The following is a 72,089-nucleotide window of genomic DNA, read 5'->3' on the forward strand; positions in this document are numbered from 1 at the left end:
ACAGTCATTGTCCTCATTGTCTCCGCCAGGCCGAAAGGCATGGCGAGAGAGTATGTTTTGCACCCCGTCCGTCCGTCCGTCCGTGTGTGTGTGTGTGTGTGTTTGTCCGTGCGTCTGTGACCAGCTAATCTCCGGCACCGTTGGCTTGATCACAGCGAAACTGTGCACACACACTCCCTGGATTCCATTTCAGAACCTTTGCCTCAAAGTTTTCACATGGTTCTGTTATAGCGCCACCAGGTGGCCGATTCTGCCTGACCTGGCGGAGACCTGTGCACAAGCCCCCCTCAATATATGATAGGAGGATGATAGAGATGGATTTAGGCAGCATCTGCGGATGTATGAGGAGGAGTTCGATATTCTGCTTGGGTTGGTCTAACACCGCATTCGCAAGCAGAATACCCAAATGAGACGTGCAATAACCCGAGGCTTTTGGCAACAGGTTTTATTTTCTCTCATATTAATAGTAAATAGGCCTAATATAAGATTGAGTCTTTTTTTTACAATGAGCGATGTGTGTATGTGTGACGTGTGTGTGTGCGCGTGCGTGTGTGTGTGTGTGTGTGTGTGTGTGTGTGTGTGTGTGTGTACACACACATAGTTAGTTTTTAAGACCTCTGAAGCGCTGTATCAGGCCATAATGTAATCATATCATAACAGTAATTATGTTATATTGCTAATTCATTTTTATCTTAATTAAGAGTACTTTAAAAGCTTTTATTGCATACATCTGTCCCACATTGTGTTTCACTCATATTCATCATTGTTTTCTATAGACACCAACAACAGAGGCAGAATGGCGGATAATAGCCCAGGAGTTCCAAGACAGATGGCAATATCCACAGGTAGTTGATACATAATTATGTCTATCAAATGTGGTTGTATTGAAAGGCAATCAAAGGCTAGAGCTTAGAAACCAAATGTTGGGTGTATGTTTTCCAATGTTAAATGTGGGTAAGGCAGGTGTCCCAGAATAGCAACTTTTGCGGGGGAACGCCCCATGCCTAGACCTAAATCCCAAATTAGTGGGTTTGGGAAGTTCGGCCCAAAATATAACTCAGTGTCTACTACCCAAATGCAGAAATCCAACATTCCCCTCATGACAAAACAACAGTTATAAACACACTCATGCTTATGGTTTTATTAAAGTAATCAATTGAATACAATAATATTGATAATCAAACACAATGATTACATGATTGTGAGGAGAAGGAAGATTATATACCGTAGGCACAAATGTTTCGCGGACCCCCATCTGAAAATGTTTCGTGGCAAGGACCCCGATAATATTTGGGTAATTTAAATCTTCAAAAACGACTCCAGATCTTTCGACGGTTGAAAGTGCTCATGTGGTCTATAGTCTATAGTCTTTTGGGCTTGTTTTCCTAGACCTGGTTGCTTATTTCTCTCACTAAACATGGCAACGTTGAAAAGCCAAATGAGGAACAGCGCCACAGTTCATAGAGATACATACAGTGGCCAAACACAGTATTGCGGGTCGTCTTTAGATCCCATATTTTGAGAGGACATTGATCCCTCATTGGCTAAATGACCAGCCAATGAGGAAAGAGTCAAACAAAAGTCACGCAAAAGGACCAGCCAATGAGGAAAAAGTCACTACTAGCTGGAGTGTAGATAGAGACCAGGTTTTGCAACCTGGTAAAACAAAACTGATACAAGCTAAAGATAAGTTACTTAAAGTGGATGTTGATGTATATTAACACATTTTGCTGGGGACCCCCTGGAACCCCCTCAAAGACCCCTGGGGGTCCCCAAACTGAACTTTAAGAACCACTGCTACAAGGAGTACATGAAGTTACTTTGCCCACTTTATTGTGCTTAAAGGAGCACTTCACTCATTTGGTTGATATTTATATCAAAAGCCCCAGGCAGTTTTAATAAATGCCCTACACATAGTTTTTCAAAGTAAAAGCTCCAGATATTGTTTTTCTAAATGAAAGCTCCAGACATGTTTCACAATAAAAACTATAGTTTTTCCAAAATAAAATTCCCAAACCCAGTTAAAAAAAGAAAAATTTAAGTTCCATTCATTTTTAACAATCCCCAATTAGTTTTTCAAAATAAAAGCCTCTTTTTCCTTTTCAAAATCAAACCCCCTCACATTGTTTTCTTTTCAAAATGAAATCCCCAAAACCAGTAACAAAACTAGAAAAAGTGCTCCTCGGAGCACAGGTCTGCGCTAGGTCAGGTACGTTATTGTGGCCTCCTGGTGGCGCTATAATAGACCAATGTGAAAGTTGTGCCATTTATTCCTTGGCCTTTCACGGCAAGCGGACACTGCATTCATGATTTGGGGCATTTTGTTCCAAAAATGTGTTTTGCTAAATTAGACCTGCTGGTGGCGCTATAACAGGCCATTGTGAAAAGGGTGGCATTTCTTCCTCTGCCTAGTGGGAATGTGCGTGTGAAATTTCACGGAAATCGCAAGCTGTGTGCATAATTTGAGGCCTTTTGTTTAAAACGGACGAATCCTGCAAACTTTGGAAGCCAACCTTAGCCAATCAGGATGGAATATGGGAAATCGGACAAATCCGTGTTGATCACATGACTGTAGAAATGCTGTGTACCAATTTGCATGATGTTTGGATAAAATCTGTAGGGGTAATGTCAAAAAAATGATTTTGCACAAATCGGCCTCCTGGTGGCGCTATAACAGGCCCATGTGAAAAATTTGGGGCAGAGGTTCTGAATTGTCATCCAGGGAGTGTGTGTGCACAGTTTCGCAGCGACCGGGCCAACGGTGCCGGAGATTAGCTGCTAACGGACAGATGGACACACACACGGACGGGGGATAAAACATACTCTCTCGCCATGCCTTTCGGCCTGGTGGAGACAATAAAAGTCCCATACATCAATAATAACAATCCGCAAAAAAAAAATAATCAAAATAAAAGCATATACACAGATATTCGTTTTTTTTTTATTTTTTTAATACATTTAAAAAAATCATTTTTTTCTAAATATAAGCTCCACACTGTTTTCTTTTTTAGTTTTAAAGGAAAAAGATACCATGCCCTTTTGTCATGCCATGCCACATCTTTTTACCCCCCTTTTCGCCCCAATTTACTCGTGTGTTGTCACTGCTGTTGTATCCTACTGAGTCACCTGCCAGTGAGGAGCCCCCCCCGGGAGGACGTAGAGCCTTCATCCTACTGCTCCGACCCAACACTCCCTGCTGACAGGCTCCGCTCCCCCCAGCCCGTAGGAGTATACGTACAGTGACAAATATCACCCTCCTCCCCGCCCGGCTTCCCTCCCCAGAACACAGGTCAATCGTGTTGGCGTAGACGCTTGACAAAGCCGGATGCACCACGCTGGATTCGAACCCACAATCTCCGTGGTGGGCAGGCAGTGAGTTCTAACTGTCATGTAATGATGAGAGATGATGAGAGGATGATTAATATCATTACTGGGGTGAATTGATGGTGACAGTTAAAGAGATTGTTCAAAAGGCCAGTGGTGGTTGACGGGGGTTTGGTCCAGGATGTTTAGGTTGACCGGGGTTTGGCCAAAGCGTCCAAGATCTGACTAAGAGCATTCTCCACCTAGTGGACACAAACAGTAAGAACAGCATACAGGCATGAATGTCAACATTTAAATGATAAATCTCTTTGACAGAACGGTGGACAACATGTGTAGTAAAGTGTTCTATGAGGATTCATTACAGATCAAACAGAAACATGTTATCTGTAGGAACAGACACTGAGGAGAGAAGAGGTTTGAATAAACTTACCTTGGTCTCCAAAGAAGCTTGTTGTTCACTCAGTTGTTTCAGCCGTTTCTGTTGTTCTTTTTCCATTCTGTCCACTCTGCCAAAACACATACAGATTGATTGATTGATTGATTTTGAAGTAAAATACAATTACCCAATACATCTAAAGAATGTACAGAATAGTGACACATTGTGGTAAGCTGCTGCATCTAATTAGATGATGATTAAAATGAGGTTGAGTTCTACAGTTCAGTACAATGTTACTGAACTGTTACGCTGATGTACCAACATACGGTACACACTGTATACATACACTGTGTATAGTCTCTCACACGCACACGCATGCACACACGCACACATAGTTCAGTACATGTATTACATACAGATCCACATCTGTAGTCTGAGGTGAATGTAGTGATTGACATGAAGTCATTGTCACCTTACTTGTCAGACATCTGATTAAACCTCTGGTCAAAGTCCTCTCTGGTTCCATTCACCTGTTCAGTCACCTGCTGCAGCAGACTGCCCACTCTGTCAAACACACACACAGTTGATTGATTGCTTGATTGCTTGATTGCTTGATTGCTTGATTGCTTGATTGCTTGATTGCTTGATTGATTGATTGATTGTGTTGAGAGGTTGATCGGGATTTTTTTGGAATGCAATTTATGTTAAACAGCTCACTTTAGGATATAGCCTTGAGCTGCACCCGCTATAGGTACGTCCACACATACTGTCCGCCACAAGTGCCCGGAAGTTTCATCCACTTCCATTATGTTTTTTTCCCATATAATGGGAGTGGATGTTGCGTATGTGTGGACCATGGGGCCAGCTTGAGAGTTGAGTCTAATAAGGAAGTGAGTTCAAGTGACAGTTCATATGAATGGCCTGTAGTTTTGCTGTTTTACCCCTGCTGGTATCAGAAAGAATTTCTCTCAATGCAAGCGGATGGGTTTTTGACAAACTTTAGACTTGATTTTCTTACCTTAATAAACATTGTCAAAATACTATATGCTTCCAGTCGCTAGTTTAAAGTCTCATTTCAATCATCATGATATGAGTTTTTGGTAAGTTATGGTCCCATTTATTTTAAAATTGACAATAAAGTAGGGTATGCTCTAGCCCTTCCATTGTGTTAGGGTCATTTTTGACCCGTTTTCAAGTTTAAATAGGTAAAAAGTACCCTTTACATTTCGTTATTGGAACAAGGCTTCATGGTATCCTCCGAAACAGCTATTTTAACGTAACAAAATTAATTACCACCATTTTAGTTAATTCTGATGGTCTTAAAAAAAAATAGTGACACTTGTGGTGTTAGCGGGTAGACCCGGTAGAGAAGTGTGGCTCAATTTCCCCCAAATTGTCAATATTCAATGTTTACATGTTTGAGAGTGAGAGAGACTTGTCCTCAATTAGCATTTGCTATCAGGAGTAAAATAAAGTTTTGGTTTATGAAAAATAAATTACTTTTTACCTTCTATGGTATACGGGTCAATTTTGACCCGCTAACACCGCTAGTGGCACTATTTTTAATAATATTAAAACATTTTGAAGTTAAAAAACTAAAACAAGATATATATATATTTTTTTTAAGTGTGTTCTAATTATTATTGTCTCCGCCAGGCCGAAAGGCATGGCGAGAGAGTATGTTTTGCACCCTGTCCGTCCGTCCGTGTGTGTGTCCGTGTGTGACTGTGTGTGTGTGTCCGTGTGTGTGTCCGTCCGTCTGTGAACAGCTAATCTACGACACCGTTGGCTTCACTCCCTGGATGCCAATTCAGAACATTTGCCCCAAGTTTTTCACATGGGCCTGTTATAGCGCCACCAGGAGGCCGCTTTTTACAAAACATTTTTTTTGACAGTACTCCTACAGATTTTGTCCAAACATCACGCATGTCATGTATACAACTTTGTATGCGCACTCCCTAGAGGCCAAGGAAAAACTTTGCCCTGCATTTTTCACATCTGCCTTTTATAGCGCCATCAAGATATGTAAAACACTTTTTTTTATATTACTCCTTACAATTTTATCCAAATTTCACGCAAATCGGTACACATGATCTCTATTGTCATGTGATCATGACTGATCTGTTTGATTTTACATATTCCATCCTGATTGGCTAAGATTAACATCTAAACTTTGCAGTAGTGATTGCAATGGTTGCAATGGTTGCAATGGTTGTATCACCACATACTTTGCCTGGCATCTTTTTTTTCGTTTTTGGTCTCAGATTCGGCAGCGCGTCTTCCACCTCTGCGTACTCACAATCACACGCATTTAACTGAGCGTTTGCCCACTCTTTACCCCTGCAAAGTCCCTTGCGTATTGTTTCACAATCTCGTGTGTGCTTGTCACAAAGCGATGGGCAGTGAGCAAATCCATTCCACTCGTTAGCAAGTACTTGGATAGTGGAGTTGTTGTTTGGAAGACGCGCAGAAATGTCTGGGCAGTGAGGATAGTTTGGTATTTCAGCAGTGCATCTGCATACCCGCTGGCGTTTGCACGCACCGGCGGCTTCATATTATCTTTATTACTCAGGGCCCTGAGTGTCACTATCAGATCAATGTAAAGACATCCAGCTGGATCCCCAAACTTCCCAAACACCTTTATAAGCACAGCATCTTTAGCCCACCATCGCGTTTCACCTATTGGTGACAGGCGCCTGTGCCGTGTGTCTTTGCTCACATCTTCCCATACATTCACTCTTAGGTATGAGTCTTGCAGGAAAACAGCAATGTCGTTTAACAAAGAAAAGAGGGATGCACTCAAAAGAACGGAACTATACTATCCATTAGCACTAAATTCAGTACATGACTATAACACCAGACGTGTACCTGTGGTGCATCAGATGACAAGAGTGCTGAGAAGCCCCTGTATTCCCCTTGCATGTTAGCTGCTCCGTCTGTGGCATTACCAACACAGTCAGCCACATTAATATCCATTTTCTCCAACACGAGTTTCACCAAATCAACCAAGCCCTGGCCAGTGTTCACCTCGCTATTGACAAGTGCTATCATTCGCTCCTGTATTTCTTTTTCAGTCACATAACACATTATCACTGAGCTCTTTGGCTTGAATGTCTTGTGAGGTATCAATTTAAATGGAATACATCCCAGCTGTTTTAACCTCAGCAGCAATATTCTCTTTAATGAGACGTCCGTGTGAGACGTCCGTGTTTATGGTCGTCTTAGAGAGGAGAGTGACCAGTGAACCTTTGCCCTTTGCACCGGAGTCGTGCAGCCTCTTGCTTTTCTCAATACATGAACTGACATGTGTCTGCAAGCATACATCATATTTGCTCAACAAGAGAACGAGTTCTAAAAAAGTTCCATGGTCAGCAGCTTCGTTATCCAAACTGAATGCAGCCTCTAATTTGTCTCCCCTGTAACTGAGCCCACGTTTTCCAATGACTTTAACGATGTCAATAACACGTTCTAAAACCTGTCGCCTTTGACGCACCTGCTCTCTGGATATAGACATTTGATTGACATCTATCAGCTCAGATATATTTCCTCTGTTGGCCCTTAAAAGGTAGGCATATGCAGCATCTCTATGAGGGCCAAGTATCTCATGCTCCGCTATGCGTTGGTGAATATGTCTCCAGTCACTCATTCCCAGAGTAAAGGGGTTGCCATGTTTGGAGAAGGCCAAGCACACAGAGCAGTAATGTGTGTGATTTATCACAGTAACTTAACCACAATCCCATGTCCCATTGCTGCAATTAAAGACATTCTTTACTGTACTGTTGGTGGTTGTTTGAAATGGATGAGACTTAAAAAATAAATCCAAATCAACTGATTTTGGCCGTGCAAAGTAGTTAAATGCAGTCTCCTCCAGCTCACTACCAGCCCCCTCATCATCGACATCAGCAACAATATTTCCGGCTCCATTGTCCACCTCCACAGCAGCCGCATTATTATTATTATCCAGTGCTGACTCCTCTTCCTCTGAGTCTGGGATATTAATGCACTGTCCAGCGCCGGGTTCTGCCAGAATAAGATCCACGACCACATCTTTGGTAGCAGCGGTGCTACTAGTGCTAGCAGCACTGACAGCAGCACTATGGACCGGCTCCTCGTCCTCGCAGTCGCTGCCACCGGTGACAACCACGACATTAACACGCTTTTCAGCAGACTGGGCAAACAGCTTTGTTATTTTTATACATTTCCCTGCATCAGCCTCCAGACATTTCCGTTTTTTATCTTACTTTCTCCGCACCACCCTTTACTTTTTTTGTTTTGTTTTCTCTCCATTTTTTCACCTGCTAACAGTAGAATCCACCTGCTTGCATTGTATCAACATATTCCCGCCCGGCTTTTTTTTAAGTGGTTTACGTCAAACGTGGAGCAAACCACTTGAGCTGGGGGAATGTAGTCTCCACCTCCCCTCTACCAAAGACACAATCACTTCAACCCCCCTATGACAATGTAGTGAATGGACCGGGCCGGCCAGTTTCTCTTACAGGGCCGGTGGGCGGTGGCCCGGCGCAGGGCTGGGTGTTTTTTTCTTTATAATTAAAAAAATAATTGCTTGGCTTGGCCTTTGCCATTAATGGATACAAATAATTATGACCGTTATTTTTATCAGATGTCAGATAAATTTGAATCATTCCGGACATTGGGACCGACAGATTAAAATCCTAACGTGACCACTGACACACACACACACACACACTGGGGGAAGTGTATTGCCATTGCGGTCCCTTAGTGTGTGTGTGTGTGTGTGTGTGAGAGAGTGTGAGAGTGTGTGTGAGTGAGTGAGTGTGAGTGTGAGTGTGAGTGTGTGCGTGTGCGTGTGCGTGTGCGTGTGCGTGTGTGTGTGCGTGTGTGTGTGTGTCTGTGTCTGTGTCTGTCAGGTCGGTGTGGTGTGATTTGTGATTTATATGATTATTATTTGGTGTGATTTGTGATTTATATGATTATTATTAATTGACCTGACTGGTCTGTCAGGACCTTTAGTGATTGACATGAAGTCATTATCATCTCACCTGTCAGTCATCTGCTGAATCCTCTGGTCAATGGTTTCTGTCACCTGTTTCTGCACACTATTCACACACACACACACACACACACACACACACACACACACACACACACACACACACACACACACACACACACACAGAATTCAGTACATGTATTGCATACAAGGCCTTTTTTCACTGGTGCAGGTTTATGGTGAATTTAATTATTGACATTAAGTTAAATCACAAAGTGTTTATTATCTCACCTGTCAGTCATCTGCTGAATCCTCTGGTTAATGACTGTGCTGTAAGTCACTTGTTTCAGCACATTGTCCACTCTGTCAAAATACACACAACACAACACAACACAACACAACACAACACAACACAACACAGTGGTGCAGTTTTAGGAAAAAGAAAAACTCCAGTACTCGAGTATAAAGTATAAATACTCCTGGTCAAATATTACTACACTACAAGAGGAAGTTGCTCTGTCAAATGTATACTTAAGTACAGTAGTACTAGTACTAGTACTCCACAAGTACTAGTACTAGTGTTACGTCGATCCGGCCGGGAGTCGAACCCGGCCCACATAGTAACAAGGTACGTACTGTACGTTAGCAGTCTGCTAAAGAGCCAGGCTCCATAGCAAGCAGTAATGCAGCGCCCAAGCCTACACTAGCATTCAAAAGTACAAATTACATGTTGCTTTATCAGTGCATTGCTGTATTCAAATTTAGATTTTTTTTTTCCAAATAATTTCCAGAACTTTTTTTTTTTTTTTTTACAAATATCAATAATGGAGAAAATAGTAGAACAAGATCTACAACAATAGAAGATCTTGTAGATCTAGTATTTTCACCTCACCGCACCGCACCACACCACACCACACCTCACCGCATCGCACCGCACCGCACACCGCACACCGCACTGCACCGCACCACCAGAATATTTGTCTTGTAGAGCAGCGAAAGACATAAGTATCCAAAAATACAAATACTCAAGTAAAGTACAGAACACTACTCAAGTAAAAAAGTACTTTGTTAGTGTCCACCTCTGATCATTATCATCTTACTTGTCAGAAATCAGCTTGATCCTCTCAGAGTCACTGCTTCTCTCTGTCTCACTCTGGGCTTTGAGGAACTTCTTCTTCTGCTTGGTCTCCCAGATCTTAACACATTTCGCCCTGTGAGCTGAGGTTGGGCCTAGACAATGTCAACAATTAAAAAAATCTGTTTGTTAATGAATCAATTATTATATTGATTAATAATCAATGTAATATTTGGTAGATGCTGTACTAAAAGCATAGTTACACAGACAATTTTGTACAAATGACCAATTTTCACAAAATATCCGACTCATGATTTATGCATCATTGTAACCAGTATATTCATTCATTCATTCATACATGCAGGCGGTCACAATAAAATAGACAGTTGTCAATTATTATCTTTTCTTCAAGACTTCACCAAGTGGTCAAATCACGCTATAACCTTTTACTAAAGATAAAATATGTTTTATTCTGTTTTATTTCATCCAAATCAAATACTGACCAAGACTCTGACGCCTGTTGGATGTGCCAGAAGACTCCCTGTGGATTTTCTTACTTAAAAAAGAGAAGAAGAGATGAAGGTGGGAGAGGAAGATGAACGGAGGAGCCAAAACAGGACGGGACTGGTACTCCATGATGAGGTTGTAATGCTGGAACTTCCAGTAGAGGTCGCTCTTATCCTGCACCTTCTCAAAGGTCTTGCTGCATGGAGGGTTGAAGGGACAAAACAACAAAATATTAAATCATATTTGGGGTTAATTGGATGTTGCGTTTATCATATATGGTGTTTTGTTTTTTAAGAGCACTATACCACAGGTTTCCATAGCGGACTGGTGCTGGGCGGTGTGTGTGTGTGTGTGTGTGTGTGTGTGTGTGTGTGTGTGTGTGTGTGTGTGTGTGTGTGTGTGTGTGTGTGTGTGTGTGTGTGTGTGTGTGTGTGTGTGTGTGTGTTTGTGTGTGTAGTCTTAGTTTATGTTTCCTCATACATGCCTAGTGCCTACAAGGTTACTGTGGACAATACTGGTGAGATGATGAGAGGAGAGAAGAGCTGGGCTCAGTAAAGAGAGAGAGAGAGAGTAACATTAATGGAGTCACAGACAGACAGAAGGAAGGTGGCTAACATACACAACAGGGTACCTACGTGAGCATGGCAATGAGTAGGTTGATCAGCAGTATGTTGGTGACCAGCAGGAAAACCACCAGCAGAATGATCACCAGCCAGTTGTTGTACTCGCTCCTGCATGGCTCAGCACCGCCCTCTATCTGTGTTACGTTGTCAGTGCAGTTGTCGGCCATGTCCCAATGTAATCCCACTGTAATTAAAATAACAATATTAACAATATTAACAATATTAACAATATTAACAATAATAATAATAATAATAATAATAATAATAATAATAATGATAAGAATTAAAGCTGCAAGCAGCGATGAACGGGCCCTCGACGTTCTGTCCACAATACAAGTCTGTTTGGAAATCAGCTGAAAAATTAGGCTAAATAGCTTAACCCTTGTAGGGTCCTCGGGTCCTTTTGACCCGGTTTAACATTTTCAACATGAATTAAAAGTATGTAAACATTTTTTGTTCTCTATGAAACTTCTTCTATTTGCCTTATTTACTGTACTAAACATGTGATATGAAAATTAAAATTTTCATTTTCATGAAAATGAAAATTTTCACACAGGGCCTTCGGGTCAAAGTGACCCGAAGGCCCTGGGTGTGACTAAAACACGAAGACCCTACGAGGGTTAAGCAATTTCAGCCTGTCCCTATTGACCGTCTAAGCTTGCCTAGCAAATTCCGTAGGTATTTGACACTGGGAACCGGAGTTATGGCTGTTTAAAGCCCAGCCAATAGGAACACAGTGGGGGTGGGGCTTAAGCAATTTCAGACTGTCCCTATTGGCCGTGTAAGTGTACCTAGCAAATTTCGTAGGTATTCAATGCTGGGAACCGGAGTTATGGCTGTTTAAAGCCCAGCCAATAGGAGGACAGGGCGCGGGGCTTCAGCAATTACAGCTCGTCCCTATTGGTGGTCTAAGTCCACATACCAAATTTGTGCTCTGTAGTATGCTGCGAACTCGAGTTATGGTTGTTTAAAGCCCGGCCAATAGGAATACAGAGGGGGCGGAGCCTCAGAAATTACAGCTCGTCCCTATTGGTGGTCGTAGTCCACATACCAAATTTGGACTCGGTAGCATGCTGCTATTTGGAGTTATAGCTGTTTAAAGGCCAGCCAATAGGAAGACAGAGGGGCGGAGCTTCAGAAATTACAGCTCGTCCCTATTGGTGGTCTTAGTCCACATACCAAATTTAGACTCCGTAGCATGCTGCGAACCGAAGTTATGGCTGTTTAAAGGCCGGCCAATAGGAAGACAGAGGGGGTGGAGCTTCAGAAATTACAGCTCGTCCCTATTGGTGGTCTAAGTCCACATACCAAATTTGGACTCGGTAGCATGCTGCGAACCGAAGTTATGGCTGTTTAAAGGCCGGCCAATAGGAAGACAGAGGGGGCGGAGCTTCAGAAATTACAGCTCGTCCCTATTGGTGGTCGTAGTCCACATACCAAATTTGGACTCGGTAGCATGCTGCGAACCGAAGTTATGGCTGTTTAAAGGCCGGCCAATAGGAAGACAGAGGGGGCGGGGCTTCAGAAATTACAGCTCGTCCCTATTGGTGGTCTTAATCCACATACCAAATTTGTACTCGGTAGCAGGCTGGAAACCGAAGTTATGGCTGTTTAAAGCCCAGCCAATAGGAATTGTAGATCGGCTATTCTCACTTCCTGTTTGGCGTTGAAGTTTGAGGCTTTGCCACGGTCACGCCGTTTTATGAAAACTCAAGCTTCTGATAACTTTTCATCGTTAACGTCTTTTGTGTACTCTGAGCGAATTTGAGGCGGATCCGACAATCCGCCTAGGAGGAGTTCGTTAAAGTACAACGCGTGAAAATGGCGTGAAATGCACAAAAACGCCACTATCAATTAAAAATGGCCGACTTCCTGTTTGGTTTTGGTCATTGCTCCAAGAGACTTTTTCGTAAGTCGGGACATGATACAGGTGTGTACTGATTTTTATACATGTAGGTGAAACCGTATTGTCGGGCTTGAAGCACAAAGTTTTGTTGGGGGCGCTATTGAGCCATTAGGCCACGCCCCTTTTTAGACAAATTAAATACGTAATTTTTCTCCACTGGTAATGTGTGTGCAATGTTGCGTAACTTTTGGAGTACGTATTGCCCCTCAAAAATGCGATTCATTATCGGGAAAATAATAATCATTGCAGTTTCAATAGGGCTTCACACTACTGTGCAGTGCTCGGGCCCTACACATAATAATAATACTATGTAATGGTTGAATATTTCAACAGTCAGCATATAAGTCTCAAACTGAAATTGAAACTTACACATAAGATATTGATTAATGGTCCTTGGCATTTTAAAGGTATTGTAAGTGATTTTTGCGGAACAGTGATTTAGTTAAAACAAAATGTTTTAGTTAAAAAGTGAAATATCTATATTGTCACAGTAATCATTGCAATAAAGCTGTGGTAACCAACCACATTTTGTGCAGAATAGGCATGCACGCACGCACGCACGCACGCACGCACGCACGCACGCACGCACGCACGCACGCACGCACGCACGCACGCACGCACGCACACACACACACACACACACACACACACACACACACACACACACACACACACACACACACACACACACACACACACACACACACACACACACACACACACACCATCTACTTCCTCAACAGGAAAATGTCCAAAGATGTGCAGGAAAGGTCTGTAGAACACTCGACGGAAGATACGATCTGGGTTGGGGTCGTAGGAATAGAGCAGCGCCTGATTGGCTACTCCATATGCCACTATCCACACCCCCAGGAAGAAGAGGAAGGAGAAGACATCTTTCATCTGAACAGAAACAAGACATGTAGTGTTTATTTATTCTGTTTGTGACCTTCCCTCCACTCTAGCTCCAGAAGGAGGTCCCACTGTGTCCAGCTCTGGCTGAGGACGTACCGGTGGAAATGTCCAAATCCTTAAAAATAATATTGATGGGTTGAAACAAAGTTTTAACATCGTAAATATAGTTTGTTATTTAATACAAACTATAAAAAAAGTTTATATTTAAACTGTTAGTTTTTTCCATAAATGAAGGCCCTACTTCAATAATACAAGAGTGTTGCTCACAAATAGTGAAAATAACCGATCTGCTATTTTACACTATTTTTTAAGAGTAATCCAAGAGTGCAGTTCAGCTGTCACAGAGCACACCTCCTCTACACATCGAAGGCTTATTAATTAAGGCAGAAGAGATCAACGCTGGAGCAGCATATATATATAAAGCCTTTTATTTATTTAGGCGCAATAACAAATAATGACTGACGTTTCGGTCTTGCGACCTTCCTCAGACCTGTCTCTTCTGCATCTGTTTTCCCTGCCCCTGTGACGCACCGGACTGGCCGTATTAGGCTGAGGCGCACTGGTAGACTCCCTTTGGTTATTAATTAATGTTTTAAATCCTATCTAAGAACTGTCGACGTCACATTGAAAAACTAAATGAGAACTGTGGACGTCACACAGACATGGATAATGACTTGTGGTAATGACTTTGACTCGTCGACTTTTTGGTTAATGTCCATGTCCAAGGATGTGAAGAGAGAGGTTAATTAGGAAAAAAAAGATGTTCAACAAACGACCTGGGGTGAGAGTACTGCTGCCGGGTCTTAGGTCTTAAAATCAAAGCACATGGTGAGCTAAATGAGCCATTTAAAGATGTTGTTATAAACGATAAATAACCGTTTCCTTTTCAGAAAAACAACTAAACAGACATCTGTAGAATTGCTGGACTACATTTGCATTTTGGAATCGATGGAGTCTTCCCTCCGCCAGAGCTTGACACAGCGGGACTTCATCCCGGAGCTAGAGCGGAGGGAGACGTCACAAACAGGGCTAGTGTTCATTACATTACAGCGAAGATGTGAATGAGACGGAGTGTGAAGACCATGTAGTCGATACACAGGACACATCGTCCATAGTCATAAGACAACTCAAACATCCTGAAGCACACAAGCAGAATAAATACATTTAAACTCATTTTAACCAAACTCCTATTTTTATGATTTCAAGATTAACATGACTGTTCCGGCATTCCTCTTAGTTTATTTACTTCAATCATGGTGTAAATTGAAAAGGCTCAAGCGCTCCATACGTTGTGCTGTTACTAATTTAATGTGTTTCTCAAAATAACATATCAGTTTATCATTGATTCAATGACGCTACATGAAAATAAAATAATTTCAAAGAAAGAATCAATAACAAAACCTCTCTGACACTGATAAATAATAAAAGGGAGAGATTTTTAACGCAGCCTACGGCACCCAGAGACTCTGGGTAACGTAAGCTGCGTGACTAGAATGTTAATAACAAATATAGCTGCAAGCAGCAATAAACGGGTTCGAGGCATGAGAGGCTAAAAGCAATATGGAACAATAGCACAATAAGACATAGAAACTGAATGGATTGAACTTGAGACAAAGTAGCCCATGCAACTAACAAATGCGCATTCTCAACAGCTGAACAGAGTGCTGAGGGATGGTGGCTAGCAATCCAGGGTTAAGGACCTCACTCATGGACACCTCAACCCATGGCCATAGACAGGAATCGAAAGTTCAACCTTGGGACTCACTGGCTGTCAAACTAGTGATTGAGCTAAGGCTTCATCCAGCTTGACGGTGTCTGTTGAAGAGCATAGACTCTTGCCTTCTGCCATGAACCGAGCCCCTGTTTCACTAAAACTAATCAGTGGTTCACAAAGCATTTATCAATAGAGAAATGTGATGTCTCCTCTGTACCAAAACTAGAGAAATTAGCCGATCTACAAGCTCACAAAGCGTTGCTATCCAAAACGTTGTGAGCTTGTAGATCGGCTATTTTCACAAGGAAATAGGGTATACATTGAAAATAACTACTCTCAAAAAGGCATTTAATGTTATCTTTAAAACTTGCATATGCATTAATTAACACTAGTCCATACCCGGTCGACGCATCCGTGGGGGCATATGCGCACATGATCTGGCAACCCGGGAGACAGTTCGTCCCATAGCTCGCGGGGCCATTACATTACATTACATTACATTACAGTCATTTAGCAGACGCTTTTATCCAAAGCGACTTACAATAAGTTTATTCAACATAGGTAGGGAACGAAAACTACTAATCACCAGAAGTCTTTAGTGCATTTTCTGCAAAAACAAGCAACCAAGAGTATACCTAGCGCTAAGGTAAAAGTGCAATATATCAGCCACCTATTTCCTTAAACAGATGAGACAAAAATAGCTAAATCAAATGAGCATGAGCTAAAACAAATAAGTGTATCGACTAAACAAGATCCAATAAACAATACAGCAATAGAAAACAAGCGTTCGTACAACTAGTTAACAACAAGTAGGTCAGGCAGAGAGGAAGGGTAGTGTTTCCTGAAGAGGTGGGTTTTCAGCCTGCGGCGAAATATGGGCAGTGACTCTGCTGTCCTAACATCAGTGGGAAGTTCATTCCACCACTGTGGGGCCAGAACAGAAAAGAGTCGTGACCGTGTGGATCGGCCAGAAGGACCCTTGAGTGACGAGGCAATCAGTCGCCCCGAGGTGGCAGACCGAAGTGGTCGGGCAGGGGTGTAGGCATCGACCATAGCCCGGAGGTAAGAAGGAGCTGTTCCTTTCACTGCCCTATAGGCTAGCACCAGGGTTTTGAACTGGATGCGAGCCGCTACGGGGAGCCAGTGTAGAGAACGGAGAAGGATGGTTGTGTGGGAGAACTTGGGGCGGTTGAACACCAGACGAGCCGCAGCTTTCTGAACAAGCTCCAGAGGTCTGATTGCAGATGCCGGAGCACCAGCAAGGAGGGAGTTGCAGTAGTCCAGGCGGGAGATGACAAGAGCCTGGATGAGCACCTGGGCTGCCTTCTCCGTGAGGAAGGGGCGAATCCTCCTGATGTTGTAGAGGAGGAATCTGCAGGACCTTGTCACTGATGCGATGTTTGCCGAGAACGTCAGTTGATCGTCCAGGGTCACACCCAGATTCTTCGCAGTCCGAGTTGAGGTCACCACAGCATTATCAATGGTGATGGCCATGTCTCGGTGCGGACAGCCCTTCCCCGGGAGGAACATCAGCTCGGTCTTGGCCATCCCACAGCTGGGCAGCCCCGTAACCATGGCGACATTATTTTACTCAATAACGTCAATAAACAGCTGAGATTTGGTGAAATCTGTTCCGTGCACATGGTAATGGTCAATGGCTGTGTGCAAATTCAGATCAATTGCTCCAGCCACTGAGGAGAACCGGGCAGAACACATTTTGGTCTCACCACTACAGACAGACGTTACTCAAATTATAGGAGGATGGTCATGTTTTGTGCAATGCCCCCCTCACCCACTGTAAGATAGAGTTCTACTTTGGTTCAGAGAATATTGAACATCACCATGGCACATCTACAAGAATGTGGGACAACAGAGTTCCGTTCAAGCCATTTATTGTTCCGTTGCACAAATGAGCATTTTATGATTGGGCAAGGAGGTGGTGGGGCTTCACGGTCATGGTTTTACACTATGAAAGATAGAAACATTATATAATGATTATGTGACGGCCCCCTGGGCCTTTGCTATAGGGTTATGTGTGTGTGTTCCTTTAACATTCCATTGCAGTGCTGGGTTGGAGGGTGGAGGCTGAGATGATCAGTGGAAGGGGAGACACCTGGCCAATTGTCTCCTCACTCTATAAAAGCCCCACTCTACGACAGTTCTCTCTCTTCAGTCCTCCCCAGGTCACAGGCGTTGTGGCCACCCAGGAGAGCATTTGTGTTTGAGTTCTTTATGTTGAATTATTAGATTCAGTTCCAGTGGGCAGCATGTTTCCCTGCCCTTATGATTTGGAAACTTGATTTATTACTGATTTACAATGATTTCACTAGTTAGTAAATAAACTTTACACTTATTTATGTATTCCTCCGTGTCGTCTCCCCTTTTTTTGTTATAGTCTCTGAGCCAGACTGTAACAAATGGGGGCTCGTCTAAAACGGAAAATGTTGGTAAAACTACAAAGTTTGAGTAGGCCTATTGTAGTTTAGGTCGCTTGTGTTTAAACAAGCAGTTCAGGTTCACACCACCCTTGGTGGCAGCAGGGGGGATGGGGCCGTGGGAATTGGGAAAGCTGCTGGTGACGTCAGTGCTGGGGATTCCCTATCCAAATTCTTTGACCGATCGGAGGTCGGAGAATTTTGTTAAGGGTCTGGTGACTTAAGAACGTAAGTATATTTATTTTGCAAATCGGTTTTATTGAGCCAACTCAAGTAGGTATAGCGCGTTTCCCCTTGGGATTCGTGTGCGGGTAAAAAAGTAGTGTGGGGTGAAAGTGGCTGGGAGCATGTCCCTAGTCTTGGGGGGTTGCGTAAGTACCCGGCCGCAGAAACCCTCTGAAGACTAGAGCGCAGTTAGAGAAGTTTTTGGTATAGGCAGTCAGTGGGGAGGCTCAATTTAATTGATTTGTGTCTGTTACATTCTTTTGTTACTGGAGGGGTTGGCTTAAGGTGGAATAGTTTTTTTTGTTTTTTTGGGGGGAAAGTTTCAAAAAGTAAATGGAGGTTTCTGAGTTTGTTGCGGCTCCGTCGGAGGAGGGGTTGGATGCCTACACTAAAGAGCAGCTCATTTCAATTGCAGACCATTATGACATTGAAATTGGGGATAAAAGGTCCAGGAAGGACAACATCAAAGCCATGATTAGGGATAGCTTGTATGAGCAAAAGGTGTTGACCCCAACTCCGACAGTAAGTGTTCAAGCTAAAGTGGTTGTTGAGGAGTGTATACCATCTGGGTCGGGCTTGACTTTTGAGCAGCAGAAAGAGTTGTTGCAGTTGCAGTTGCAATTTCAAGTACAATTAAAGGAGAAGGATTTGGAGATGGAGAAAATGAGGCACAGAGCGGAGATGGCAAGATTAGATATAGAGGACTCAAGGCTCAAGCTGGTGAGAGAGGGAAAGTTGAGTGAGGTGAAGAAGGAGGGATCAGGTGACAAAGACCAAATATTGCAAAGTTTACGGTTAGTCCCCAAGTTTAATGAGAAGGAGGTGGAGGTGTTTTTCACTTTGTTCGAGCGGGTGGCAGACGCTAGGGACTGGAGTGATGTGGACCGCACGGTCCTATTACAGTGTGTACTAACTGGTCGTGCGCAGGAGGCATTTGCTTCACTGTCGGCACGGGACAGTAGAAAGTACACAGAGGTGAAAGCCGCAGTGGCTGAAGCTGCGGCACTCGCCGATGAGTTCTCATTAACACATAAGGGATGTGGGGACAACCGTAGATTTACTGGTGGGTTTGGGGGTGGCAGAGAGGCTGGCCAAGTTGTTGGGGGAAAATATTTCCCTGGCAGGTCCAGTGGGGCGTGGGGTGCGGAGCATAAGGGTGGACCGAGTGGTCTTGCTGTAGATGACTCCGGCAACGCCTGTCATTTCTGTCATCAGGCAGGACACTGGAAAAGGGAATGCCCCATGCTTAGGTCACGTAATAAGAACGGCGGGCCTAAAGCTAAGCCAGCGGCATTTGCTAGATCCTTGCCCGATACCAGTGGTGCTGCACAGCCGATGGCTGAGGTACCGAAAATGTCAAAACCTGAAAGTTCTTTCTTACCCTTTGTTTCGAAGGGTTATGTGTCACTGATTGGTAGTGGAGAGAAAGTGCCAGTTACAATACTACAAGACACAGGCACGTTCGATTCATTCATCTTGTCATCTGCTCTGCCCTTTTCTGAGGAGACTCATACCGGATACTTTCTTCCTGTGTTAGGCATGGGAATGGCTGTGTTCCATGTCCCGGTACACAGGTTAATGTTTCATTCAGACTTGTTTGAAGGGGAGGTGCGAATGGGAGTACGACCAGCTCTTCCAGTGAACGGGGTAACGGTAATTTTGGGAAATGATGTGGCGGGGGAACGGGTGTGGGCGGATCATGGGGTTCAGCATGTAAGTCCGGTTCTGGTCCCAGTACCATTGATTACCAAGGGCCCTGATGAGAATGAGAAACTGTTTCCTGATACGTTTCAGGCATGCGCTATGACGCATGCCATGAAAAAAGACAGGGACAGTGCCGAGGTTCGGGGGGAGACAGAATCAGAGGGTGGTATCATAGATGGAGTGTTGTTGTCTTTGGCTGATACTCCAGTGTCTATTCCACTCAGTGAATTGGTGAGTGAGCAGACATAAGATCCCACATTGAAGGATCTATTCCAGATGGTGCTCCCCAAAAGTGAGGTGAATAATCTTGCACAGGGGTATTTCATGGAGAATGAAGTGCTGCTGCGCAAATGGGTGCCGCATGGCGAGGGTGTTCATTGGAGACCCTATTTATCAAATTGTTGTTCCCTCCAAATTTCGTGACTTAGTGTTGCGGGTCGCTCATGATGAGTCGGGACATATGGGAGTGGGGAAAACCTATGACCGTGTTCTGAGACATTTTTTCTGGCCTCGGGTTAAGAAAAGTGTTGCCGGCTACATTAAAACATGTCATACCTGTCAGTTAACGGGAAAGCCAAATCAGACCATCAAAGTGGCCCCTCTGTATCCTATTCCAGCTATTTCCCAGACGTTTGAGCATTTGATTGTGGACTGTGTAGGCCCTCTGCCTTGTGCCAAGTCTGGTGCAAAGTATTTGTTGACCGTGATGTGCCAGAGCACCAGATATCCTGCTGCATATCCATTACGCACGGTTACAGCGAAGTCAGTGGTGCGTGCGCTCAGTCAGTTTATGTCCATTTTCGGTATTGCGAGGACCATACAAAGTGATCAAGGTTCTAATTTTACCTCTCATTTGTTTGCCCAAGTGTTGAACCAACTGAAGGTTAAACACAACAAAGTGTCGGCCTACCATGCGCAAAGCCAAGGGGCGCTTGAACGTTTCCATCAAACATTAAAATCATTGATGCGGGCATACTGTGTTCAGATGGATGCAGACTGGGAGGATGGGTTACCATGGTTATTACTAGCTGCTAGAGAAGTAACGCAGGAGAGTTTGGGTTTTAGTCCAAACGAACTTGTGTTCGGTCATACGGTGAGAGGACCATTAGCGGTTCTACAAGACGATTGGAAAGAGGTTGATCCGCCTAACAATCTAATTGATTATGTAAAAGGATTTAGGCACAGACTTTATTCGGCTACGGAGTTGGCAAAGGAAAGACTGGGTTCTGCACAAAAGAAAATGAAACGTTTGTATGACCGTAGAGCTGAACAGCGCGTTTTTAGTCCAGGTGGTCAAGTTTTAGCTTTATTGCCTATTGTGGGCTCACCGTTTCAGGCTAAATTTATGGGACCATATAATGTGGTTAAACAGCTGACGGAGCAAAATTATCTTGTTGCCACTCCAGGTCGTCGTAAGCAAAATAAGTTGTGCCATGTTAACCTTTTAAAACCATATCTTGCCCGGGCGCCACAGAGCGCAGCGTTGAGTTGCACTCGCCCTGTGTGTGTTAGTAACGCACACGGTGTGAAAATGAAAGCGAGTAATGATGCAGTTTGTGAGGATGGTTTGCCAAATCATGACACCGCACTGTTGTCGGGCCGACTAAAAAATGCAGAGGTATTGGCGGATCTAAATGGTGTTTTGTCTCATGTATCAGATTCACAGCGTGCAGAGTTGGTGGAGCTGATACGTGGGTACCCAAGCTTGTTTGGGGATGTTCCCTCTATTACGCATGTGATAGAACATGATATTGAGGTGACAGATCCCAAACCTATAAGACAGCGGTTTTATAGAGTAAGTCCAGATAAGCGCACATTTTTGGATTCTGAAATTGATTACATGCTAAAAAATTACATTGCTGAACATTCTGCATCGAGTTGGGCATCACCGTGTCTACTCGTTCCAAAATCGGACGGGACGTTTCGTTTTTGTTCAGATTTCAGAAAAGTAAATAACGTTACGAAACCTGACTCGTACCCTTTACCCCGTATGGATGACTGCATTGATCAGGTCGGGGCTGCGAAGTTCATCAGTAAGTTCGATCTTTTAAAAGGGTATTGGCAGGTTCCCTTGTCAAAGCGCGCACGGGAAATAGCCGCGTTTATTACACCGTCTGGACTGTACTCGTATTCTGTTATGCCTTTTGGGTTACGCAATGCACCGGCAACGTTTCAACGTTTAATGAATAAAGTGGTTGGTAACCTGGAAGGTTGTGCAGTGTACTTGGATGACGTGGTTATTTACTCAGACACTTGGTCTTCTCACATGGAGCGCATAGGAGCACTGTTTAGGCGCTTAGCTGAGGCGCGCCTTACTGTGAATCTGGCCAAGTGTGATTTTGCGCGTGCCACTGTGACGTACCTTGGTCGCCAGGTGGGACAGGGTGAAGTGCGTCCAGTGCGTGCAAAAGTAGAAGCAGTTGAAAAATACCCACCACCAACAACAAAAAAAGAATTGCAAAGATATCTAGGTTTTATAGGATATTATAGAGCCTTCTGTAGAAACTTTTCAACTGTAGTGGCACCGCTGACTGACCTGCTTAAGGGTAATGTAAAATACATCTGGTCTCCTGTTTGTCAGCTGGCTTTTGAAAGTGCCAAGAAGATCCTCTATAATGCTCCTGTTCTAGCTGCTCCACACATGGAAAGGCCTTTTAAACTGCAGGTTGATGCCAGTCATGTAGGTGCAGGTGGAGTTTTGATACAGGAAGATGAATTGGGAATTGAAAAACCTGTGTGTTTTTTTTCAAAGAAATTTAACAGGTATCAGTTGAACTATTCAGTGATAGAAAAGGAAGCTTTGGCTTTGATATGGTCTTTGCAGCACTTTGAGGTTTATGTGGGTTCTGGACCTGTGGTGGTGTACACAGACCATAACCCATTAACCTTTTTGCATTCACTGCACAGTCCAAATCAGAGGCTGATTAGGTGGTCCTTATTTCTGCAGTGCTACACATTAGATATACTCCATGTAAAAGGAAAAGATAATGTGGTTGCGGACGCTTTGTCTAGAGCCCCATGTAACTAATTCTGTGTTCATTATCTGTTTTGCATAATGCCTTAACTTTTCTCTTAAAGGCTCCAAGGTACCAGTTGCTGAGGGGGGTGGGGCAGAAGCAGAATATAGATGTGAACTGGGGGGGTTAGTTTCGAAGGGGGTTATTTTTTGTAAATATTTGCACATTTGTAAGTTGATTTAGTTATAGAACACAGTTTGGGCCAGGGTTCCCTGTGGGACCCTGTTTTGAAGGGGGCGGTGTGACGGCCCCCTGGGCCTTTGCTATAGGGTTATGTGTGTGTGTTCCTTTAACATTCCATTGCAGTGCTGGGTTGGAGGGTGGAGGCTGAGATGATCAGTGGAAGGGGAGACACCTGGTCAATTGTCTAAAAGCCCCACTCTACAACAGTACTCTCTCTTCAGTCCTCCCCAGGTCACAGGCGTGTGGCCACCCAGGAGAGCATTTGTGTTTGAGTTCTTTATGTTGAATTATTAGATTCAGTTCCAGTGGGCAGCATGTTTCCCTGCCCTTATGATTTGGAAACTTGATTTATTACTGATTTACAATGATTTCACTAGTTAGTAAATAAACTTTACACTTATTTATGTATTCCTCCGTGTCGTCTCCCCTTTTTTGTTATAGTCTCTGAGCCAGGCTGTAACAATTATTATACAATTCAACTTTTAACAAAAAAAACAAGTGAGATTCAATATTTCTCTAAGATGAATGATTATTGTATTTCCCTGAATTCTATAATAAGTACTTATGTGCTATGTTCATACACACACAGGTGTGATTGGGGTGATGAGTGAGAGCAGGTGAGAGGGGTGGATCCAATCCATGGGAATAGGGGAAAGGTTGTTGACTAGATGACTCTTTTCTACACCCACCCTCACTAACCTTAACCTCAGTAAAACAACGCCTAAACCTAACCCCAAGAAACACTATTTGTAAAACTAAGAATTCCAAATGATGATCACCTCAACACATTTGTATGTCTCCTCGGAACCGAAACTAGTGAAAGTAGCCGATCTACAAGCTCAGAATCACGTTGCTATCTGTAGATCGGCTATTTTCACAATGAAGTATGTCATACATTGTAAAAACATACTCTCAAATAAGCATTTCATGTTATCTTTAACAATTGCACATGTATTAACTGATGGAGTCATGTTTGTGCGATGCAATTGAAAAGTAGCCTGCCCAAGGTGAGGTTTGAACTGGCAACCTTGGGCTTGTAAGGCAGATGCTGTAGCTAGAAGCCATTGGATCAACAGACCTGAAGTTGTGAAAATGGAGGTCAAAAAGATGACACAGTTTCACACTAATTGCTCAGAAATTCTGGGTTTAAGTGTTTTTTCAAACTGCTCAATATGGCGGAAAATCTAAGGGCGGAGCTTACTGGTGAAAGTGATAGATGTTTTCCTTATGAGTCACGGCACATGTGTAAGCAAGTTTCATGGCTGTCGGCCAAACGAGGCATGACTTTTACCTGTTTAAAGTTTGCATTTTCAAAAAGTTGCATTAGCGCCCCCCTTTGGCCAATTGGAGTAAGATTGGTTTCAGTGATATTTGGAATGACATTACTGCAAAGTTTCAAACAAATGTGAGTCCTTGGGGCGGCCATAGCTGAGTGGTTAGTGAGCCCGCCTAGGGAGCCAGAGGCCCTGGTTGCTCCAGGTACGATTCCAGGCCAGGCCAGCAAATGTGTAGATGAAATGAAATTTGTCCCTGAGCGAGACTCTTAACCCCTAATTGCTCACAGGCCCTCATTGGAAACAAGACCGCAAGGACTTTCATGAACGGACCTGTTAAAGGAATAGTCTGCATGTATGTGTTAGGGGCAGACGAATAATTTTCATAAAACTGCAATATTCATTGGCTCATTAAAGCTTAATGTTTTCATTTATGGAAAATCCGCCACTAAAGTTTTGTCGGCATAGGTCCAAAGTACATGTGTAGAACGTTTCACTAAAATTGCTCAAAAATGACTGCAGAAACACAGGTTTAAGTGTTTTTCAAACTGCTCAAAATGGCGGAAAATCTAAGGGCGGAGCTTACTGGTCAAAGTGATAGATGTGTTCCTCATGAGTCAAGGCACATGTGTAAGCAAGTTTCACGGCTGTCGGCCAAACGAGGCATGACTTTTGCCTGTTTAAAGTTTCCATTTTCAAAAAAAATCTATAGCGCCTCCCCTTTCACCAATTGGAGTACGATTGGTTTCAGTGATACTTTGGAATGACCCTCTACATTACTGCAAAGTTTCAAACAAATGTGAGTCTGCATGTATGTGTTAGGGGCAGACAAATACTTTTCATAAAACTGCAATATGCATTGGCTCATAAAAGCTTAATTGTTTCACTTATGGAAAATCCGCTTCCCCTCATGTGTAAAATGTTTTGTGCAGATTGGTCAAAAATCCCAGGAGGAGATAGATTTTTACTGTTTTTCATATAATTCAAAATGGTGGGAGATGTAAAGGTCAGAGGTCAAAAGTGAGAGTGTGAAAGTTGTTAGGCATGAGGAGATGCATGTGTGTATCGAAGTTTCATGTCTGTAGGTCAAACAGGGCATGAGTTGTACCTGTTCAACCACACGGTTAGGCCGTGACAGAAAAAACGGCGGAAGAATAGTAAAACCCAACAGTTTCAAAGAGGTTTTGAGCCTGATAGGCTGTCGAACCCTCAATAAGAAAACAAGTATTTACATTGCTAGCTAAGAAACTAGAAAAGGCCAGGGGCCTGTTCCTCAAAAGGTGAATTAGAGCTAAAGCCTGGCTTTACCACCTATCCTGGCTTAATTTAGCCAGGATTAGAGCTGAATCGGTTCCACAAAAGCTGAATTATCTTGAAGATTAGTTTAGCCAGTTCACCCTGGCTAAGTTTAGCCTTATCCGATTCCACAAAAGAGAATTGAAGCAAGCCTACCTTAGTTACCATGGCAATTTAGCTGTGAAGTTAGCCTGGTCAGGAGCAGGCTAACAGCCAAGCTTACTTAATCCAGTGCCTTGTTCTTCAAGTTTTTCCACAGTTAATTCAAAACATGTGTTTGTATATGGACTCATTTTAATGACCCTGCATTAAAATAAAATGAAATCAATACAATAAGATATAATCAATGTAATTGTATTACTGAAATAGTGTGTGACCATGAATCATAATTGTTTCACAATGACTCATGTGATATGTCATTGTCACTCTGTTAACACTATAGTTCATAATGTCATTGTCACTCTGTTAACACTATAGTTCATATTGTTGTTAGATGTTTGATAATATATTACCAATTTTTTTAAATATTATAAAAGAATTCTAACACATACATATACATATATATATATATATATATATATATATATATATATATATATATATATATTTAAATATATATATAAATTATTAGTTACGGGTTTAAAGGAGCCTCTTTGTAAGTCAATAAGGAGCATATTTTAAATTATCAATTTCTAGTCAATGGAGAAATTATTTTTTATTTCTTGTCCACCTTTGGAGTTACATCATGATGGCAAGGTAACTACACAACCCAAACCTCTACCAAAGTGGTCTTGCAAATGTGGGGTTATTGTGTGTCTTGTCCCGTCCCCCGCTCATCCCGTCGCGGTCAACCCCCCCGTCCCCGTCCCGTCCCGTCCCGTCCCATCCCCCCCCCGTCCCGTCCCGTTCGTCCCGTCCCGTCCGTCCGTCCTGTTGCCCGTCCGTCGCAAACACCCCCACACACACACACACACACACACACACTCTGTGTGTGCTTGCAATACTTTGCCACGCTTTCTCCCTGGATTTATTAATAACGGCCGTGTTTCCTTTTCTGTTGATAACATGTTTCACTTCCTCATATGCTTGCATGAGCTGCTGCTGTTCGGCCACAGAGAAAAACGCTGCTCGAGTTTTGTTCCCCACTGCCATGATTGGTCAAGTTCAAGGAATCTGCGCTCGAGTTCATGGTCTTTTATAGAAATACGTCGCCGGCGAATCGCCGCCCATTCAGCCTGGCTTCATTATCCTGGCTGGACACAGCCTGGCTTGACATAGCCTAGCTTGACAAAGTCGCTCCTTTTCAGCCTGGCTTGGCGTTCGAGGAACGGAATAAACGAGGCTTTTCGGACCCGACTTTGTCAAGCCTGGATTTGGCTTAAGGCCAGGCTTATTTAATTCACCTTTCGAGGAACAGGCCCCAGGTTGCCTATAAAGCCTGCACAATTTGGAAGACAGTTATAGACAACTGGCATGGTATATGAGAAACGTGACTGATACAGTGGGTGCCTATTGACTTTGTCGTTTCTCATGTGACTATCACTTGCCTCATTTGCCTCACCAGCTCGCGCAGTAAATTTAGTTCCAAATACTACCATGAGGTGGCGCTTTGGAGTCACTTTTTTGTTTCAGACAGACAGACAGACAGACAGACAGACAGACAGATAGATGTCTTATATTATTATTATTAATAATAATAATAATAATAATAATAATAACTAGCAATAATTAAGTGTGCTTAGAGCGTTTACATTTTGATTGGGTTTTCTGTTCAGTCAGGAACGCATCTCTGTCATTTTAGAAATGTTCAGAGTTCAGACACACATTGGTTTATGTCTGTCTGTCTGTCTGTCTCAAAAGTCCGTGGAGAGAGAGAGAGAGAGAGAGACAGACAGACAGACAGACGTCTTATATATCATTATTTTTTCTCGCATCAATTGCTGTGTAGTATCTATCTTACTTCTTTCCTCTGTTATTGGAACAACTCAGTCAGTGTAGTGGTTAACGCTGAAGTACAATAATTTTACGTCCCGAGTTCGAATCCCACTCGAACCGTGATCAGTGATTTTAAACGTGTAGGTCTACTACGTAGCCTACTGTTGTTTGAACTGAATTGAAAATGTCCTGTCTTTAATCAATAAAATGTTTTTTTTACTTTCATATTTTTTCGTTATCTGTAATAAACATCCGAATCTCGGGCATAAACATCGTCTTATGCGCGAGTGCGCTCTGGTGCACAATTTCAGAACGCACTGTGCTGTCCAATGTGTCCATATTCATCTATTAAATGCCCTGTTTTCAGCACTGTCACATATCTTTTATACATATCTTTTATACTATTTACACTTTTGGATAGTGTAATTTCTCTTGTTAACTAGGAGATTAATGTTTAGCGATCTCAAGCAGTCTGTCTCTCTCCATAAGTAGCAGCTGCAAACCATCAGTAACAACCAATTTATGCTTCAACGTAGGCTACAACGGTCAGTGCATGGTGGGAAAAGTACTCAGATATTTTACCTATAAGTAAAAGTATCAATACTGCAATATAGAAATACTCCGTTACAAATAAAAGTCCGGAATTCAAATCATGATGCAACACTTTGTGAGCTTGTAGATCGGCTATTTTCACTACGTTTATGGGACACTGTTGTACAACAAAGTAGAATTCATTTGTGAAGAAAGAAAAACCCATTAACAGTTGAAATGTGGAAATAGCCTACACCATTTCTGCCCATCCCTCTAACTTGTAGGCCAATTGGTACATTAAAAATATCAATGGCCACGCTGAATTTGTATCTGAACAAATACTTTGATAGAAGAGATAGAGAGGTACTGTAGGGGGGAGGGGGAACCTGATAGCAGAGTTCCTCAGCTTATTTGGATAGTGTAGGCAGCATATCATTAACATAACCGGTTTGGCAAGAGACTGGACCAGTGTTGTAGGCTAGTGCTAATTTTGGAAGTGGGGGAGCGCGGGTCTTGAGCGGATTGGAGTTTTTTTTTGTTACTTTATTTCGGTTTTAGGGTTAAGCTCTGATCCACCCATCCCCCCTCCCACGAAAGCCCCCCGTAACCACCCCCCCGATCCCCCGCACGCAACCACTCCGCCGCGCTGTGCCAGGCCGCGCTGCGCTAAAACGCACTGTCTGTGCCTGTGGTGCCCTACTGAAAGCTATAATAACATAGTAGCCTAGTAATGACAAGGGTGCAATTATATTCAATGATATTTAATTGTTTTGTGGAAAACACATGGCTCATCATGCTTAATTAAAGAGAGACTCACTTGCCTTTTCTTAGTACTTTTCATTATTTGGACAGAAGAAATTATAAACATTTAGCCAATATTCGATCATCATTAAATAACATACAGTGAACTGGTAAACTGGTGACAGCATGTCATGGATAGCACATTAATTCTTAAACAAAATTGAGGAAGAAATAAGAATACAAATAAAATAAAACAAACCAAAAAGACGCCAATAACCCCTGTCTTATAAAAACTGCCAAAGTGGGTCTGGGTTATCTGACATGACAGGCTGTGCCACTTTGTTTTTTGTGCTTTCTGCCGCGCGATGTGCTCACAGCCAAGTCTTGACATAAGGCTCTGGATTCCAGGATGAGCAGAGGTCCATGCTGTCTAATAAACATCAGAGCCGACACACGTTCTGTATGCAGTCGCGAACGGAGTGATGTTATTATGAGGTTCATCAAACTAAAGCCGCGCTCGCCGTATACTGTATAAAATAAAAATCATTAAAAAAAAAAAAAAATCTTTATTTTTATTTTTAAAGCAGTTAGAGAAGTGAGGGAGCGCCACTCCCCTGCGTCCCCCCTCCACTACACCCCTGCTGGACTAACCTTGCTAAGCTTGTAGATCTGCTATTTTCACAATATTTATCTGTGGAACCAAGTCAAACACAATAGGGGTCCCCAATATGGTTATTTTGGGGGGTCATGGCCTGAAAAAGATTGAGAACCCCTACTTTAATGCCTCTCTCTCTCGCTCGCTCGCTCGCTCTCTCGCTCGCTCTCTCGCTCTCTCGCTCTCTCTCTCTATTCCATTCAGTTCTCCTCCGTAGAAGTGGGTGTGCTCCATGTCTGTAGATATTTCTGTGAATAGCATCCAGTAAATACTGTACTTTATACTGTCGCCATGGGGGAGTGGTCTGAACTAGATATCACTGTCACGATCCATTAACATTGATTTTACGATATAAATTCAAAAATGAATACTTTATTTACAGTTGTCGAAGAACGAGAGAGAGAGAACGAGAGAGAGAGAGAGAGAGAGAGAGAGAGAGAGAGACACACACCCCCCAAATGGAACCATTTTAATTCAAGGAACCATAATTAACATAACCGGTTTAGCATGAAGAGACTGGAGACACAGAAGGCAGATACACTGTGAAATCCTCAGCTAACTAATTTGGGTGTACACATGTAACCAGATGTACCCATAGGGGTTTTCATTTGGTTACATTTGTACACTCTTCAGAGTAAATTTAATTATTATTCAGGTCTTTAAAAGCCTCGGCCTGCCTCGCTGGACCCACCCCCCCCCCCCCCCATATCCCTGATTAAAGTGCGACTGACACTCCCAGCGTAGAGCCAAGCTGACCACACAGCGTTTGGTTTGGGTCATGCTCATTACTCAAGACGTAGTGCCAGTGCCACGGCTGGAAGCGGCACAATCCCCAACAGCAGAAATTAAACTGCCGTGCTCCGGTAATAATATTACTGCAATATTATTGCAGCTTACAGCGGTGGAAAAAAGTGCTCAAATGTTTTACTTAAGTAAAAGTATCAATACTGCAATGTAGAAGTAGCCTACTCTGTTACGAGTAAAGTAAAGTATATATAGTATATTATCTTAATTGTAATCTCTCTCTCTCTCTCTCTCTCTCTCTCTCTCTCTCTCTCTCTCTCTCTCTCTCTCTCGTTTCGTTCGCCAAAAATAGACACAAAAAATAGAGTTGCATCGCGACTCGCATAAGTGCACAAACAGAATGTATACACCCATGAGCTCCACACGGAGAAAAACTGTATTAACATGTGCTGTACCCACTGAACTAAGGACTACGCCATAAATAGCAGATTTGAAGAGAATATATCCGTTAAACACACACGAATAAAATATAAAAGCCATTGAATTAAATAGATATAGATATAGTGCCACTGAACCACCACCACAGAAATAAACAAACAATTTGTCAATTCAAATGAGCTATTTGCATGAGATAAAATATGTTTAGAGAGAGAGAGAGAGGCCCATTTTCCCGTCTCGTTTTATCAATTAAGACGTTGAAATTAAACTAATGTTTAGCTCAGCATCATGCTATCTAACTTTATTTGCTTAATATTTTGCTTAATATAAATGTCACATCTTGTACTGTAAGCAACAGACAGGATCTTTCTCTGTCTTTCTAGGAAAAACAGTGCCTAAAAACCCCAAAACAACAATTTTGCAATTCAAATGAGCTATTGGCATGAGAAAACATACGTTTACATTTTCCAAAGCAGGTGTCAAAACATAATACAAAAGTGTAAAGTAAAGTATGTACAGTTTGGAGAGGATACAGTAACTAGTAACTAATATATTCTTGCTGTCTGCTGTGGGCTGTAGGCAGCTGTAGGCAGTAGACCGCTGCTGCCCCTAGTGGCACAGAGTGGAAATAACACATGCCCTGCGTGACACGCATGAGAGGCTAGAAAAAAAACGACAAAGTCAATAGGCACTGACTGTACATCTTTATCACATGACTTCAGATATAAATGTGTACCTGTTTTTGTGAGTTTTGGACAAAATGTGTGGGAGTTGGAGCAAAAAGTCTGTTTTGAAGAAAACACAACATGGTGGACAATCTAGTCTGGCATAAAGGACCAATGGGTCCTTTTTTATTGTACGACCTACGGTTCAAGAGTTATTGGTAGCGGCAACATGAGGCCAATTTGAGAAATGTGGTGTGGAGTTTCTTCCTTGGCCTACTGGAAGTTTCACAGTAATTGAATGCTGTGTTCAAGATTTGTGGCATTGTGTGCAATAACAGGCCCCTCTTGCTAACTTTGAAAGCCAGACATAGCCAATCGAAATGGAATCTGAAACATCTGACATAGAAGTTGTGATCAAGTGATCACACAGATCATGTGTAAGATGTGTGTGAGTGTTGGAAAAAAAATCAGTGTTGTTGCAAAAAGTGTGTTTTGAAGAAAACAGCAGCAAATTGTGCCAGACGGAAATGGACGTGGTCTATATGGGGAGTTACACTGGACGGACGTACGGACAGACGAACAGTTAGCAAAAGAAAAGGCCAGAAGGTACTATGTGGAGTGGCTGAAAAACCTAAATAAATACATCACAAATATAAACTAGTCAACAATCACTACTGTGTAACTGGCAGAGACCAGCCATGCATGTGTATCTGCACAGGCAGAGGCAGCCATATATAGGCTCATGTTTAGTAGCTTTACTTTGTCAAGGCAATTTGAAAATGTGTAATATTATCCATTTAAGAAAACTCTAAAAGACATATGTATAGTCTTTTGGGTTAACACTTCACCCTGAAGGGGTGGGTCTGGGAGAAGCCTACTTAAGTCTGTCCTAGCCATTACTTCCACTGAGTCAGCTTGTATGTCCCATTGATGGCGTGTACGTTGGCTCCACTGTATTAATACTTTTAACACTTGCATGACTAAGCCATCAATATGACCGATTTTGAGAATTTAAAGTGGATTATCTTCTCTCATGAAGCTCTGAGAAAGTTCCCCTTTCATGACTTTTCCTAAATATTTGTTTCAAATCATCTCCGTTTTTTTTCTTCTTCTGAAACGTATTATAAATATGAAATATATACCATATATACCATCCCAGCCGTTATATTTCGGCTAAATTGACCGTTCTCCCCCTCTCTCCCCCAGGCAAGAGCAGTCGACACCTCCAGACCCCCCGCAGAGCGGCCCGTAGACGAGCATACGCAGCGAGTCTATGCGAGTCTATGTTGCCATGTCTGCTTATTATAAGCGACTTTGGGCTTGTTTTTCACGTCTTTCTATTATTATTATTATAATTATATATATATAATTACATTATAATGGTAATAATAATATAGCTGCCCACGTGTTTTGTGCACAGTTTGCACACTGGGTTGTTTACAAGTTACTATAGTTCGCTTGCTGCTACTAAATTTAAAGCAGCATTACATGACGGTCATATTATGACAGTCATGACGAAACTTCAACCTGTTTTTCCCACTTTCTCCATTTACAGCCCGTACATCTACATAAACGTTCGGATTTCAAATATAACGTTTTTATTCCGTGGCCACGGATGTTACAATTTACTTCGGGTGGGTATAAGTACCCGTAACTTCTGTATTGTTCAATAAAAAGCATTTTAATCCGATTGGCGGTCATTTTCTCATAGTTATAGTGTATCAGAGTGCAATTACACCTCCCAACCGATAGGGTCACGTAGTTGAAAGCATGGAGAAAATACGGAGAAAATGGCCACCGATCAGATTAAAATGTTTTTTATTGGACAATACGGAAAATATGGGTACTTATGGGTTACCCGAATAGAATTGTAACATCCCTGGCCATGAGGTAAGCACTTTATATTTGAAATCTGAACGTTTGTGTAGATGTACGGGCTGTAAATGGATAAAGTGCAAACACCAGGTGTAAGTTTATCGCTACATGCTAAGAAGCTAACGTAAGTTCGTCAGCATTAGTTTGGGCACTTTGGGGTCGGATTAGTGTTTTTGTTGGAACATTAAGCCGACACGCAACACCACGTTTAATGTTACGTTGTAAACAACCACCACCAAACCTTTTGTTAACTTATAACTCGATCTCTTTGTGGTGAACGCTTGTGTCTCTTCAAGTTGTTGTTTTTTTCCCACATTGCTTGCCTTCGGATAAAATCAAGCATTGTGTTTTGTTCTCCACATCGATGTAGCGAAAATGTGTCCATATCACCTCTTCTCTTTCTCCCGAGCCCCGTGCAAAGCATTTTATCGTTTTATTTTGTAAAGTTTCGCTCTGAAATCTGAATCCTCCTGCCATTCATTTGACGGTGGTGTGACTCTGTGTGTGTGTGTGTGTGCGTGCGCGGCTGCAACTTTAAAAGGGGGTGTGTGTGAGTGAGGAACAGCATGCCCTGCGCTGCGCATCAAAGGAGACAGGGAGTGACAAAATCATATAATAAATATATGATATAATATTTCGTCTCTTTGTTCGTGAACTAAAATGACCATAGATTTTAGTTTATTAGTAAACAAAATTGCATAATGATTTAGTCCCAGTTATTGTTTATTCATATGGGTGGTGGACAAATCAAATCATGATGACATATAGGAGACAGATAGAAATACACACTAGCCTACTGCTTCATGTCTCACTGTTTTCTATGCAGTAACACTTTCATAGACCTGCCTGCTTATTTCTCTCTCAAAATTTGGCAACCCATTTTCAACTCTCAGCTTTTTAGAAGACAATGGAACCCCCCACTGTTTGGGGGAGAAAGTGTGAACTAGTCTGGAGCACAGAGGGGAGACAGTGGCCAATAGGATAGCCTGATTTGGGGATCAAAATGATCGTTTTTCAGGCATGGTGGAGGATAATGAAACCTCAGTCATGCGAGTGTTAAACACTCTCATACTTTGGAAACTGAATTATTGTCTGTCTCATTATTGTGGCATGAGTGCCCCATCCAGATTCCTCTTGCACAACCTCGTATTTCACTGTGTTGTAATGTTACACGCACCAATATGATTGCATGATGCTGCAGTCTAATGAACACTTAAGCTCCATTAATGATGATTATGGGTCCTGATGCCAAAGTCATTACCCACACAGTATTTAGTGTTTTTTTTTTTTCCTGTCCTTGCTTATGTCACAATCTGGAGTACTATAGTACCTAATAATGAATAATGTGTACCAACCTGCAGATGAGACCAATAATGAACAGAAGGATGGCAATGAGGTCATATATGTTCCAGACATCCTGCATGTAGAGCTTCATCCTCTGGCGTGAAGTCATGTCATAAATGATGAATGCCTGAAAGTTCATAAACACATCAATCAAAATGAATCAAGCTGATAGACAATCAGCTGAATTTGTCACATGCACAGGCAGCCTATAATTTATGTTTCACCCATCAGGGGCCCCCAACTGACCATCAGTCACTGACTCGCAGAACCCCCCAGATGTTCGTATGCACACCTGCATTAGTGTGTGCAGAACTGTTCCCTAAAGCAGCTTTCAGAGCAAATTCGTAAGAACTAGATTTTCAGTCAGCTACGTGGACGGTCACTGAGTTATTGTGTCCAATTTGGATGTAGCAGATCCGAATGTTACGTTTGTGACCGCGGTCCACGGTCCGCCAGGGTCGGTCCACCCACCCTCTAAGTCAACAGGCTGCCTTACATTACAGCTGTGGCAACGTTGCAGCCAGTGAAATTATTGGACTTATATCCCGCAGGCCACAAACACCGCACAACCTGCACCGTCCCCATCCCGGGAAGCCTGTCCATGATGTACGGAGAGCCTTTAAAGGGCCGAATATCCACAAGGCTTCAGGCCCGGACAATATACCAGGCCGTGTCCTCAAGGCCTGTGCGGACCAGCTAGCAGAAGTTTACACAGACATCTTTAACCTCTCCCTTTTCCAAGGAGTGGTCCTTGCCAGCTTCAAGATGTCTACCTTTGTCCCGGTCCCAAAGCAGTCCAAGGTGGCAGACCTGTCGCTCTAACCTCCATTGCATGTAAATGCTTTGAAAAGTTAGTGGAATTTTGGTTCTGAGTGCCACAACCAAAATTAATTGTAAAGTGCTTAGGAGCCGAGATACAGCCTTTTTCAGTAAAAAGTTAAACAAGAAGTGAATGGAGCAGCAAATCTTCAAATCATCATATCTTGGGTTCTGAACATGTTTCAAAAAAAAAAAAAAAAAACAATATATATATATATATATATATATATATATATATATATATATATATATATATATACATATTATTTTTTTTTGTATGTATTTTTGGTAACACAGGGCAAAGTTACGTAATATGCCTTTAATGACACAATTCATTACAATACATTACATTACAATCATTTAGCCGACGCTTTTATCCAAAAGGGAGTCCAGGAGGTTGTTCTGGTGGAGGTACGAGGACAGTTGGTTGAAGACAACACGTTCAAGAGTTTTAGATAGGAAGGATAGAAGGGAAACCGAAACCAATTCAAACATCATTCCACTGCTGTACTTTATGTATGTATTTATTGGATGAGTGGGAAGTGTGTGATAACACAGGAAATGCTCACCTCATAGATCTCCTCACAGAAGAAGGTGAACACCCAGAAGTACAGCACGTATTCACTGATGGACGGCCCACTAGGGGGCGGTGGCTTAAAATCCACCAGCAGCACGTAGGCAAACAGGAAGAGGAAGGGGAAGTACATCACTGCATTGCCCGAGAAGGAAGTGACGGGAGCACTCCAGAACTGATGCCATCTTGATACAAAGGAAGGCTTGGGAACCTTGTTAAGATTAGCTTCTGGTTCCCTGCAAGGTGGAGCATCATCATAAACCCACTCAACTTAGTCTTAAACAAAGTGAATTAATGTATAGTTTTAGTAACAAGTATAATATGCATATGGGACAACAAGTGTGTTATTGTGTTAAACATGTAGGGCTGGGTGCTAACCTGTAGGAGATGAGGTTGGTGCAGCAGAGTGGAGGGCAGAAAAGGGTGAGAAGGACTTTCCACACTGCTGTGTCCTTCTCCATGTCACCCCACCAAGTCTTAGACAGCAGAGACTGAGAAGCAGAACGGTCTGTTTTAGCTGTTTCTGTAGGGTCATGAGTTCATGGTTCCCCCCCCCCGCCCCACACACACACACACAACACACGCACCCACGCGTGCACGCACGCACACACATTTGGGGGTAACCAAAGATCAGGGGCGTGAGGATGTGTCTGTTTCTAGCCGTTTCTGTGGGTTCATGCACTGTTTCCCACTTAGGGGCGCCTAAGGGGCGCGCGAGCGTGCGAGAGAGTGTGTGTGTGAGTGTGTGTGTGTGTGTGTGTGTGCGTGCGTGCGTGCGTGCGTGCGTGCGTGCGTGCGTGCGTGCGTTAGTTAAAGTTATTAGAGTGGCTGAAACCTTGACCAAGATTGTTGAGGATACCAGCTGAACCAGCCAGACAGAGATGGACCAACCTCTAATCCATCATGGTTGAAGAAGAGGTGTGATTCAACAGCTATGCCCATCTGGAAGCAGTTTGTGTTCCATACTGGAGACACTCTCTTGAGCAGCTCAAAGGAGTGACTCTCATTGCTCTGGTAACATGAGCCCAACATACCTAGAGGTTAGGAAGACGGCACCCAGGAAAATCATAAGAAAGAAATACGATGTAGGTATTGGAAATAATTAGAATGACAATATAGGAAATAATTAGAATGACAATATATTAATATTTATATATGAAACATATATTTCCATTCCATGTTCCAATGTTTCCGATGCCATAGGAGCCACAACCTAAAAACTTCAGTTTGATGATTTATTCAAGGTCTCACCATGTGCCCTGCCCTCAAACTTCTGTGCCAGCTCTTTCATGGAAAGTTTGGTGTCCGTCTGAATTTCCAACTTTGACATCTCTCTAAGCATCTTACAGGCACTCAGAGCATTCAGCACTGAGTCCTTTGCCTGGGAGACAGACAGAGGGACAGAGGGCTCATTACAGACTCCCTACTCTACAATAATAATAATTGAAAATAAATCCTTCAGCCCTCTCTGAGCATCAGGTGTTTTACCTCCTTCTCCCAGAAGAAGATAGCGCTGTCACTGTAGTTCTGTAGGACAGCCCAGATAAAGAGATGAGTCCAGGGGGATTCACAGGGCTGGTTCTTGTATGAACGTCCTTTCAGCAGCTTTCTGACAGGCTGAGGAGAGAAGAACAGAACTATGAAGAGGAAATGGGAGATGAGCATTAAAGGCCCAATCTGGGATTGTTTTGAACATATATATTATGCTTATATTCGTAAAGAGTTTGATTTGTGGTTGGAAAAAATACGCTATTTGCAAAAATCAAACCCCATCATGAATCAAAATATAATGTATGTTTTACTTTAATGTTTACAAACATTAAACAGAATACAGAAAACACAGCTTACAAATCATTTATATGTTATTCATTTAGTGTTATTAATTAGGCCTGAGTCAATAAAACATTTCTCCAGGGCTATTTGTTTACATTTATATTACTGATCAGGCCTTCATTGACTTGTGTTAAACTGAAGAAAGCAGTTATTTTATTTTATTTGATAAAACAAACTGTAACAGATCATTATAATATTAAAGCATAGTAGAGGCTGGCTACTAACTATTAAACTGCTATTAACCCAATAAACCCTATTACTGGAGTCCCGCAGGGGTCATTACTACGGACCCCTAATAATTTCCCTCTACACTAAATATCTTCACCGAAAATAGCCGATCTACCAGCTCACAACACGTCACAACACTGCACGTTGAGAGCATGTAGATCTGCTATTTTCACCAAGTGTTCAATCCCAGAACAGGTACACTAGGGTTCATGTTTAAAGAGAGGATGAAATAACATAACAGTATTATATATTCAGAAGAATACCTCCAGAGCCTTCTTGCCAGAGGTGAAGTCTTCTAGACCCAGAACAGTGAAGTAGAAAGGCTTCAAAGGCTTCACATCAATCATGAACTTCTTCAAGACACCTGACACCTGGAGAGACAGAGAAGGCAAAGAAGAGGAAATAAGACAATCCTGTCTCAGAGAACACATTTCCTTTCAAATCAAGTGGCTTTACTATTGCTTTCTTTCTTTTCTCTTCAGAAAAAAAATATTAATACAGTTTAATAATGTTCAACAGAATCATCAAGATTATATTATTCACCAACAAATTACACATTACCTTTATATTACAATAAATAAGTAGATTGTTCCCTCCACCAACCATATAACATTAAGTAGTGAGTGAAGGTCATCTCCTCAGAACCACTGATCAAGGATTATAATATAGATTTGTCTAAACCTAAACCCACCTCAAACAGGCTGATCTCTTTCAGGGAGTCAAGGTCTGAGGTTCCCAGTCGCTCCTTCAGGCGCTCCAGTAGCAGCTTGTAGACCAGTCTGCATCCCACTGTGCTGTAGAGTTCCTCCAGGATGCCATAAGTCAGGTATTCCTCGATGTCGATCTTCTTCTGAAAGAACAGACGTACTAACTGTGTCTTGTCATTGATCAGTGCGAGCATCATGCAGTCCTTCAGAACTTGATCCTGTTGCACACAGTGGAGGTAAAACAGGGACAGGTTATCTTAACTGTTTTTAAGCTGTAGACCAGAAAACGAAAAAGGGAAAATAATATGTAGACAATAATGATATTTCTGTGTAATTCCTTATCCCAAAATAAATGCACAAAATATCTGTATATATGTGTGTGCGTGTGCATGTGCGTGTGCGTGTGCGTGTGCGTGTGCGTGTGAGTTTGAGTGTCTGTGTTTCATAGATCTGAGGATAGGAGGCGGTTGTCCAGAACCACCAATCTGACCTATATGCCCAATTGCCCATATATAGGCATATATGGAGATCCAGGTGTCTAACCGGCAATCTGACATCAGGGATTTCCACAATATATAGGCATAAAAGGGACAGACAGATACAGAGATCTCCATATATAAGCATAAAAGGGACAAAGACTGATAGACAGACAGACAGACAGACAGACAGACAGACAGACAGACAGACAGACAGACAGACAGACAGACAGACAGACAGGTACAATGGGATTCTCAACTTGCATCATTTGTGTTGCTGGTCTAGTGTTAATACCCCAATCCAATCCAATCCACTTTATTTATAGAGCACATTTAAAACAACAGTGTTGAACCAAAGTGCTGTACACTCAGTAACAAAATACAAAAATAAACGAGCAAAAAACAACACACAATAAAACAGGACAACATTTGACACAATGCCTGGAGGAAAACAGCAGCTTCTCAATTTGAATTTTCAAACGCCAAGGAGAACAAGTGCGTTTTCAAACGTGATTTAAACACAGGCAGGGTTTGAGACGCTCTAACATGGGGTGGAAGCTCGTTCCACTATAGACCGCCGAAGTCTGACGTCATTTACACATCCTTTGTTTGTCTACCTGGTTTGCAGTTTTCCACCCCCGTTCTGAATCCCATAGACGTATTGAATATCGCGTCAAATAAGAACAGTGTTCCAAAAATAAACACATGACCCCGGCGGGTTGACTCTTATGGATATGAAGCATCAACTGACGGTGAGAAAACGCTAATGTTACTTCCGCCGAATTAGTTACATTTTCGCCAGAAACAGACTGTATCAAATATAAGTGACTGACTATCATAAACGATACAGAACCTCCTCCCTGACAATAACGCCGACACGCGGTGTTTATTTTTGGACCACAATTCTTATATGAGACGATTCTAAGATGACCCAATGTTATTCTCCATAGAGAAATTACTTCCGCAAACCTGGGGATGAACGAGTGACGTCAGGACTTCGGTGCTCTATGTGGGCGCTATGAAGGAAAATGATCTATCTCCCCGGGTTCTCAACTTTGTTGCTGGGACCTTAAGGAGTGACTGGTCAGTAGACCTCAAGACCCTTGTAGCGTTATTGGGAGGTAGAAGCTCCGATATGTACAATGGTGCCAGCCCATTTAAAGACTTAAAGACAAACATTAAAGTCTTAAACTGAATCCTGCAACGAACAGGGAGCCAGAAGGCACGAATTGGGGAGATGTGATCATATTTTCATGCCTCTGTTAAGAGGTGAGCGGCCGCGTTTTGGACTAACTGTAGTCGTGACAAGCAGGCTTGGCTAATGCCAACATAAAGTGCATTACAGTAGTCGAGTCGGGTTGAGATAAAAGCATGGATAAGACGTTCAAAATCAGAAAGGGTTACAGCAGACTTGACTTTGGCTAAGAGCCTCAGCTGATAAAAGCTGGATTTAACAACAGAGTTAATCTGTTGTCAAACTTAAAATCACTGTCCAATTTGACACCAAGGTTAGTGACCACCGGTTTTAGAAATGGCTGCAGGGGGCCCAGATCCAGAGAGGAGGTGTCGCAGGCAGTGCTAGGTCTGAACACCATGACCTCTGTTTTACTTTTGTTAAAGTTGAGGAAGTTTACGGCCATTCATGTTTTTATGTCCTTCAGACAGTCCAGCAGGTAGATCTGCGAGTCATCTGCATAGAAATGGTAGGGAATACCATGCTTTTTAAAAATCAAACCCAGAGGGAGGAGGTACAGGGAGAAAAGGATGGGGCCAATAATTGAGCCCTGCGGGACTCCATATGGGAGAGGGGCAGAGGACGATGTGGAGTCACCTAGGGCTGCAGAGAACGATCTGTTTGACAGATATAGTCAGGTTGCTTAGTACCAGATTTGAGGAAAATGTGGACACAGCTGACAAAAGTGCCACATTTTTTCTATATGCTCTCCATCACCATAAGTTTAATTTTGGACGGGGAGCCACGTCATCAAGATGGCAGAAGGCGGCCATCTTGGATTTCAAATATGGCCACCATGTAATATCTATAAGTGCCAATATCTCGGTTTCCAAGCCACTTAGAAGGTCAATCTTGGTGTCAAAATATATGTTTTTGGGGTCAAGGAATTCAATGGGAATATCAACAAGTGACTATTTCTGCCATGATTTGGACATTTGGTTCATGCTGGCAATATATCTGATACAAGCGGTGCGTCATAATCACCCGTTGCTGAGCTTCGTGAAAATGATAAACACACAAAATGAGAAACACATGGCGTGGCTTCGATGTGGATCTCTGCCGTCATGGTGATGATGTCATATTGATGACATCACTCTTGCCCAATTATGGAGGGGGCGGCATCCTGCACACATCGGTGTTGCTAGGCATGCATGGCAACCGATTATGTTGTGAGTGAGGTCAGACCAAAGCTCTGCTCAGATATATGAGGTGTGAAGTTACTTTAGACTTCCACTTCTAGACCAGAAGATGGTGAGTCCACATGTGTTGTGAGAGAAAGGAATACAGAACTTTGGTAGACAAAGAATACAGGGAGATAGAGAGGGCACATTTTCCAGCCTCAACACAACTCTGTTCCCATCACAGTGCTGCATGTACAGCAGCAGCGCTGACCATGAACCGCCACTCCTGGGAGGAGTGTGGTCCCAATCCTCCCAGACTAAGCTCTCCTGTTCTGAGTGTACCTTCACGTCTCATCCGAGCCACGACGACCTTTCGCCGCAGGCTGAAAACCCACCTCTTCAGGAAACACTACCCTTCCTCTCTGCCTGACCTACTTGTTGTTAACTAGTTGTACGAACGCTTGTTTTCTATTGTTGTATTGTTTATTGGATCTTGTTTAGTCGATACACTTAATTGTTTTAGATCATGCTCATTTTATTTAGCTATTTTGTCTCATCTGTTTAAGGAAATAGGTAGCTGATATATTGCACTTTTACCTTAGCGCTATGTATACTCTTGGTTGCTTGTTTTTGCAGAAAATGCACTAAAGACTTCTGGTGATTAGCGCGCGTGCGTGCGTGCGTGTTAAGCATGAGTACAAGGTTCTTTGTAATGTTTGTTAAATGGGTTACAGAATGTATAACATAATGTAGTGGGGCTATTAGTCATTTCAAATCTACAGTAGTAATATGTCTGTACCACTAGGTGTAGGTATTCGCATACAGTGATTATACCTGAATATGTGTGACTTCAACATTCAGGCACTGTATGCAGTAGTGGAAAAAGTAAAAAAAAAATGTTACTTAAGTAAAAGTATCAATACTGCATTGTAGAAATACTCTGCTACAAGTAAAAGTCCTGAATTCTAAATTTACTTGAGTAAAAGTACAAAAGTATTGGTATCAAAATGTACTTAAAGTACCAAAAGTAGAAAGTACTCATTATGAAGAATGTCCCGTTTCAAAAGGTTTCAAATGTATAAAATGTCTAAAAATCTTTTGAAAATAGCAGATCTGCAAGCTCAAATTGCGTTGCATCGCAACGCATTGTGAGCTTGTAGATCTGCTGTTTTCAAATGGCCAAAATGTATATAGGGCTGAAGTTGTATGAATGTTTTGTAATAATAATCAAAGTCTACAAAGTAACTAGTTTTCAAATAATTGTGGTGGAGTAAAAGTACAATATTTGCCTCTGAGATGTAGTGGAGTAGAAGTAAAAGTACAGAAAATTGGAAATGCTCCAGTAAAGTACCTGAAAATGGTACTTAAGTACAGTACTTGAGTCAATGTACTTAGTTACTTTACACCACTGCAGATATGTTGTGATGTTGTTTCTCACCGTCCAGTTGATGTTGATGGCATCATCATCCACTCTGTTCCATATCATTGCTAGAATCAGCTCCTTACCGTAAGGGAAGGTATTACCTGATGGACGGTGCTTGCTGGCTGAACACACACACACACACACACACACACACGCACACGCACACGCACACGCACACGCACACGCACACACACACGCACACGCACACGCACACACGCACACACACACACACGTTAAATCAACATCATAATTAGTGCAGGAACCAAAAGCCCAAAAGTTGACTATACCCCTTTCCCGGGGTAGAAAAACGTGGCATTGTTTCATCATATCTTTAAAGGAGAAATCCGGACATTTAAAGTGTTATCTTTGATGTGTCGCTTATCACTCACCATCCTTGAAAGGGACGTTGAGTTATTTCAGAGAGTCCCGTGTCGTCATTTTTTCGACCCCCTCCGTTGGCATAATGGGAGCGCGTGCCTAAGTGAAATTCGTCTATTATAACCGATGCAAAGTAATTTTTTTCTCTACTACTACTCATTGTAGAGTCTCATGATACTCAAACATGCACTGAAAGTTCCTGAGAGGCTAATGCTAATGCCGAACGAGCTAACGCTGGTTGCTTGTTTCTCTCCCAGAACCTGGCAACTCGGTGTTGCCAGGGAGAGAGTGCATGTTTGAGTATCATGAGACTCTACAATGAGTAGTAGTAGAGAAAAAAATAACTTTGCATCGGTTATAATAGACAAATTTCACTTAGGCACGCGCTCCCATAATGCCAACGGAGGGGGTCGAAAAAATGACGACACGGGACTTAGTCCGTGAGCCAGGACCCCAAGAATGGGGTCATCATTACCATCTGGGGGGAATAATTCTCATAGTGATTTTTGGGTAGGTATACACCCCTAGAGCTAGGAAAAATGTGATAGCCTTGCATCGGTGGTAGCTATCTGTGTGTTATCACTCCTTTTATAACCACAAGCCAAAACACAGTTTTCAAAATCCGAATGAAGCATTCTACTTCAAACTGATGGTTCTCTCTTATTATTGACCCTCTCTCTCTGAAAAATGGTTGGGATAAAGCTCAGACTATATATTGTCCAGAAAGGTTGTTAAAATTTGCATATCTAGAATATTTTTCTATTACAGGCAGTGACAACATAGTGACTATATGTGACATAAGATGTACTTTGGTTTTAATGAAAGATGGAACACAAAGGGTTCCTTTGTAAATTACCTATAGATTTAAAACCATGTTAGATTCTAAGGAAATGTATTATGAAATTCAATAAACAGAATATAGTGCAATGGGTAAGAAAATATCCAAAATGGCCACTAAACACACGCCTGGCAATTTTTTACTTTTAATCCGCTTGTCTTAGAATACCTCTGTTTAATACCTATTTTTTAGGGTTTTCATATGTAGAATCCATTCCTGATGTTATTTTTTTAATATCAGGTCAATCATGTCAAAGGTCAGGTCAAGGTTAAAATTTACCTCTGGGAGAACAACAAATGGAAACAACTTGATGAACATTCATGGTTCACTATTCATGATTTTGTTTTGTGAAAAGTGTCATTAACATGTCACAATAACTGGTATTCATAATAACATGAATGTAAAATGATATAATCTAATGTCAAATATGTATCTTTTGCAACTACATCTGTATTCTCCAACCCACATCCTGTTCTACCTCATCCTTACAAGTATCCTCCTTATTAACATCACTCCTCATCTGTAGCTTGAACATATCATCAGTAACCATCTTCACCAGAGCAGTTACAGTACATCAGTGATGTACTTCTCACTCTCTGTGCCCTAAATTGATATTGCACCATGTCACATAGCTCTGACGGTGGGGTCACCCTTAGCAATGACAGGAACAAGAATATCCTAGATCTCCTATCCAAATTTTGTGACATCAAACGACTTGTCAGGTGGGGCTTGGTGGTCTGCCACTTTCCACAACATCACTTGTAAATAAATGAGCCCACATGTGGTGCAACAGGTTGGTCGGTGTTGGAGGAAGGGCCATTGACTTGTGGCACCCACCTCACCCAGCACATCAGGGTAGCCTGGGAAGTTCCCTGCCAGCAAAGTGTAGTGTGCTCTGATCTTGCCTTTGTCATACATATAAGACTGTCCCATCCCAATGCTCCATCTATACTTTACACTGTAGGTCCACCTGATACACCCCAATACACAGCATACAACAGGACAAGAAGAACATCAGTGTAATCACTGAGCATGTGTATCACACCCTTTCCAGAGATGGCTGCATCAGGGATATAGGAACTCACGGTGATGTCTGCCTCATCATGACTAAATGCAGTATCTATCGTCAGCACTGAAGGTGTACAACATGCTCAACGGCTTCTGCTTAATGTTCTTACTCTTCATGATGACATCTCATGTGGGTAAAGGACATTACTATTCACAACAGCATGGGGGCAAATTAGCCAAGGATGGGATTGAAGAGATGATCTTTCTGTGTGTGAGGAATCCTACACCCCAATATTTTATGACCAAGACACACCAGTGCTTCAACTCTCCCTCTGTTTCTGCACATTTTGGGGAAGGCTTCAGTCCACTCCACTCACATGCATCATGACAGCATCTTTCCTGATCGTTATGGCAGTCTGCTCCCCAGACTGGTCAGCAGAGACAGTGATCCAGAATCCATCATGGTGCCGACAGACAAGGTCTAGCTTAGCCTCTATGCTATGGCATGGAGCACATGCATCTTCAGCAGGCACTGGGTTAGATATCAAGCACACTGCACATGGCCAGCATGGAAGAAGTGCTTCAGTCATGTGCTTCATGAGAGAAAAGGTGAAGTTAATGTCAATGTGTCTCCCTGCGCATTCAAACTGGTGGATGTGAAGTGTAGGAAGAAGTTGTCTACCCACTGTCAGCCAGTAGGATGGAGATGTGCAGTGTCCAGGTAGGCTACTGCTGTATCTGTTCAAATGTCTTTGGCCAAGTTGATAGAAACCACTTCAGAGTGCTGCTGATACACTCAGGACTGACCACTGAACTTGCCTGTCATGTTCTGCAACCACATGCATTTCCACTTCCAGTGCTGAACCTTGCATCAGTTTTGCAATGCAGCTGAAGAATGACTGTATAACATGCATCCCACCGGGATGCACAATTACATTATAGAGCTTATATACCTGCAAGGTGTCAACAAACGGCTCCATGTCAATTGTGAGGTGAATAGGGCCTGCTGTACATGTCAACCAGTGACCATATCTGCTGCCTTCTTGGACACCTGGTTGGACGATAAGGTGCGAGAGAGACCTTGACCTGACCTTTAGCACATAGGCCAAAGACTGACCAGCAAGTCAAAATATAACATTAGAAATAGATTATACACCTATGAATGCCCCCCCCCCCCCCAGGTCCCCATATGAATCACGTTCACGAAGTTCACAGATTCCCTCACACAACTGCAATATTTTGTTGTTTTTAACATAATTTAGTACAATGGAACATCACCATGGGATGGACACCATCTTTGATTTGGCAATAAAAAATTAACTGATGGTAATTTCACTGACTCAGCCATATTTCTTGAACCCTAAGACCTAGTTTTAGACACCAAAACCACCTTTCTAGGTTGAACAGTATCATAAAGCCATTTAAGCTCCTGGCAGTCATATTGGACGCCATCTTGAAAATGATGGCTTTACGAGAAATATAATTTCCTAGATTTTTTTGTATGTTCTTAAGCATGCCTAGACGTACCAGAACCAATTAAAAAACCTTTTGTATATTTTTTTGGGGGGGGGTTAATAGTATGTTTTCATATATTGACCCATGTAATTTTCGCCTAGTGTTATAACATTGGTGCAAGGCTATCACATATTTTCTAACTCTAGACATGCATACCTTGACAAAAATCACTATGAGCATTATTCCCCTCAGATGGTAATGACCAACCCCCCTGGCTCACGGACTAACTCTCTGAAATAACTCAACGTCCCTTTCAAGGATGGTGAGTGATAAGCGACACATCAAAGATAACACTTAAAATGTCCGGATTTCTCCTTTAAGAGGTCCTAAGTTTTCCTTTCCCTTCAAAAGTCATGAAATTCATCCACAAAGTGACAAAAAAAAAAGCCTAACCTGAAAGAGGGAGTTCCAAGTCAATCCTTTCTCATTTTCTACCTGCTGGCAGTTTTGACATCATACAGATGCTCTACAGGTAACACCCTAAAGCAACCAAAATGCGAATATGTGGTTCTTTTGTGAATCAGCAGCCTTTTATATAAGGGGAAATAGCAAAAGGTGGAATTTTCCGTGCAATAATCACATGTAATGCTGGTCCTACTCTTCTATCAGGGGTAGAACTAAAGGTGACATGTTTTTTGTTTTACCCCGGGGAGAGGTATCTAAAAAACGAAGGCCCTTTTTGAGTGTTTGTTTCTGCACTAAATGTGCTGTAACCCACAGTGTTTTCACCTCCCAGAAGTAATGACTGTTAAATATAATATTAATTATTGTAATATATTGTACCTGGCATCAGGGCTTTGATCATGACTGTATCAAAGTCTTCTGGTCTCTCCTGCTCTTCATGGTAGAATGTTATCAGCTTCCTGTTCTGGTAGATGCTCTGAACCTGAGGGTTAAGGTCAAAGGTCACAACATGGGCAAATAAAAAAATGTCTGCAAATACACATCAACGGTAAACAGGAACTTGTAAGACTTTGTGATATTCTGATGGCATTTAGTTTAGTAATACATACATACATACACCCGCTTCACCCGACAAGCCACCAGCCTCCGCTCTCCCCAGTGAATTTCCAAATAATAATCTCCCTGTGATTGGCTACAGGTTCAGCCTCATCACTGTGAACCAATCACTGCTCTTACCTGTTCAACAAGTTGATCTGTCTGGCCTTCAGAAGGGAAGTGTTTCCTGATCAGTTCTGTCACTCTATCGACATCAACACCATCAGAGGCAGGTGAATGGTTCTCCAAGATCAGGTCACTCAAGAGTTCAGCCACACCTCCTGAACCTGCCAGCACCAACCAGGGTGTGGAGTTCTTCAAAGACACGCCCACCCTCTGATGAAGATATGAGAGAGAGAGAGAGAGAGAGAGAGAGAGAGAGAGAGAGAGAGAGAGAGAGAGAGAGAGAGAGAGTGAGACAGACAGACAGACAGACAGACAGACAGACAGAGAGAGAGAGAGAGACTGTCTTTTTTAGATTAGATTTTAGATTAGACCTTGTTGTACCATTTTGGTAAATAATAAAATTATGCTGTATTATCTATATTCATATGCATCAGTGGTGTAAAGTACATGTACTCAAGTACTGTACTTAATTACAATGTTTAGGTATTTTTACTTAACACTCGCATGACGGCAGTAAGAACTACCACACAGACGGACTTCTGATCAAATTGACCGCTTTTTCCTGCTATTTCATTGGCCACTCTCTCCCCTCTGTGCTCCAGACACTCTGACACGTTCTCCCCCGCACAGCAGGGGATGCCATTGCCTTTTAAATATCGAGTAACATTTCGATCCCACTCAAACCTCACATGTTGGCTATAGTGACTATGTTTCATTTGGGTTAGGCTACAGGCAGAAAAATAATATATAGGCTATAAATATAGGTTACTATCGTAATCCCGGTTATATGAAATAAGAAGCGAGAGGTCTCGCTATGGGAGAGCGCCCTCTAGCGCGAATACAGAAGCATTGTTTGATTTATGATATATCCAGGGGACAACATCCGTTCTACCTTTCAGAATAAGACTCTCTATTCTCGTCGCCACAACAAGAAGGGTGTCTTTTGCGAGACCCGTCACGTATGGACATGTTGACACAGGCACGTTGATCATGGCCCCGAAGCAGGCGCTCTGGGCTTCGGGGCCATGATCAGTGCGGGTTCCAGCGGTAAAATAAATGTTGTTCAAGTGGATAGACGGGTTTGCATGTTCTCCCCGTGTCTCCTAGGGTAGGTACCCTCACAAAAACATGCAGTAATCCTGGTCACTATACTGCCTCCCCCTGGCCAGCTGGGGCGCCTGCTGGAGGGGAAAGGAACTGGTTGGAATAACCATCCACGCACTACGTCCAACCAGGGAAACTCTCCCCTGTCAGGTGACAAGAAGGTCAGTTGGCTCTCATGCATTGAAGGAGGCATGAGCTCGGCCCTGGCCTCCCTAGGTTGGCAGAGGGAAGGTAGTGCCCAGGATTACATAGACAATTGGCACTGGGTGTAAAAAATAGGGTTACAAAATCGTGGGATAAAGATTTAGGAAGAAAAATATAAATAGTTATGTCAACCCAGTTACTGTAACAGGGTTGACAGGATAGTAACAGGGTTGACTTTGAAACGTTGAAAAAACTTTGGGTCATTTTATCGTCTACTCAGGCTTTTGTCAGCCCCCCAGACCGCTTTTAAGTTGCTTGATTCAGTATTTAGATATTTGATATACATTTCTTCAGACACACCCCCTTCCTATACAAACCCATTATAACTTCAAACTACATTTTTAACATGTTAGATTAATCAAAAACACCCGTCCTTGGTTCTGGTGACTCACCCTGCCCTCCTAATACGTGAGGGGGTCGTGTTCTTTCGATAACTTTTTTCATTTTTATTTTTTTTTAATTGGGAAAATGAAAAAAATAAAATGCAATAAAATAAATAAATAAAATAAATGAAAAAAGTAATCGAAAAAACACGGCCCCCTCGCGTATTAGGAGGGCAGGGTGAGTCACCAGAACCAAGGACGGGTGTTTTTGATGAATCTAACATGTTAAAATGAATATAAAATATCTAAATAGTGAATCAAGCAACTTAAAAACTGCCTGGGGGGCTCACAAAAGCCTGAGCAGATGATAAAATGACCCAAAGTTTTTTTGAAAGTGAAATATCCCTTTAACATACTGTAGGATAGTAACAGGGGTGACTTAACTTGTATTCTAATATAACTCAATAAATTAAATGGCACATGCAAAATCAATTAATATCCTATATGTAAAATAAAAGTGACCAATAATCCACAATTTGTTTTTGTAATATAATATATTGTGTTTTGATAACTTTCTTTAAAAATAAGGTCCTGTGGGGGTATCAATTGCAAACATGCAGGTTGATCTGTGAGAAGAAAGTAAAACTTGTCAATATTTTCACTTGACAAACACACTGAGTGTAACAGGGGGAATTCATTTCATATTGTATGACATTTGTTCTAAATATGTTTTTAAAACATTTCCAAAAAGTAATTTAAATGTTTTAACAGGGTTGACGAAATGCACATGCATGCTGACTAAAAGTGTGAACATATATAACAAATAAAATTGCCTGAGATGGCACGGCTCATGTTTCGGATCGTTTCTGAGGTACGGATCTACTTCATCCAAAAAAGGACTTAAAAACTTTTAAAATGGTATTCTAAAAATCAAACATTGAAAATGGAAAATGGCACGTTTTTGTAGAATGACTCATATGTGTATAAATATCTATGTGTATAGATATCTATGCGCTGGACGCTGCAAACCTGCGCCCAAGGAAGTCCCATTCACTTGCATTGAAGAGTGAATTATACGCATGCGCAAACTAATATTGCGAGTCAATATTTAAAGATTTTTGTGCACAAAGCATTAAGTTTAGGCACAGTAGAACGTTTTTTATCTACATTTTATGGTAGATTATACATTTCCCTCACTAGTCATTAACTATATAATATTTACCTCTTTGGTTTGATCATTTAAAATACATAGAATATATTTTAAAGTAAAATGTATTCAAGGAAGATCTAGGTTTAGGAGAGGTGGTGTGGTGCACTAGTGCCCCCTATTGACAGGCCGCCACATTAGGACACAGACAAGCTGGAGCTGTTAGCTAAATACCTGTAGCTATGATAATAATAAATAAGAAGGTATAATTCAAGTTATACTGTATACAATCATTGTAATGTAAATGATATTGGATGAATGAATATCGTAATAAGAAGCAGTGATTGTACCTCCAGCATGGATGGCTCTCCTGATATGAGCATGCAGAGGACAGGAATGTTAATGCTGTCTGTAAGAAAAATGAAACATTTTTTAAATCATAATTCCTCTGGAATGCACTCCCACCTCAGAAAAACCCCCTCCCTCCTCCCAAAACCACACTCAAAACCCACCTCTTCAAGATCTTTTTAATGTAGCACTTATCTTTTATTGTTTTTCCTCTTAATACAGTTGGTTCCTGACGACTTTGGGTACTTAGAAAAGCGCTATATAAATCTAAGCTATTATTATTATTATTATTATTATTATTATTATTATTATTATTATTATTATTACAATTATTATTATTATTATTATTATTAAATCATTATTATTATATTACTATTGAATCATGTAAAGTCTGTCCAAATATAGTTCGAACACAAACCAATGTCCACGCAAGCAATTAGAAAAGAAGTAGCGATCTTCATTTGCACAATAATCTCGCATGCAACAATCTCACAGTGCTTTTGGTATTCAAATACTTTTTACATGGGGAGTGAGAAAACAAAACAGGGGGAAAGGAAGCAATCCTGAACGGAACATGTATATTTGTATGTGCTTCACAATAAAAAATATTTGAAACAAAAAAACCTGGCAAAATCAATAAACAACACAACAACAGAAACACTTCAACCAGGTATGCTATACTATACCTGAGGCCAGAACAGTAGGCTCATCAAACTCAAACTAGTTGCAAAGTTACAGGTAAAGGGTATAAGAAAAATAAAAAGTACCCTACTGTTGTGTACACAATAAGGCAAATAAAACAAAAAAAAACAAGAAGAGCAACGGTAAAAGGAGGTAAAAACAAATAAAGTGTCCTCAGTGCTTCTTAAGCGTCTCACTGCATCTTGTCATAAAACAAATAAAATAATTATCAGTGCAATGCCAAACAAAAAAAGTGTCCATTTGGTCAGTGCAAAAATGTGAAAATGTTCACAGCGAAAAACAGCACAAGTTTATACCCCACCCTAGGAAAAAAATATTGTCATTCAAATGTTGGCCTACAAATAAATGTATTTTACACAAAAGTGTGCACCGAATGCCTTATTGCATCCCAATACTCTGTGAGTGTGCGGTCTCCGTTATTTTACTCCCGCTTCAGACGAGAGATTTTGATTTCCAGACGTCTCCATTTCCTCTTTGATGGTGGACGAGGCTCTCCCCGGTCTGCTGCAGCTGTTCTGACCTCCACCAGCCGTTGCTCATCTTTAAGGCGTCGCAGAAAGATCCAGAGTGATGGATGGCGCCTCTGCAGAGCTGAGTTCCATCTTCCGTGGAATCCTGAAACAATAAAAAAAAATATATATAAATAACCAAACCCTTTTTACACATACACACACGCACACGCACACACGCACACACACACACACACACACACACACACACACACACACACACTAAAGTTGAAAACTTTAGTTACTAGCTACTTTTTAAATGTTGATAATTATTATAAAACATACCACTTCAGCCATATATTTCGGCCATTGGAAAATGGCCGATCTACAAGCTCACAATGTGTGGTGATGCAACTTATTGTGGGCTTGTAGATCGGCTATTTTCAAAAGATTTGTATACAGTTGAAAACTTGTGGAATGGGACATTCTGCATAATGAGTATTTTTACTTTTGGAACTTTAGTAGGCCTACATTTTAATACCAATACTTTTACTCAAGTACATTTTTTATTCCTGACTATCACTTGTAACAGAGTATTTCTAAATTCTTACCTTCAACAAAGTTGTTACTCCTATTGTCCGACGTTCTGTCAAAGACATTCCATAACGGTGCAGGAAACTGCGCGCCCTCTCTGATCTAGTTGCGCTCCATGTACTGGATGAACTGGGCCGCAGCGGGGAAGCGCCGTGTCAGCCGTACTGTAGCTCTGTCAGTTGCCAGGATCCTGAAATTTTGCCTCACCAAAGCCAATGGCAGGTATCCAATGGCCATGAATTTTTGGATTAATTTCTTTAAGCTCCTAGAGCGCCGGTATGCACCTGCTAGCCCCAGGTCCTGAATTCGCCTCCATAGGCTTTGGCAAAAATGGAAGTAGCAGCCTGATGACTGACTCTGTGGCAATTCTGTCTGTATTGCCAGGAGCAGAGAACTTTCAAAGTCAGTCACTACGCGCTGCGGTCTCCAGCGGTGTCCAGTTACGCGCCTGACCTTTCTTTTCACGTGCGTAATGACCTCCCTGTACTGGCCAACCATTTTACCTGTCATCAAGCACATGACAAGTGGCACCACCCTACCGTGGTACTTGCCATGGATGGTTACGAATTGCTCGTAGGGCCTCGGGCAACTTTTGAAAGTACCATCCATGTACACATCTGCGCACCTTTGCAGCTTGGCAAAATTTCTGTCTGTGCCAAAAACCAGAATTCCCCAGTCATTGTCTTGGTGAGACAGAAATTCAGTTCCATCCCATGTTCTAGCCCACTCATCTTCAACGCGAACCTCATCAACACTGTGTGGAATTGGAGGCAAAAGCGATGCGCGCTTCCTGTTCAATTTGGAACGCACACTGTTAAATTCGGGGATGTTCTCGTCATCTGTTGCATCTCTGACGACCTCGTCGTATATCCTCTTAACAGGCTTTGTTGGGTCATTTTCAATTGCCTGAATCATCCTCTGTACAATGACAGTGCTTGAAACAACATCACCATCATCCCGGTGGTTGTGGTCTGGAACGGTTAAAATGATGATATTTGGATCGTCTTCATCCATGTTGAACACGGCGGTTTGGATGAATACATTGCAGGTCTTCCTCCAACAGCGCCAGTATATTTTTGCACCTTTGGTTTTATTTTTCTGGTAGCGGTATCCCTCATGTACCAGAATCTTGCCACCTCGTTTGCCTGGCTGTAGCCTTGCCATTACGCAACGTAGATAACGGTCACTTTACGCACGGCCCGGGAGTTCTGCAACTTGTAGGAACTGTCCAAAGTGCTGATCAGTTTTATACCCTCCTAAATGCAATTAGTATTATTGAACCAAGCCGGTTCAGAACCTTCCTTAGCAATCAGCACCCTTCCCGTTAATTGAAAACAACCTCGAAATCAGAACCTTAATATAAACAGCTGATTAAATAAACTGAATGCAGGTGGTAATTGATCAGCACCTGAGCTGTTCAATAATACTAATTGCTAATTTCTAACTAATATAGGAGGGTATAAAACACATTGAATGCTGATGGCAGTTGATCAGCACTTTGGACAGTTCCAACAATTTGCAGAACTCCCGTGCGTAAAGTGACGTTATCCACTCCGCGTAATGGCAAGTCTACAGCAGGGGAAACGAGGTGGCAAGGTTCTGGTACATGAGGGATACCGCTACCAAAAAAAAAAAAAAAGGTGCAAAAATATACTGGCGCTGTTGGAGGAAGACCTGCAATGTATTCATGCAAACCGCCGTGTTCAACATGGATGAAGACGATCCAAATATCATCATTTTAACCGTACCAGACCACAATCACCAGGATGATGGTGATGTTATTTCAACCACTGCCATTGTACAGAGGATGATTCAGGCGATTGAAAATGACCCAACAAGAGGTGTGAAGAGGATATACGACGAGGTCGTCAGAGATGCTACAGAGGAGGAGCATCACATCCCCGAATTCAACAGTGTGCGTTACAAACTGCAAAGGAAGCGTGCTTCACTTTTGCCTCAAATCACACACAGTGTTGATAAACTTTGCATTGAACATGAGTGGGCTGAAACATGGTATGGGTGACTTTCTGTCTCACCAAGCAACATGAAAGACATTTATTTATATGTAGGCCAACAGTTGAATGACAATATTTTTTTCCTAGGGTGGGGTATAAACTTGTGCTGTTTTTCGCTGTGAACATTTTCACATTTTTGCACTGACCAAATGGACACTTTTTTTGATTGGCATTGCACTGATAATTATTTTATTTGTTTTATGACAAGATGCGGTGAGACGCTTAAGAAGCACTGAGGACACTTTATTTGTTTTTACCTCCTTTTACCGTTGCTCTGTTATATATATGCTTCTTGTTTTTTTTTTTGTTTTTTTTGCCTTATTGTGTACACAACAGTAGGGTACTTTTTATTTTTCGTATACCCTTTACCTGTAACTTTGCAACTAGTTTGAGTTTGATGAGCCTACTGTTCTGTCTGGCCTCAGGTATAGTATAGCATACCTGGTTGAAGTGTTTCTGTTGTTGTGTTGTTTATTGATTTTGCCAGGTTTTTTTGTTTCAAATATTTTTTATTGTGAAGCACATACAAATATACATGTTCCGTTCAGGATTGCTTCCTTTCCCCCTGTTTTGTTTTCTCACTCCCCATGTAAAAAGTATTTGAATACCAAAAGCACTGTGAGATTGTTGCATGCGAGATTATTGTGCAAATGAAGATCGCTACTTCTTTTCTAATTGCTTGCGTGGACATTGGTTTGTGTTCGAACTATATTTGGACAGACTTTACATGATTCAATAGTAATATAATAATAATGATTATATAATAATATTATTAATAATAATAATAATAATAATAATAATAATAATAATAATAATAATAATAATAATAATAACAATAAAGACAGCTGGAATTTAACTCATTTACTTAAGTACTGTACTTAAGTACGCTTTTGAGGTATTTGTGCTTTACTTGAGTATTTCCAATACTTTTACTTCTACTCCACTACATCTCAGGGGCAAATATTGTACTTTTACTCCACTACAATTATTTGAAAACTTTACTTACTAGTTACTTGTCAGATATATATTATGATATTATGAAACATATACATTAACCACTTTAGCCCTATTTTATACCTGGCTATGTGAAAATAGCAGATATAAGCTTACAACGCGTCGCATCGCACGCACACACACACACACACACACACACACACACACACACACACACACACACACACACACACACACACACACACACAGTTCGGGGCTTTCATTACTGGACTGATATTGGGGGGGCAGCTAGGCCTTATTGCTGATAGATAGTTAGATAGATAGATAGATATTTAAATAGATGTATAGACAGACAGACAGACAGACAGACAGACAGACAGACAGACAGACACTCTGTCACTCCCAGGTTGTGAGCGCACGCACTCAAGCAGCTCTCTGCGCAGAAAAGCTTCCAAATCCGAAGTTTTATTTTCGCTTGATATCGGTTGATAGAGAGAAAATTAATTCATGACAGATAGATAGATAGATAGATAGATAGATAGATAGATAGCTAGATAGCTAGATAGTCAGACAGACAGACAGACAGACATACAGACAGACAGACAGACAGACAGACAGACCCAGGCCATCCGTGGGAGCGCACTCACACCAATGCGCTAAATTATAATATAATAATAATAATAATAATAATAATAATAATAATAATAATAATACTAGTAGTAGTAATAAGAAGAAGAAGAAGATATTATTAATAATTATATCATTATTAATAACAATATCAACAATAATGAAATAATACAAATAAATGCTAATAATATTAACAACAATAATACTTTATGGAGTATCTGCTGTAGGCTATTTGTTTCAATGAAGTTGACAGGCCTAGAGTTGGCCTATAGATGTTTGGCTACCTTTAACAAATACATAGGTCATGATGTTAAAGCTTTATGATAATAATTGGAGAGAGTGCGTCCGCTGCCGTGCACCACTGGTGCTGCTGTGCGCACAAGGCGCTCCATGGTCGGAATATTAGGATGTAGTAATTATGGGTTTTAAATGGCACGTTCGGAACATTAGGATGTCGGGTTTATGGGTTTAATATAGTCGGGAAAATGGCATGTCTGACCTATGGGATGTCGGTAATATGGGTATTTTTCGAAATTATGGGAGGTCGAACTATGGAGAGGTCGGGATAATGACATGGCACCGAAAAGGGTGCCATTTATTCTTAGGTCGTTCACGGCAATCGGACACTGCATTCATGATTTGAGGCATGTTGTTCCAAAAATTTGTTTTGCTAAATTAGACCTGCTGGTGGCGCTATAACAGGCCAATGTGAAAAAGGTTGGAATTTCTTCCTTGGCCTAATGGGAATGTGTTTGTGAAATTTCACGGAAATCGCAAGCTGCGTTCATGATTTGAGGCATTTTGTTGAAAACGGACCAATCCTGCAAATTTTGGAAGCGAACCTTAGCCAATGAGGATGACTATAGAGATACTGTGTACCGATTTGCATCACGTTTGGATAAAATCTGTAGGAGTAATGTAAAAAATCACACCAATCACAACCGATCAAATTAATCACTTTTCGGTTATTGCATCGTATATTTCTCATTTCAAATGTTTTCAAAAACATTCTTGAGAGCAACTTTTAGTTGTAAATGATATGGTATGTTTGTTTACATGGCTGTCATGTTGGATACGGCATAAAATCAAGCAGCACAGATGTATATGAGCAGGTGCCCTGAGCCTTTGATTAGACAGCAGTCCGTTATTGAGCTCATCCATCATTATCAAGAAATAACACACCACTGAATTCAGCGATTGACCAATCAGAATCAAGCATTCAACCAAGCTGTGTAATAAACTTAAATATTGAACTTTTAACAGTTTTATTATGGAAGTCAATGGAGCTGTGATCAGTATAAACCTTTATCCACATTTGTCATATTATGTCATAAATATGAGATTCTATATGGATCCTGACATACACATGTTTGAAGGTGCAATATTGTTTCTTAAACTAAGAGTTATATAGCTCTAATACAATCATTGCTAGAGTGTTTGTTCAGTAACAGTGTTAAATATCTCTATATTGTGATAGTAATCATTACTATAGAGTGTTAGTTCAGTAACAGTGTTAAATAGCTCTATATTGTTATTGTAATCATAGCTATAGTGTTTGTTCAGTAACAGTGTTAATAGCTTTAGATTGTGATAGTAATCATTACTATACAGTGTTTGTTCAGTAACAGTGTTAAATAGCTCTATATTGTGATAGTAATCATAGCTATATTGCTTGTTCAGTATCAGTGGTTAAATAGATCTATATTGTGATAGTAATTATTACTACAGTGTTTGTTCAGTAACAGGGTTAAATAGCTCTATATTGTGATAGTAATCATTGCTATAGAGTGTTTGTTGAGTCTCCATGTCTCTCCAGCTCTTTCATGAACAGAAAATAAATGTTCAGGTTGGGATACTAATGTAATCCAATCAGGAGAGATAACTCACACAGGATAAGTTCAGGATAGATAATCCATTTATCAGCTTTTTATTTTATAGTGTTCAAGTTCCAATTTTGTCTGCTCACTTCTTTGTGTCATCACTTCCTGTTTCACTTGTTTATCCTTTATGAGTTTGTCGCACACACACACGCACGCGTGCACGCACGCACGCACGCACGCGCAACATGCAACACGCACACACACATACCTTTATCCAAGGCTTTGACCAGTCCCTGTCTGATGACCTTCTGAACCCAGGTCTTGACCTCTGCACTGGCTTCTCCTCCCACCACAGACACCACCATGTCCGGTGAGCCCCAACCCCACCCATCATCTTGGTCTCTTTTCCTTGTCATCAGTTCGTAGACAACGGAGGGTTTAGTGTCTGATGACAGACGCAGGAACTAGGTGATCAAAGAGACAAATCAGAAGATGACAGTGATGATGATCAACCTAAATACACTCTCAACTTTCATATCAAGAGGGGTGGTGGTCCCCTCAGTTTACACACTCATTCTGAAGTTGAAGTGTGTGTGTGTGTGTGTGTGTGTGTGTGTGTGTGTGTGTGTGTGTGTGTGTGTGTGTGTGTGTGTGTGTGTGTGTGTGTGTGTGTGTGTGTGTGTGTGTGCGCGCGCGTGTGCGTGTGCGTGTGCGTGAGTGTGATAATGGTGTATTTGGACGATTCAATGACATCATCCTCAGGGGCCTTATAGCAATAACAACAACCTTATGATCAAACTAAATATTTGTTTACTCTTATGTACGGTACTGCAGTATGTGGAAAACTTTAATGTTGAATCTCTTGCGTAAATACAGAGTAAAAGACAGAGTATCATGAACTACAGAGAACATTGATCACATTGTCAGTCAGATACTTACAGGTCTGTAATAACTGACTCCCGCAAACTTCAACCTTCCAAAAGCATCAGTGGGCTGTTTAGAAGAATGCAGCCCACTGGTCCACTCAGCATCAGTGGGCCTTTCAGAGGAGTGCAGCTCACTGGTCCCCTCAGTGTCCAAAGCTGTGTTGATGTGTGTTGGATGATCTCTGGGACGTCCACACTGACACCGTACATCACTGATGACACAACAGGACAATACATCAATATCTGGGGACCCCCAGGGGTCCTTGAGGGTGATCCTGGGGGTCCCCAGCAAAAGGAGGAAGACTTTAAACTCTTGAACCCTAATTAAATGGTCAGCTATTCAAAAACAGCTGATCTACAACGCAACACTTTGTAGATCAGCTATTTTTGAATAATGTAACATAATGACAAAGGTCCCTGGCACTATATATTTTAGTAGTAGAGTAGCACTGAACTAGACATCCTATCATTCAATCATCATATTATCAATTCTAATCAGCTCACTTTTATTTCACATTAACTTGTCTGGTCTGTTTAGTGTGTTGTAATAATGGAGGTTTGTTTACCTGGAAGAATTTTCTATAAAGGTGTTGCACTCTCTTTTCCTGAAGTCTTCTGGTTTCCATCTCTGAAAACATATTAGACACAGGTTATGGGATGTTATTATATCTATAACATTTAAAATATTTGCAGTGTCCAATGCATAGGCAGTGGTGGACAAAGTAATCGTAAAGTACAAATTACAAAGTACATTTTCTTCTTAATATCACTGCAATGCTGTATTATATATATTATATAAATTAGAACATTTCCACCCAAAATAAAAGACAGTGAAAATAACAGATATACAAGCTCACAACATGTTGCGGTGCGATGGGTTGTGAGCTTGTGGATCAGCTATGTTCTAAATATATTTGAAACAAGGCTGAAGTGGTTAATTTTTTATATATTTGTGGAGTTAAAAGTACACTATTTATATTTAAATGTAGTGGAGTTAAAAGCACACTATTTATATTTAAATGTAGTGAAAAACACTCCAAAAATTTACTTAGTTACTGTCCACCACTATTGAGCATAATTATGGTGAAATTCATATAACTGCAGGTTTTATAATGTTGGTTTGTTCCAAATGTTTACTTTGTTTTTACACAGTAAAGTGTGTGAACAGAGGATGTGATGAGATCTTATAAATTATTCTTTATTAGTTCACTTGCATAGAAAACCCAACCCTCACATTCCTGTCTGTAAAACACATTTACAACATTCATTTATTTATTTACAGACTTGTTGGTTAAAGGTTTTCATAAAGAACCACCTTCTGTTCAGATGTAGATGTTTTGGTGCTTCCTTCATCTTGAAGTGGGTTCATCTCTATTCTCTCAGAGTCACTCCCCTCGTCATGGAGGCTCATGATGGTTTCTGTTGTGTCCTGGTGGTTTCCAGGACGTTTAAAATGTCCACCAAGCCCCTCACTCCTTCTCTCTCCCTCCTAGGTCGACAGGGATCATGTTTTATTGGTTTAACATGGTTCAAGGACCCCCAAATTGACACTTATTAGCCGGCTGACTCCAATTTGAAAAGATATGCCTCAGGGAGACCCATAAGAGAAGGTTTTTACGGCTCTAGCAGTGATTCTCAACCATTTTAATTTCAAAGACCCCCAGTTTGACATGCATTAGGCCACGGACCCCCATTTAATGGCATTTATATCTCTGGGACCCCAATTTATATTGTAAAAACAATTGATTTACAGACCCATAAGGGTCCATTTGGTTCCATTTGTACATTCTCAGAGTTACAGACCCATAAGGGTCCATTGGGTTCCTAACTATGGTTAGGGTCCATTTTGTTCCATTTGTACACTCTCAGAGTTACAGACCCATAAGGGTCCATTTGGTTCCTATAACTATCCATCATTTAGCTGGGGACCCCCTGGAACTGCCTCAAGGACCCCTGGGGGTCCCCGGACCCCACTTTGAGAACCAATGGTCAAAACCATGAGGGGAACAACAGCTATCTCTGCAGCTCTCTGTAAAATGGACACACATTCTGCTTTGCCCTCAAACAACCACTACTTTAGTGGTAACACACACACACACACACACACACACACACACACACACACACACACACACACACACACACACACACACACACACACACACACACACACACACACACACACACACACACAGACACACATATATATTTCTGCTTTTACTAAATACATTTTTTTCACTGCATTACCTTAATCCTTGAAGTGTGCATTTTAAGATTTTGCCAGGTACCAGACGGAATTAATGTCGCAAGGGGTTCATTTTTAACCCTACAGTATGTTACACATATAATACCCAAACCAACCCAAACAATCGCACATAGCAAATCTTTGGAAGTATTCAACCTACAAATTAACACATTTTCCATACAATTTGGATTCCAGGAATTCACTTAAATTAGTATTATTAGATTCAAGCATGACTCTATCTCAGGGTAAAAATAGAAAAAAACAGAGCCAAAAATCTATCAATTACACACCCTGAAGCATTGAATTTAGTGGAGATTTTGTATTTTTTGTCGCATTCCTAAGCCAATAATTTGATGACCGGTGGAAAGATGCTAATGCGGTAGGAGACTCAAAGAGTTCACTTAAATTAGTATTCAAAGAGTATAAATTAGTATTCAAAGAGTATAAATTAGTATTCAAAGAGTCTCCTACCGGAGAGACCACCAGTCATCAAATTATTGGCTTAGGAATGGGACAAAAACAAAAAAATCTCCACTAAATTCAATGCTTCATGGGGTGTGTAATTGATAGACATGTTTTGTCTACTACTACTGAGTGTGTAAACTGAGGGGACCACCACCCCTCTTGATATGAAAGTTGAGTGTATTTAGGTTGATCATCATCACTGTCATCTTCTGATTTGTCTCTTTGATCACCTAGTTCCTGCGTCTGTCATCAGACACTAAACCCTCCGTTGTCTACGAACTGATGACAAGGAAAAGAGACCAAGATGATGGGTGGGGTTGGGGCTCACCGGACATGGTGGTGTCTGTGGTGGGAGGAGAAGCCAGTGCAGAGGTCAAGACCTGGGTTCAGAAGGTCATCACTACTCCTTTAATCCTTGAAGTGTGTATTTTAGGATTTTGCCAGGTAACAGCCTGAAATAGTGTCCCATGAGGTTAATGTTTAACCCTTTATTATACATATCCTGAACGCAAACCAGAAAATGGAAATACATTGAAAAGAGCATGACTTTTGAAGGAAACAACCTACAGAGACAAAAAAAACAGAGACAAAAATGTTCAGATTACATCTATATTCCTCTTGTTACTAAATGTTTGTTGTTGATTGTTCTCTTGCCTATTATTTTCTCATAATCCTTGGAGGAAATAAGGTGTGTGTGTGTGTGTGTGTGTGTGTGTGTGTGTGTGTGTGTGTGTGTGTGTGTGTGTGTGTGTGTGTGTGTGTGTGTGTGTGTGTGGGTGCGCATGAACATGCGCGCGTCCCTGCATTCCCAGTAGGCTATGAAGGCTTACTTTGTGGCCCCTAGAATCTCCAAGAGAGAACTTTCAACTATCAGGCTCCTCTCCTGTGGAACCATCTTTGAGGTTTGGTTCAGGAGGCAGACACCGTAAGTTTAAGAGCAGGCTTAAAACCTTCCATTTGGGGAACAACAGCACCATCATCATTCATAGTCTCTAATATCATTAAAGCCAGTGCAGTGCCACGTTTGATTACCTCATTAACAAATGACATGACCTGTCTGGTGAAACATGTTCAACAACTCTTATAAACGTCACAGGGGCAGACTTAGGGATCTGTAGGCGAACCGTAGTATGAGGCCTCTGGCTGCGGCTCAGTGTCTTATTTTTTAATAGAATAGATGTAATTTCCAGTATTCTGGTGCATTTTGGGTGTTTGATACTTATATCTACCTATCAGGCTTTACTAACATAGGATCCATAAAAGGCTAAGAGTAGACCTACAGAAATTGATATTATGACTGAAGAAATGAAAGAGCAATGTTTAATAATAACCACTACCACTACTTAAAAGTGACTATCTATTTATGACTGCATTCAATGTTATGAATGCAGTCGGGTGTTAGCGGGTCAAATTTGACCTGTGATCTAAAAAATACTCAAAAAATAATTATTTTCATGAATTTTTTTCTCCCACCTCATAGCTGACTTGTTTTGCATTCATATCCATGTAAACACTTTTTAAAATATTATTTGGGGTTAGGGTTAGGGTTTCATCTTTCAATATATCTCGTTTTCAATTATAAAAATGTTAAAATTCACTCATTACATTTCCTATAATGAAGACAATGGATAATGATATCTAGCGATAATAGACTAATATTAGAACACACTTCCAAAAAAATATTTATAAGTTTGTTTTTTAACTATTAAATTGTTAATAGTATTAAAAATAGTGACATATGTGGTGTTAAGGGTCAACATTGACCCGTATACCATAGAAGGTAAAAAGTCATTTATTTTTCATAAACCAAAACTTTATTTTACTCCTAATAGCAAATGCTAATTGAGGACAAGTTTGTCTCACTCTCAAACATTTAAACATTGAATATTGACCATTTGGGGGGAATTGAGCCACACTTCTCTGCACCACAGATGTCACTTTTTTTTATAGAGACCATCAGAATTAATTAAATGGTGGTAATTAATTTTGTTATCAAAGTTCAAAGTGCAGCTTCAAAATAAATACAAAAGGTCATATATAGAAATAGAAAATGTCAGAAAAGTTTCACAAATAACAGACACTCAAGCAGAAAAGTGATTCCACCCGTTTATTTTCGCCTTCAGTGACACATTACTGACATCAGACATTTGTACAGTAGATGTGTTCAAACTAACAACACTGAGAAAGTGCTTTTGAACATACTTTCATGTTGCTTTTTCACATGTAAATTCAAGTGCAACTCTTGCAAGCTTAGTTTAGCTGATTACAAAAAGTTTCTCTTTTCAAAGTGACAGTACAACATTCAAAATGTAAAGAAATAGTGCAAAATGACACAACATTCCATCATCGTGTGACTGGCCCAGTCACGGTTTGTAAAAATAAACAAAACAAGCATCTAGGGTGCACAAGTAGGGTGACCACCTTCAAACAGGTCCATTGAGGGACAGATGAACCCGTTTCGCGGGACACATGCACGCGCGCGCAGCGCCCGTGCATGAGGACAATTTTTTTTCCTGGGCGGATTGGGTTCGTTTTTTCTTTATTTCGGTTTTAGGGTTAGGGTTAGGGTTAGGTTAGGGTTAGGGTTAGGTTAGGGTTATGTTATTGTTATTTAATTCTTATTTCTGCCTGATTTTACCGATTTATTATCCTTTTTTTTTTTTTTCATATCTTTGATTTTCGGGACACTGCTATGCTTGTGCGGGACGCGGGACACAGGGTCCAATTTCGGGACTGTGACACAAGTAAAAACAAAAGATACAAATATAGCTGCAAGCAGCGATAAGCGGGGCCAGGGAATGCAGAGAGGAAAAAAGAAAGAAGCAATGATAAGTAATATGCACAATAAGCCATAGAAACATAGAAGACTGAACTTGAGAGAAAGAAGACCATGCAATTAACAAATGAGCATTTTAAAACCCTCACTAACCCTAACCTCAGTAAAACTCTGCCTACCCCTAACCTCAAGAAATACTATGCGTAAGCCTACGAATGCCAAATCATGATCACATCAACACATCGTCGGGGACAGGGATCGAACCAGTGAGCTCCGGACTCATAGGCTGCCTTTCTTCTCATTGAGCTAGAGATATGTTTTTTTGAATATTGATTGAATATTTTATTAGGCAAAAAATGTAAAACAGCACAGTTACATTTAAAATACTTTGTCTAACAGGTCCGTTCATAAAAGTCCTTGCGAACTTGTTTCCAATGAGGGCCTTGGTATTCAATTCATATACATAGTGGCACCACAGTTCGAATATCATTACAAAAAAACAGCAAAAAAAATATCACTATGTACAACAAAAAAATAAAAAGAGGGGGGAAAAGATATGTACAAGAACAGGGGGGGGGGGGGGTCTGCTGTCTAACGGGAAAATGGTACTACCTCCTCCTTTGGCCACCTGAAAGGTGATTTTTTAAGGCTCTTTTAAATGAGCCCAGCGAACTGCATTTTTTGAGGGATGGAGTTAGACTATTCCTATCCTGGGTGGCAGTGCTGTAGAAGGAGAATTTGCCCATGTTTGTTTTATGGGTGGGTGGTACCAAATTGTTGTTAATGCTCCCTCTGGTATTGTGACTGTGGGTGTCGCTAACCTTTTGGAGGTATTTACTCAGATATGCGGGAATAGGGGGCATATCGGGCAAATTTGCAGTTACAGGCAGCATTCATGTCGTTAATGTATAGAAGAAACAGTAACGGCCCTAGAATTCTACCCTGAGGAACCCCACAGCTCACCGGGAGGGATGAGGACATGGTTCCGTTGATGTCAACCACTTGTTCTCTTCCCTCCAGGTAAGATCTCATCCAGTTTAGTGATGTGCAGTCAAAACCAATCGCCCTCAGCTTATCAAGTAAAATTGAATGGTTTACAGTGTTGAACGCTTTTTGGAGGTCCAACATGACCATGCCGCAGTATTTGCCCGCGTCTACCTCACGTTTGATGTAGTCGGTCAGATACAGTAGGCATGTGTCAGTGGAATGGGAGGTTCTGAAGCCCGATTGGAATTCAAACAACAGTTTATGCTCGCTGAGGTAGCTGTTGATTTGTTCTTGAATTAATCGCTCTACAACCTTTGAGATGGAACAAAGGATGGAAACAGGCCTATAGTTGCCAGGTTCTAATTTGCTTCCTTTTTTATGCAGAGGGATTACTCTCGCCAACTTGAAATCCTGTGGGACGTGACACTGGCTGATGGATAGGTTTGTGATTTGGGCTACTATGGGGGCAATAGCAGTAGCTGCGTTTCTGAGGAATCTGGTGGGGATATTGTCAAGGCCGGTGGCCTTGTTTGGCTGGAGGGCGAGTAGTTTTTTCCGCACATCATCAGCATTTACTGGTTTGAATGAAAAGGAGTATTTTTTAGCCCCTAGTTTGACATAGTGAGCATGGATGTGGTCAGAGCCGTACAAACCTGAATGCTGAGGAACTTTGCTTACCAACTGGGTTGTGATCGGGGGAGGGGGGTGGGGGCTTTGTGATTGCAGCAGGGCAGTGGGGGAGGGGGGTGGGGGATGGGTGAGGCAGAAGTCCTGTGGGAAAATGGGAAACTCTCCACGCCGATCCCACAGGGGAAAACCATGTAGATGTCCAGTGACCGCTTGGAAAACAGGGAAAGGAACTCCGTTTCCCAGCATTCCTCTTGGTGGGATACTATGCGGTTGTCCTGGTATCGACTGGTGGTGGTGGTGGTGGTGGAGGAGGAGGAGGGGGGGGGGGGGGGGGTGGTGGTGGGGGAGGGGTGAAGCTGTTGTCCCGAGTCGACGCCAAGCGGTGGTGCCAGGAGATGGTAGAAACAGGGGAAAAAGCACAGTTTTCCTGTGCTTCCCTCTGAGAGATACCCTACGGTTGTCTTGGGCCCGTGTGGCGCATGAGGAAATCATCTTGATGACGCTGCTGTTGGGGAAGCCCTTGTCTCATCACCGGCCACATTCCTTCAGGCGGTGGTCTGCTTGAGAATGCAGTTCTTGGAGCCAGCACGGACGTTAACCGGGACAAATAATCCATCCTTGTTTCTCCAGCTTTTTGCTGGGGTTCGTTCTTATCAGGTGAGGTGGGCCGTTGCCAAACAAAGTTATTTGTCTGCATGTTGTGGACCGGACCTTGTCGGGCGCTGCCGTCGCGTTTGAAATCAGCTGTGATGTTGCTTAGGCCATTGTAGTTGTGATCATAGCGAGTCTCCGTGGTGCTCTTCACGGTCGGCGGGCCGGGATTAGGATGTACATTTCCCGACAACAATAGACTCAACCAAATAATCTTTCTTACTGTAAGGCCGTCTAGCTGGTTTGGTGTCCTTCTCCGTGTTTGTACCGATTTACTCGCGCCGAACACTTTAAAAAGTAACGTCGCCGCGTCTTGCGGTAAATCTCCGTTTGCACTCGCTCTCCGTTGAAGCTGCACATTGTGGGATTCGATGAAGATTAATCCTTGCAATATAGCAGCGTAGAACAGCACCAGATTGTTGCTGGCAGTGATGATCCTTTTGAGGCGAAGGTGTTGCTTTCGCCGTTGAAGAATAGAGCGTGGGGTGGAAAGCAGGAGCGGTGAAAAGGTGCGACCGTCCTCGGTGAAAGCCATCTCGCAACTTCTCTCTCGCAACTTGGTAGCACTGGTAGTGTCTGTTGATATATATATAAGTCTTTCCGTCCCTGATGAACCAAGCCTCTGTTTTGCTAACTACTCTAGATCAGTGGTTCCCTAACCATCTACCATCTACCGGCTATTTTCACAATGAAGTATCCTATAATACATTAGAGAAAAGTCCCGTCTTCCGTCATCATTCAACCCGTCTTCCGTCATCATTCAACCCGTCTCATTCTTTCGCACTAAACATATCACATGTCACTAACAACACAAGCCACAACACAAGCCACAACACAAGCCACAACGTGCGCGATTAATTTACGGGTGGCGTAGGCTACTTTTCATTGCTCCACCACACATTTGTCTCCTCGGAGCATAATTAATTGCGACCAGCACAAACGGACAACATTACGGGTACACCATTTTGTTCCCTTTAGCGTGAGCACCGACCACCGCAGAGTGAAACCGAAACCAACACCACGCAGCCGCCATTGAAATCTCCCCACAACAACAACACACGCGACCACTTCGCTTCAACCCGCTGTTGCAATGAACGTGTACATTATACTCAGGGGCTACAACATCTACTTTGCAGATTTTTATTATTATTTCAACACATATATTAACCATTTCAGCCCTATATACTTTTCAGCCATTTGAAAATAGCAGATCTACAAGCCCACAATGCGTCGCAATATATTACTGTGAAGTTGCCTGCGCCTCTCTCTCTCTCTCTCTCTCCCAATACAAACAGATGGTCACTCGAACTACATGCTCTCTCTGCTTCTGCAGTACATTCAGGCCTCATTACATGACTCCCCCCCTCATTACACTACATTTAGGGCCCGATAGAGCACATTTCTGTAATTTAGGTTAGACTTTTTGGATATACAGCAGGGCTTCTCTCTTCGCCTCTGCAAACCCTGTTTGGGGGGGGGGGGCACCTCATAATAATACCAACACCGCTAATCTATTGCCTCGCCACCATTTGCCACGATGTCACACAATACTTATTGCAATACATTGTTATATATCACAACATCATATACTATAATCATATGTATTATTATGTATATTACTAGAGGTTAGGGCCGCGTTTATATATCTTCTACATATATATGTTATATATTATTATACATATATATATATATATATATATATATATATATATATATATATATATATCAATTACATATTAAAATAATTATTGCAATCAAATGTTATATATCATAATATTCTACCTTATAACATCTATCTATCTTATAATGTCATATGCTGTATTATAGTACATAATAACACATACTTACAGTCACATAAATTATATCTACAATACAAACATACATACTATTATGACATATGAATACATACATATTTATATCTATTTTTACGTATCTATAATATACACCTGAGCCATAAATGAGCCAGTATTCATTACGCCTCTTTGAAAGGAACAGAACCCCATGATCCGCCTCCCTTCAAACAGACATAAATCCCATCTCTACTGCCCACTCTGTGCTGCAGCGACACGGACACAGAGAGAGGGACACGGAGGAACCAACAAACACAAAGCCCCGCGTGAAGCGCCCCGAGACTCTAGTGTCATACATGAAGTCTGCATGAAGCGAGGTTTGAACTGGCGACCTTGCGGTTAGGCAGATGCTGTAGAGAGAAGCCATTGGACCAACAGACCTGACCTGGTGAAAAAGGAGCTATCATGGATGACAAAGTTTCATGCGAATTACTCAAACTGCTTAAAGTCAGAGATGAGGAAAACGACAGTGTTGTCTAGGGTAGAGCCTAGTCCCCAATATGGCTTCATGTTATAACAGTACCCTGATTCCGAATCACACAAAATATAGGACTTGATGCCATATTTGATTGGCTTCTGTGGGTTGTACACCTTGAAGGATAAGCGCCCTCGCCACAGAAGCATCCCTTCATCGATGCTGATGTTTTGACTGGGGCAATACTGCTCTTGGAATTTGGCGAGCAGGTACACCAACAGTGAGTGGACTTTGTAGAGCTTGTCACTAGCATCAAGACAGTCATGGGGGTCTGTGTGTGTCTGTGCACCCACACGCGCGCGCGCACACACACACACACACACACACACACACACACACACACACACACACACACACACACACACACACATTTGAATTATAATTAAAAAAGCGCAATACATGATAGATCCAAACATTGATCAGAAGAAGGTCACATTATACGGGCAAACCAGATACAACTGCTGCACATGCTTAACACACAGAGGAAAAAAGATAACGAATTGATGAGATACTATATACAGAAATTCAACAGTTGTGTTTTTTTTTGCCACTCAATGGTAAATGAAACATCGCCTTCTCCAGATAGACAGACTACCCATAATAGCTGAAACAGTATTTAGCCAACTTTTTTGCATTTGTCTTTTGCAATCCTCCTAATTGCAGGCCGCGGAGCACAAGTTTGTAGACGTGGCCCAGACTCCCAAACACAAGGACAATAAGTTGACAGTTATATCCCAAGGCCATAATACGTTCCACCAAAGGCTGATATTTCATACGTTTGGATGTAAAACAAATGTCCATATACAAATCAAATGGGCAGCCTATTTCGAAGATAGTAACGTTTTTTCTAATTTCATTAATGAACACAATATCTGGGGTATTTGGAATATCTTGCAGTGAATTGACATGTGTGTCATTGTGATGAAACCAGTCTAGTTTTACAGTGCTGTGTTTATACATTTTTGTTGTCCTTTCCTGTACTTCTCTGATTCTGTCTGAGACCAGATCCACCAGACGATCATGTCTGGCAATGTACACACACACACACACACACACACACACACACACACACACACACACACACACACACACACACACACACACACACACACACACACACACACACACACACACACACGTCCTACGGTGTCCACATGGAAGCCAGATCTACAAGTCTATACTCTTCAGTGATTTGAAAATAACATCAAAGGGACTTGAAAATCATTGTTGACATAGCCTTATGATGACCCACATCAAAGGATTTGTTGTTATTTACACAACCTAACTAACCTCTCCTCCCTTTGAAGTATGCCCCCACACCCCCAAAAAAACGTCTACCGCACCATAGTAAATTCATAAGCTTCATCATAATCAAATATATCACATGCATAGATCCATGATAAAAAATATTCATTCATTCATAATTATCATTGGCTGACAAGAGTACAACCGGTTCACCCTGGTCCCTCTGGGGCTCGGTATGTCTGGACTTTCTGGTCCGTTTCCCTACCATCTTTCCTACTTTCTCGCCACTCACCTAAAATCTCTCGCACCTCGCCTCTACCTCCAAGCTCTCGGCTCCAACACCCGGTCCACCAGACCACCACCTCCTCTCCCTCACCTAAGCCTCGATCACATGACTTTTCTTTTCATGTAGCAGTAATATATGAAGACACAGCTTGCATAAGACCGCAATATACCTTAAACCACAAAAAAGACAATAGAACGACTTTATGCGTTCTTGGCGGTCAAGTGGACTATTTAATAGAACAACTTTATGCGTCCATGGCAGGCAATGTGTTAAACTTGAAAACGAGTCAAAAATGACCCTAACAAAGACTGAAAGCACTTCCACATCGTCAGGTGAATGGCCCATTCACCTGTGATGAGTCAAACCTGGCAGACCTGGCAACCCTGACGTAGCCCCGACGGTAAGCGTGTTACGTCACTTCCTGTACTGTCTGAGCTAGCGAGACGGTTGTTGGCTTTACAATTAGCCTAGCTTTAGCTTAGCGGCTACTTTGGGCTGCTGGGCTATGGCTTCTCACTCCTCCCCCCCCGGGTTCCCGTCTCGCTCTCATCCTCTCTGCTGTGCTGTATGCCACATGTATAGTTAGAACTCCGATAACTTTATTGGATGTATGTAACAAGTGCAGTGTGTTTGCAGCGCAGCAGGAGAGGCTCTGTCTGCTGGAGGAAACCATAGCTAGCGGTGCTCACTTTAGCCTAGCCTCTGCTCCCGTGCAACAGGGAACAGGGGGACATTACCAGTCACGGTCACCGACCGTGACTGATCATAATCCCCACACGCACCCTACGACCCAAGACGGCTGGGTGACTGCTCCAGGTCGTAAGCGTAGTAATAAACAAAAGCACACAGGACACCAACCACTTCACGTTTCAAACAGATTTACCCCACTCGCTGCTACACCCGTTGAGTTTAGCAGTGAGACGTCAACGCCACTCTGTGACACGCCCCCTCCGCGTGTCACTGATAATACAACTCTGGTTATTGGTAGTTTTATAATGAGAAACGTGAAGGTAGTGACACCAGGGACCATAGTCAAATGCATCCCGGGGCCAGAGCGGGCGACATCGAATCAGATTTAAAAATGCTGGCTAAAAGAAAACATAAACGTTATTAAGGGTTCGTGGCCTATCAGGCTCGAAGCCTTATCTCTACACTTGCACTATTATTATTAAGGTTTCGAGGCCTATCAGGCTCGAAGCCTTATTGAGATTGTACCGTTTCTTCCGCCGTTTTTTCAGTTCTGGCCCAACCGCGTGGTCGCTTTTTACGAAACTCGGCAATATGGTAGAGGGCTATGCCAAACGGCGAACACCCGAAACTCACAACCATTGGCCAAAGGGTGGCACTGTAGCACTCAATTAAAATATGCCAACTTTGAACAGGTAAAACTCATGCCCTGTTTGACCTACAGCCATGAAACTTTGATACACACATGCGTCTCCTCATGCCTAACAACTTTCAACTTTTGACTTTTGACCTCTGACCTTTAGATCTCCCACCATTTTCAATTATATGA

The 72,089-nt window shown here is 41.8% G+C and overlaps 1 pseudogene across 1 annotated transcript; it reads right to left on the reverse strand.

Annotated features, from left to right (window-relative positions):
• Nucleotides 1-10,224: 10,224 nt before the first annotated feature.
• Nucleotides 10,225-48,742, reverse strand: LOC308079631 (transient receptor potential cation channel subfamily M member 5-like; annotated as a pseudogene). Its single transcript has 15 exons — nt 48,643-48,742; nt 47,766-47,911; nt 47,409-47,511; nt 42,902-43,008; nt 38,617-38,850; nt 38,189-38,296; nt 37,353-37,481; nt 37,116-37,245; nt 36,756-36,898; nt 35,860-36,355; nt 34,483-34,598; nt 14,744-14,831; nt 13,509-13,683; nt 10,890-11,061; nt 10,225-10,450 (listed from the first exon to the last, which is right to left on the reverse strand). The product of its transcript is annotated as a transient receptor potential cation channel subfamily M member 5-like (transcript).
• Nucleotides 48,743-72,089: the final 23,347 nt, after the last annotated feature.

Source organism: Gymnoscopelus braueri, assembly GCF_963280865.1.
Source record: "Gymnoscopelus braueri genome assembly, chromosome: 23".
Lineage (NCBI taxonomy): Eukaryota > Metazoa > Chordata > Actinopteri > Myctophiformes > Myctophidae > Gymnoscopelus > Gymnoscopelus braueri.